This window comes from Lampris incognitus, chromosome 3, assembly GCF_029633865.1.
Source record: "Lampris incognitus isolate fLamInc1 chromosome 3, fLamInc1.hap2, whole genome shotgun sequence".
Taxonomy (NCBI): domain Eukaryota; kingdom Metazoa; phylum Chordata; class Actinopteri; order Lampriformes; family Lampridae; genus Lampris; species Lampris incognitus.
This window is the reverse complement of record NC_079213.1, coordinates 73,915,178-73,986,494: the sequence shown is the minus strand read 5'-3', so window position 1 is coordinate 73,986,494 and position 71,317 is coordinate 73,915,178. Positions and strand designations below refer to the sequence as shown.

General features: G+C 43.6%; 4 protein-coding genes across 5 annotated transcripts; all 4 read left to right on the top strand.

The window, feature by feature from the left end:
- The first annotated feature begins 5,512 nt into the window (after positions 1-5,512).
- On the top strand, positions 5,513-15,606 carry scinla (scinderin like a). Its single transcript, XM_056277406.1, has 17 exons — positions 5,513-5,609; positions 7,809-7,993; positions 8,168-8,322; positions 9,877-10,038; positions 10,528-10,677; positions 10,844-10,933; positions 11,099-11,231; positions 11,479-11,567; positions 11,709-11,924; positions 12,315-12,448; positions 12,578-12,668; positions 12,822-12,992; positions 13,137-13,311; positions 13,401-13,516; positions 14,604-14,681; positions 14,808-14,868; positions 14,957-15,606. Exons 2-17 carry the CDS (start codon positions 7,813-7,815, stop codon positions 15,115-15,117), a joined length of 2,163 nt encoding a protein of 720 aa, XP_056133381.1. The 5' UTR covers positions 5,513-5,609; positions 7,809-7,812; the 3' UTR covers positions 15,118-15,606.
- A 342-nt stretch (positions 15,607-15,948) lies between these two features.
- Positions 15,949-18,563, top strand: zgc:109982 (uncharacterized protein LOC553564 homolog). Its single transcript, XM_056277421.1, has 6 exons — positions 15,949-16,045; positions 16,357-16,518; positions 16,720-16,899; positions 16,991-17,084; positions 17,963-18,146; positions 18,324-18,563. Exons 1-6 carry the CDS (start codon positions 15,949-15,951, stop codon positions 18,561-18,563), a joined length of 957 nt encoding a protein of 318 aa, XP_056133396.1.
- Positions 18,564-19,549: 986 nt separating this feature from the next.
- Positions 19,550-22,105, top strand: dr1 (down-regulator of transcription 1). Its single transcript, XM_056277426.1, has 3 exons — positions 19,550-20,361; positions 20,525-20,688; positions 20,886-22,105. Exons 1-3 carry the CDS (start codon positions 20,142-20,144, stop codon positions 21,030-21,032), a joined length of 531 nt encoding a protein of 176 aa, XP_056133401.1. The 5' UTR covers positions 19,550-20,141; the 3' UTR covers positions 21,033-22,105.
- A 16,570-nt stretch (positions 22,106-38,675) lies between these two features.
- gng12b (guanine nucleotide binding protein (G protein), gamma 12b) lies at positions 38,676-69,418 on the top strand. 2 transcript variants are annotated; one of them, XM_056277432.1, is made up of 3 exons: positions 38,676-38,744; positions 65,950-66,070; positions 66,218-69,418. In XM_056277432.1, exons 2-3 carry the CDS (start codon positions 65,972-65,974, stop codon positions 66,341-66,343), a joined length of 225 nt encoding a protein of 74 aa, XP_056133407.1. In that variant the 5' UTR covers positions 38,676-38,744; positions 65,950-65,971; the 3' UTR covers positions 66,344-69,418. The 2 variants fall into 2 exon arrangements, with proteins under 2 accessions (XP_056133407.1, XP_056133406.1); XM_056277431.1 differs by having other exon boundaries at positions 38,691-38,874.
- Positions 69,419-71,317: the final 1,899 nt, after the last annotated feature.

Here is a 71,317-nt window from a genome sequence, read left to right as displayed (position 1 = left end):
CACTGCTTCACGGGCCCTGGCCATGCATTTCACCATTCCCTGGTGACCCTGGTGAATTTTGTCCAAGATGTCCTGTTGCATGCTTGCTGGAATCAGTATTCTCTTTCCTTTCATCAACAGGCCATCCACCATCAACAGGTCATTTCTGTATTGCCAGAAAGGCTTTAACTGTGGCACAGAACTGCTTCTTTCCCATCCTGTGTGGATCAGGAAGGCCAGCTGCTTACACACTGGATCTTCTTCTTGTGCTCTTCTTATTTGTAGCAACTTCTCAGGTGAGGCCGGGAGTTGCTGAATGACCTCATTGATTTGAGCTATGACGTCTTTCTGGAGCGCAAGGTCTTCCTCTTACGCTGGAGTGGAGCTCTTGGTAGAGCGTCAGCTGCAACAAGATTTTTCCCTGGTACATCTACGATTGAGTAGGAAAAACGCAGAAGTCTCAATCTGAAGCGCATTATACGAGGCGGGACGTCATCCAGCGGCCTTGAGCTGAGAAGACTGATTATCGGTTTGTGGTCGGTTCGCATCACAAACTGTAGGCCCAGGAAGTAGGTCTGAAATCTTTCGCAAGCCCAGGTGACAGCAAGGGCCTCCTTTTCAATTTGAGCATATCTGCGCTCTGTTTCAGTCATGCTGCGAGATATGAAAGCCACTGGCCTCCAGTCTCCAGGTTCTTGAAGCTGAGATACGACCCCTCCTAATCCGTAAGATGATGCGTCTGCTGACACCCTGGTTGGTTTCTCTGGAATGTACTGGGCAAGGACAGTAGATGAGCTGAGCTTCTTTTTCAACTTTTCAAAGGCACACTGCTGCGCTGCTCCCCACATCCACATGTTTTCTGCTTTCAGGAGTTCTGATTGGCCCAGTGAGCTCTGCGATGTTAGGAGAGAATTTCCCCACATAGTTGACCATCCCCATGAAGCGTTTTACGCCAGCCACATCTTTGGGTGGTGGCATCTCTCTAATTGCCCTAATCTTCTCAGGATCTGCTTGTATGCCCTCTGAACTGACAACGTGTCCAAGAAATTTGACCTGCTTCACTGCGAAATGACATTTGTCATTCAAAGTTAGGCCCTGCTGCTGCAGTCTTTGCAACACTTGATGCACCCTGTCATCATGCTCTTTGGGCGTGGCACCGAACACCAGGATGTCATCCGCATGACACAAAGTTCCTTCTAAGTCATCAAGCATCTGTGTTAAACGCTTCTGAAAGTGTTCTGGCGCGGATGATATTCCAAAGGGAAGCCGATTAAAACAATAACGGCCAAATGGTGTGATGAAGGTAGTGAGTGGGGCTGAATCTTTGTGCAAAGGCACCAGCCAAAAAAGGCAGTGGCATCCAGTTTGGAAAAAATCCTAGCTCCAGCTAGCTTAGCTAGTGTCTCATCAACAGCTGGAAGAATATGTCGCTCCCTGCACATATTTTCGTTCAGGCAGACACATATTCTAATTTTTCCATTAGGTTTTGGTACTACGACCATTCCTGAGCACCACGCTGTAGCTTCCTCTATGGGAGACATAACGCCGATTTCCTCCATCCTTTTCAACTCTTCTTGAACTTTTCCTCTTAAGGGCAATGGCACACGGCGTGGCACAGCGAGGGCAAAGGGAGTGGCATTTCTTTTAATTTAATTTTGTATTCTCTCTCTAGCTTACCTAAGCCTGTGAAAACTCTGGGATATTGTTTTTTGTAGCTTACCTCAGCTGCTGTGATAGCTTGCATAGGGCTGAGCAGGCAGAGGTCTTGTATCGCTGGTAAGCCAAGCAAAGGAGTCACTAACCCTGGCACAACATACACTTGCTGCTTCGCTACAATTCCATTGTGACTAATATCCGCAGTAAAATGTCCCTTCACTTCTATGGGAGAGTTACTTGGTCCACACAGTCTTTTGGTTGTCAGTCGCAGCTTTCCGTGTCGCTTTTGTGAATACAAATGTGCCGGGATAGCTGTCACTGCAGCGCCCGTGTCCAACCGTCATCTGCTGATGATTCACTGCAACCGATTTCTGCCAGAATGTGTTAGATTTTGTACATTTCACTGTGCCCAGGAACAATGTCTCTACGCTTTCATCCAAGTCATTTTCCTTAATTTCTTCCACTCTCATTTTCATTTTACAAACAGCGGCAAAATGCCCCCTTTTCTTACATTTCTTGCACTCAGCAGTGCGCGCGGGACATGCATTGAATGAATTTTCATGTGTCTTCCCACATCTGCTACATTTAGTATTTGCATTATTTTGCACTCTTTCCTTTGGTTTAAAACCACTTTTTCCATGTGGAGAGTATTTCTGTTTGAACTTGAATCTAACTGCATCCATGTTTGCATCTGTGCTACTCTGTCTCAATGCAGGCTGGTGCTTTTTAATTTCCTCACTTTGGCGGATTTTTGTGATAGCTTTCACGAGAGTCAACTCAGAATCTAGCTGTAACTTCTCTGAAAGTCCGTGGTCTCTGATACCTACGACAAGGCATCTCTGATCATCTCGTCTTGGAGAATTCCATGCTGACAATGCTCAGCCAGTTGATTCACAGCAGTAATAAACGCTTCAACCGTCTCACCAGGCTCCTGGCTACATTTGTTGAATTTAGCTCTTTCGTAGATCACATTATGCTTGCATATGAAATGTTTATCGAACGCTTGCTTTACTTTGTCCTACTTTTTCTTGTCCTCATCCGTCAGTGCTAACGTGTTCAGGACGTCATCCGCCATGTCTCCCATAGTGTAAACTAGCGAGTTAACTTGATTTGACTCTTTGCATTTAGTTCTGCCGCTATGCGGAATCTTTCTAAACGTCAGATCCAATTAGGCCAACTACCAAAGTCTCCGAAGTCAAATGCTTCAGGCGGACTTATTGAAAATAGAGAATCCATTCTGTTTTACCTTCCCAATGCTCCTCTCAAACGTTGTATCAACGCAGCTCCACGTTAGCGTTAGCTCTGCTAGCTCACTCGGCGAACTCAAAAGTTCTCTTCTCACGTAGTCAAACTGCACGGATCATTCCGGTCACTTGCGTCGGGTGATTGTATTCATCTCAGAGGCGAGGACGACGAATTCTGACACCATGTCTTGTACTTTATAGTACTTATATTAGTAATGAATGGACCGGAGACCAAGGCATAACGTTGACCTTTTACTAGGCATATCTTCAAGTCTCATCACTCGCGCATGCGCGCTCATTACATAGCAAAACCTGCTCACTACAACAAGAAGGGAGTCTGGATATGTGTGGCTGATATGAAGCTGATGGCACTCCAGGACAGTCAGGCTGAAGTGTTGGGGCCCCCAGAATGTGATAGTCAATCTTTTTATTTTGGTTATTATTGTTATTATTGTTATTGTCAACTTTTTTTGTAGGAACATGGGGTTAGATGCCTAACCCCAAGATCCCCAAGGATATCTGGCTTAGAGTTCTGCAGGGTTCCATAATGTAACTGCAAATACTGACCTGTACTGAGCAGGCTATACTTCCCCACTGACAGCTATGCTTTCACCAGAGAAAGAATACGGGTCTTGTATAACCCACAGCTTAAAGGCCTGATGTTGATCCCCTTGACCTGCCTCAAAACCCGAGAGAGTGAGATTCATCAGTCAATCTGGGGGGTTTTCTGCAAAGTCCACAGCAGAATTAGACTGAAGTCACAAATCCACACATAGAGAATCACACCAGTATTGCAAGCAAGGCAATAATATCTGACTCATCTGCCAACTGAGAGGAGCCCCTCTCCTGAGCTACAGTTCAACTGCACCCCTCTGGTGAACTCACGTATCCTGAGAACTATCCGCCCTTGTCTAGTTAAATGGTATTTCAGCGAAGTTATTTGCCTAACTTATTGTGGTTGCAGGTGGATCCTGTTTATATTTAAGCCATATGAAATAAAGAACAGGACTTCAGTGTGTGCCTCTATGAAGGATTGCAGAAGATCCAGAAATATTGCTCAGAGATATGCATCCCAGAACACAATTAAAATGAGACTTGCACCATTTTACAATCTTGGTAGTTATATTGAGTTTGAACTTGTAATTCCCAGTGGTCAAGAATCATGTTAACATTTATTTGGCTCTTACTTTTACATTGAATACCTACAAAATGAATTCAAGCTTTGTCATTGCTATATGTTTTTATTCAGTTCATGCAATTCAATATGTCATTTTGCTTTGAGGACCTCTGGCACCGTTTTACTTCCATAAATACCAGCTAAAACATATTTCATGAAGCACCTTAGAGTGTTAATGACCATGCTTTCTCCAAATACTGCAAACCTACAGTGTAACTCCTGTTACATTAAAATAATAAAAACCATTTGTAAATGAATGGAAAACACTGGCAGTTCATTATGCCAGCAACAGTCAATTACACACCCCTTTTTGACTGCTACAAAATCATCTCTGCCACGAGCATTTCTTCCCTAGGCAAAGCCAGGCGTTGCTGCAGGAAATTAAAGTAGAATCATCTGCAGGCAATTCTGACCTGGTGCAACCTCCAAGTGTATCCACTGTTCATCTGGGGAGAAGCAATAGTACCCAACTTCTGAATGGGCTATAAAATAAGATCTGACTGAATACTGATCTGCTGGGAACCATATCATTAAAGTTACATTTCTGATTTATTGTTCCTCAGGGTTGCGTTATCAAGAACAATAATGTAGGCACACAAGCTTGGGCAAGTTTAGTGGTTGGCGGAGTTTTGCAAGTTATGTAATCTGTTCTGTTTGGATGGTGTGTGTCTATGTTTGCGTGCATGTGTGTGTGCGTGTGTCCATGAGGACACGTGCACACGTGTCTTGTTTTGTCTTGTGGAGGCATAGTGGTATGCCTTGGACAAGGATTGTATGTGTGTTGTGTGCATAGTAGACAATGAGACAGAATGTGCTGAAGCAGCTCTGTGATAGAGGGAGTGATGAACCCCAACCTAACCTGAGGCGACTACCATGGCTCAGTCATCTCTGGGTGGGGATTTGTGTCTTTCCTTTCTGTCAAGCTTCCATATAGGAGGGGCCAAATACCTACTGACAGGCCTCTGCCTCACTATTGCAGCTAGTCAGGCTTATACTTGACTGGCTGGCTCAGCCGAGAGCTCAACTGCCTGTTTGAATCTTGGATTTACCTTGTGTCCTCTCAAATAAATGTCCATCATTATGCAAAACATCATATACTCACAATCAGAAGGCCCAAAGCATCATTGAATGCGTTTTTGTTTTCGTAAAGGGCACCAGCCGCAGGATGTTTCAGAACCAATCTATGAATGCTTTTCATTTACTTTCCGTGATGTGCAAAAAATACCTTTCTTTGCAACACAGCTGCTGCATTACATATTCTTGCATTTCTGATTTAAAATGCATGCAAACGGTGGAGATTAAGAAAGCTCAGCGGCTCTCGGTGTTTGCGTCCTATGTTAAGTGGATGAGTCTTCAGACTGGGAATATTGTGGGCGTTGTCCAGCTCCTCCCTTGTGTGGCTGAGAGACACGCCGGTTAGTGTGGGCAGATTTCTTTGCAGACTATAAAACAAGTGCCGCCTTTCACACTGCCTTCACAGAGAGCCGACACTGAAACAGAGCAGCAGTTTCCACCTGTGTCTTCCCCAACATCCTGTCTTCTATCCTCACCAGGTACCTATGCGAGAAAAAATAAGCCAAATTGTTTTGTTTGCTATTTCCCCATCGGGGAGTTATTGAATAGTTCTCAGTGAATGACGACGCTCATAGCCTATTAGTCATGTTTGGTTGCAAAAAAAAAACGTTGCAACCCGTTCGTTTTAAACCTATAAATGTAGTTTTTATTTTTTCTGGGGGACTAAAAACATTTTCGCCTCCTGAAAGAGCCACCTGTGAATGTATTTCGGGATTTGCATGTTATTAATGGAGATGGGTTCCGGGCATATCCTACAGCCAGTCGGCGTTATCATTGCCTATCCATGCGGTATTCAGAATGAGAAGTGTTTCAATTGCTAAAATTGTTTTGTTGCATTTGTTTTCTACAGACTTTTTGTTTTGTTGTTGCGGGCGTCCGCCGAAGCAGCGCAGCGGATGGGGTGAAAACGCGATGTGGCGCCGTTTCCTCTCGTTAGATAACTCCACCCACACACACACACACACACACACACACACACACACGAGTCTTCACCGCCCGACTTCGCGACACATCATCTGCTGCCGTCAGAGAAAGCGACTGAATATATACCGACCGGAAAAAAAAATCAGTGTTGACTCGACAACGTCAAAAATAAGTTAGGGAAAAGTTATATACTGAGATCGGTCAATTCAACTACATTCACGAGGCACTTATCTGTTGATGTTTATAGGACTGGGGATACAGAAATATAGCCACATCTGTTGGCCAAAGATACACCAAAAAAAAAAGAGAGGCTCGTGGAGCAGGATACCAGATAGTAGTATCTCGTGCGGCCACCATTGGCCTCGGGCAGCGCGCGACTTACATCCTTGATCATGTTGATTGCAGCCTGTGTGATGCTGCGCCCCACTCTTCAAATGGCTGCGAGAAGTTGGTCGGATGATGTCGGTGGGCGCTGGACCACGCCCCCACAGCATCCCTTACCCACAGCATCCCTTACAAGTGTTGAGTGGGTGACGTGTGGACCGCGGAGGAACTGGGACACATATGACTTGATGGCTGCGGATGAATGGCAGGACAACGGGGCCTTGGATCACATCACGGTAACTGCATTAAAAAAATGCACTTGAGTTCATTGCCTGTAGGAGATATGCCTACCGGTACCAACACACCACCACCATCATCATCATCATCATCTGTCCGTGTGGACTGGTCTCCCGACGATCCCGGGTCTGCCGTGGTTTCACGTTGTCGGACGTGAGTACGAGCAGCCAACTTCTCTTGAAACAACGTTGGAAATGCGGCGAAATGAGCTATCCGTCACTCCGGCTAACACAGCTGCAGGGCACACCTGCAGCCAGCGTGCCCCCTTAAAATCTGGAGCATCTGTGGCGTTACGTTGTTCGTTGTTAAAGTGGCGCCGCTTTTACTGGCGCCTTCACAAGGAACACCTGTGGAGGGATCGCGCTGTCTAATCAGCATCTCGATAAGCCACACCTGTCCGCGAGATGGATTATCTAGGCAAAGTAGAAATGGTCGCTAATAGGGACGCAAGCGAATCTGTGGGCCAGCTCTGAGAGAACCGTTACCTTTAAGCGCGCATAGAAAAAAGTCTTTGTTTTATTTCGACTCGTAAAAAAATAAAATAAAAGTGTTGCGTTCATATTTCTGTTCAGTATAGAGTCAATGCATCTTCAGGGAAGAGAAAAACATCGCACTTGGAAGAGCTGCTCAAAAGTCAAATAACTGAGATAGATCCGGGTGACACGGCACACCGATAGTGAGGAAGTATCCCACTTGGTCTTGCATCACAAACTGTAGCAGGAGAACTTCTCCGCCGCTTGTATTGCGGCGACACCGCAGACATGTCCAAACAGCTCTGGACTTGTCTGAGTCTGGCGCAGAGACGGGTTCATCAAGTAGGCTACCAAGAGTCTTCCAAAAGCCAGGAGAGAAAATCCAATCTGAAATTGTGACCAAACATCACTCTTATTCTGTGTTTTAAAATCCCTTTATGTATTTAATACTGTATACGTGCACGGTTCCTGTGATTCATAAAGACAACCCTCCTCCTACCCCCTGCTGAAGATTTCTTTCTTTGACCAAAAAAAAAAATCTTCTAGGTTCTTTGTCTTGTCAATAAATAAGGTCTCTGTGTCTCATACTGTACGTATGGGTTGTTACATGCACATTAAAGGTTATTTCAGTTAATCTGACCTTTCCTCCACACCCCTCAGAAACATGGCGCACCACAAAGAGTTTCAGACTGCAGGAAAGGAGCCCGGCCTTCAGGTGTGGCGCATGGAAAACATGGATCTGAAGCCGATTCCCAAACAACTTTACGGAAACTTCTACACTGGGGATGCCTACATTTTGCTCCATACAACGCCTGCCCCTTCTCACAGCATTCACATGTGGTTAGGTAACTAAAGGGGGTTGATTCACTGATTGCAAGATGCATCGCCAAACAAACCCTGGCTAATGAGAAAATTATGCTCTCCCACATGATTCGATGATACATGTAAACCACCATGAGCGTATTTGCTCCTTAGAGTTTTGCAGTATTTCATTTGTATATTTGTTACCACTCCAACAGGAAGTGAAAGTACCCAGGATGAGGGAGGGGCTGTTGCCATCTTTGCAATCCAGCTGGATGATTTTCTGGGCGGTTCCCCAGTGCAATTCAGAGAGGTCCAAGGCAATGAGTCACTCACCTTTTTGGGCTATTTCAAGTCTGGCATCAAATACATGGTAAGATATATGTATGTATATAGTACATAGTATGTGTGATTGTATTTCTGGCAATGTGAAATCTTTCATACATATCGCGCAGATGTCCATTTGCACAACAACCTCATTACTGCTTTTATTTTGTTTCTTTTCAAACATTTTAGCTAATGGCACAAAAACTTGCAGCATCTGCCTAACAAGCCCTGAGTTTACTGAAGCCGCTGCTTAATACTACAGTATTCCCCAGATAGCATCCGGATGTGGGCCACTTCAGGCAATGATGCGGCACTGATGGCCTTCTTCTGGCCCTGACAAAATGGATGTGAGCCTGAAGTGACCCGCATGTATAACAGCAAATATGGCCCAAATATGCCGAATCAAATGTTGGCCTTTTTTTTATGGCAAAGATACAGCGCTCTCGGCAACATGTAATCTGGATGTAATCCGGAAGTGGCCTGTCTGGTAAATGGTGCAAATGGCCCAAATATCGCAAAACAAATATGGGCCACCTTTGGCAAATATGTGGCACATGCGGCATTGCTATGGCTTGGTTCTGGCCCAGATCTGGTAAACAGGAGCGGACTGCCCAAGTGCCATCATTCCACATGGTATGTGGGCTGGATGAAAGAAAGATGAAAGTCGGGTGTGGGTCGGGTCTGGGCCACAGCAATTTTGCTATCTGGGTTAGAGCCAAATGTGCATCCACCCACCCAATCCTCATTCTTAATGATAAAGGATATAAATAAGACTAAATGTCCAGTTTGATTTTTCATAAATTAATGAACATCTGGGGCGTCCGGGTAGCGTGGCGGTCTATTCCGTTGCCTACCAACACAGGGATCACTGATATGTGTCATAGTCGCTGCACTAGCGCCTCCTCTGGTCGGTTGGGGCACCTGTTGGGGGGGGGGGCTGGGGGGAATAGCGTGATCCTCCCATGTGCTACATCCCCCTGGCGAAACTCATCACTGTCAGGTGAAAAGAAGCGGCTGGTGACTCCACATGTATCAGAGGAGGCATGTGGTAGTTTGCAGCCCTCCCCGGATCGGCAGAGGGGGTGGAGCAGCGACTGGGACAGCTTGGAAGAGTGGGGTAATTGGCCAGACACAATTGGGGAGAAAAAAAGGGGGGGGGTTAATTAACACCTGTTCAACAATGACTCAAATTGAGATGAAAAGTGACCCAACTGAGAAATACTGTGGCTCCACAGATATCTAACCATAAATAAATTCGAAATGGACATGGGGAAATCCTTGCAGCGCTATTTTGAGACCTGTTTTGCAGATTGGATCCTGGATGCTCAAAGTTTTCTACTAAAGGTTTTGATGGAGTGTTTGACATGGTAAACAGGCTAAGTGAGGACACATTGCTTTCAGAACAAAACACCAAATAGCGGCAAATCTGGCAAGCTGATGTAGACATGGAAAGCAGAGTCAGCAGGGCCTGTGGAACATACTTCTCTCAAGTACTTCAGCAATGCTGAATTTGAAGTCTCACACCAGAAATTTCAGTTTAACCTCTCAAGTCATGGCACATAAATATTTTTATATTTCATTTTTTTGTCTCCTGTTGCAGAATGGTGGGGTAGCCTCAGGCTTCCAGCAAGTGGTGACCAATGACATGAGTGCCAGGCGACTGCTCCACATTAAGGGTCGTCGGGTTATCAGGGCCACAGAGGTCAACATGTCTTGGGAGAGCTTCAACAAAGGAGACTGCTTCATCATTGACCTCGGAAAGGTGAACTGGCAATTAACAATTTGGGCAGCACGGTGGTGCAGTGGTTAGTGCTGTCGCCTCACAGCAAGAAGGTCCTGAGTTCAAACCCAGGGGTTGTCCAACCTTGGGGGTAATCCCAGGTCGTCCTCTGTATGGAGTTTGCATCTTCTCCTTGTGTCTGCAGTGGGTTTTCTCTGGATGCTCCGGTTTCCCCCACCATCAAAAAAAGACATGCATGTTAGGATTAATACTCCTGTCTGTGCCCTTGACCGAGGCGTGGTGAGACGAGCTGGAGTCGGTTCCCGGGTGTTGCACCGCAGCTGCCCACTGCTCTTAGCTGTAACAATGGGATGTGTTAAATGCAGAGAAGAATTTCACTTCGGGGATCAATAGAATATATATATATATATATTTAAAAAAATACTATATAGAATGTAGCCTGCAAGTGTTAGTGTTTCATGAGTTCTTCATCTTTACCTCGTTCTGTTGTGTCCTCTCATTCTATTGCAGGATATCTACCATTGGTGTGGAAGCGAGTGCAACCACTATGAACGGCTTAAGGGCTCCAAAGTGGCCATTGATATCCGTGACAATGAAAGAAATGGCCGGGCCAAGTTACACATGGTTGATGAAGGTGAAGAACCAGAGGCAGTCATAAAAGTGAGTAACCTTAACTGACTCTAAATTTTCTGTAGCACATGATACCCAGGAAATGTTTCGTAGCTGGTATAAAGACAACAAGCAAAGTATGCTTTTCTGACTCATTCCAGGAAGGATGTTGGTAATCTTGTCGGAGCGTTGTTAATGTGAATGTATTTGTTTACAGGCCCTTGGACCCAAGCCTAGCATCCCCTCAAGAAGCTCTGATGATGAATCTGCTGATAGTGCAAACAAGAACAAGGGATCTCTGTACTGTGTAAATATTCCTTCGCAGGAACACAACAGCAACTAATATGAATTCAACATGTATTATTTAAACATATTGTAAACATTATCAAGGGGGAAAAAAACGCCTTTGAATGTATTCACAGGATTCGTTTTGCCTACAGAGGTATTATGATTCTCTCTGTTTGTTTACCAGATTTCTGATGCAGCTGGCTCCATGAAGTTGTCTTTGGTGGCTCAGAGCAATCCCTTCAGACAAGAAATGCTTTCCCCCAGCGAATGCTATCTCATAGACAATGGAGCAGACAATAAGATCTTTATCTGGAAAGGTGCTGGAACACTGAATCTCTGAACTCCTTCACTCAGTCCCATATCATTATTTTTATAGCTTATCTAATGTATGTACTAATATATAACACCCCTTTATACATAAGTTATCAGTCGAACACTTCTCAGAGACAACTTCGTATCATGGTTCTGTGGTTTCTTTCCATTTGCTAAGAGGGGAATGAATGTGAGTCAATTGTACAAGTCTCTTGCAAACCTTTAATCACTATGCAATACCCTAAACTGCAGGACCAAGCGCAAATCCAACTGAGCGCAAGGCCGCTATGAAGGCGGCTCAGCACTTCATCAAAGAAAATAATTACCCCAAGCACACCCAGGTACTGTAGTGGTGCCACATAAATCTGGCAGATGCCCATGTGAACAAAAACTCCTTATCTTGCTTAAACTTGCTATCTCTTAATAATGTCCCACCAATGAATGGTTTCCTATCCTTGAATAAGCCTGACTGACATGCACAGGTGCAAGTGATGCCAGGAGGAGGGGAGACCACCCTGTTTAAGCAGTTCTTCTCCAACTGGAGGGACAAAGACCAGACTAGGGGTGTGGGGAAGGTCTACACCATTGGCAGAATTGCTCAGGTGGAGCAGATACCTTTTGACTCCTCTACCCTCCACAGCAACAAGACCATGGCTGCCCAGCATGGCATGGTGGATGATGGCTCTGGGAAAGTCCAGGTGGGATGATGAGCTTAATCGCACTACCATTGAAACTCCTACTACCTCTGCTCTTAGTGTCATTATGCACAGTCTTTCCTGACCATTTTTTTCTGCCACAGTGCACTTTTTATGATAAAAGAAATCCCACAGCACACCACTATTCAACTATGACACAATTAGTATACAATTTTAAAATTGCAATGCAAAAGCTAATTTCTGTTAAAAATATGGAATTATTTTTAATCAAAAATCAGTTTTAAATGGAATTTGAAAAGTTTCCACCATGCACTAATGTACTGTTAGCGATGACAAGGTGGTGTTTTTCAACCCGGCTTACTGGTTGGAAAATGCTGATTTAGCATTTGAGTGCTACACATAATAAAGTGTAGAATTGTTGGCTGTCTGTAGATTTGGCGTGTGGAGGGCGGTGATAAAGTCTCCGTGGATCAGTCCAGCTATGGACAGTTCTTTGGAGGTGACTGTTACCTGTTGCTGTACAGCTACAACATGGAGAGCAGACAGCAGCATATCATCTACACTTGGTGAGTTTGGGCTATGGGCCACAGCCACTGGGAAACTTACTATTGAAAGGAGAGGCCACCGTAGCATTCCAATCCTCTTAACATATATAGGTTGATCAAACTACATATGTGTGTTTATGCTGTCCTTAGGCAAGGGCTCCGGTGCAGTCAGGATGAATTGGGGGCTTCAGCTATTCTCACCGTAAGACTGGACAACTCCATGGGAGGATCTGCAGTTCAGGTAAGACATTTAGTGCAAAGACACTCTATCATACAGTTGTCATGTCAGCAAAAGAATCCTATCATCCAGGTATTAAAAGATAATATGCCTTTTATTCCCATGTTCCTTCATTGTGGATATTGTTGAGATGTTTTCACTACTGTGTCTTGGCAGGTCCGTGTTACTCAGGGCCAAGAGCCACCTCACCTCGTAAGTCTGTTTAAGGGGCAGCCTATGGTCATCTACTTGGGTGGGACATCCCGCAAAGGGGGCCAGAGCCAGGCCGGAAGTACACGGCTCTTCCACATCCGTCAAAGCTCCAGTAAAGCTAAACGCGCTGTTGAGGTCAGCAATGCTTAAGCCAATGAGCATAAAGTGATGGTTGAATACATCTTTACCATGGCTGATCACGCACAACATCTCTCTAACTAGCTCTCTCTCTGTCTGTCTCTGTCTCTCTCTCTCCTGCTTTCTCTTTCAACGATTTAGGTGGAGGCATCTGCTGCCTCTCTAAACACGAACGATATGTTTGTGCTGAAGACATCCAATTCTCTGTTCTTGTGGAAGGGAGTGGGAGCCACTGAGGAGGAGATGGATGCAGCCATGTATGTCGCCAAGGTGCTTGGAGGAAGTGTCACTGAGGTGGTGGAGGGTAAAGAGCCAGGTCAGTACTGTAGATACAGTATTGTTTTCCATATGACAATGGTACAAGTGAACCATGCAACCTAATGCTCTTTTTCTCCTTGTCCACAGCTGCTTTCTGGACTGCATTGGGTGGAAAGAAGGATTACCAGACATCCAGGAGCCTGCAGAGGATGATCAATCCTCCAAGGCTGTTTGGCTGTTCAAACAAAACTGGCAGGCTCATTGTGAGTATTTAATTTTGAAGTCAGATAGAAACCAGTAATCTGATTCAACCTGTCATGTCTAAAAACCTTGAACATGGCATAATAAAACATTGAGCATCATTTTTTTATTGGGATGGGGGAAGACACACATTGTGTTATATTTTACCTATAACTGTTCTTGTCTCGAGAATTGTTAGGGAGTTGTCCAGTCCTCATTAATATTCATGAATTGACCTTTGAGTGAAAAATATATGCAAGGGTTGGTGGTAAGGACTGGCGGAGTTTCATAGTTTGATGGTGTGATGTGAGAGGCTGTCTGTAAATGAGTGTCTGATGACATATCAGAACAAAGTTCACTGAGAGAGGCTGAATTAGGGGGAGTTTTTTTAAATAGAGAAAAATAAAAAAAACTTTTTTTTAAATTTAAATTTTATACTATTTTTTCAGTGGAAAGAGACAATACATGAAGCATGATGAGATGATTAAAGTCATAAATAATGTTTGAAAATATTAGTATTTCAATATCGGTGACACTTCAATTCATTGAGGTGTGGCTGCATTGGTGTGGATTTTTTTTCTTTTATTTATATATTTTTTCAGTTGCTGAATGAAGACAATGTTGCCCTTGACTGACCATGGGAGCAAAAAAAAAAAATGAGTGAAAAAAATATGTTCTCTCACAAAAGTGTCCTGTTTTGATGTCCTTGCAATAGTTGTGGGTGCCATTGCAAAAGTTGGAGGTGACAAATAGATCTGGTCACAGGAAAATGCAACTACTTTCCCCAAATCAGAATATTTTCTCCATCCAGGCCGCCCCTGGATCTTAATACTCATTTGAGCTCTTTTCAACCGCAAGACTTATTTAACTGATTGCTCCATCGCGTCAACTGCATTCCATATAATGAATGTTTTTGCATGGTAATGATGAACAATTGCAAGTTAACACAAAGCATTTCATGCAAAGCAGCCGAAATATACTAGGAGATGTAGCACAGCTGCAAGGGAACTCAAAGGTTTTGTAAAGGAATTAATTCTTTTCTCCCATGGGCTAGTGGCAGCTCAGTAGAACTCAGTTTCAAATTATACGAGGTGTGATATTTATCTCTAGGCCGATGAGGTGCCTGGAGACTTCACACAGATGGATTTGGCAACTGATGACATCATGCTTCTGGACACCTGGGATCAGGTAAACCCTTGTTCTACCAACATTTTTGAAGGATGCAGCCCACACCTTCTCTGAGTCTTGCTTTTATTATGTCCTTATTCCTAAATCCTTTGCGGTTGTTTCTTCCCTTGCCTCTGCTAACACCAGATCTTCCTTTGGATTGGCAATGAAGCAAACGAGGTGGAGAAAACTGGATCACTCAAGATTGGTAACACGAAAGCATTACACATACTGTCATTATCATAGTGGTATTCCTAGCGAAAGGTGTCCATAATTATGTATTGCTTTTCGTACAGCCAAAGACTACGTGGATTCTGACCCCTCTGGCCGTAGAGCTATTCCCATCAACACCATCAAGCATGGGGCCGAGCCACCCACTTTCACCGGCTGGTTCCATGCCTGGGATCCGAAGATGTGGGAGAAAGACCCTATGGAACTCCTCCAGGCTCGCATCTAACCTCGGCCACATACACACTAACTCTCCCTGCCTATTGCTTCTTGGCTTTAGTGTTTAATCCTTTACTAGAAATACACAAGGCAACAGCAGCTGCAGGAAATCTGCAAGGACATAATCCTTATTATCTGAAGTAAGATTTAAAGGCATAAAGAGAGGCAATATCCCATAACATATTCAGACTATATTTTGCTGGAATATTTTCTGGAATTATTTTATCATCAATTTATTGTACTGACTGCACATGTATGATACATTGATAAATCAGCCAGAGAGCCAATTCAAAAATAAAAACACAGAATATGGTAGCTATATGATTTAACTTGTGTATATTAAAGTACAATGTGGCCTTACGATAACTAGCAGAGGTTTTTGTGTTATTTCATGCAAAATATACAACACTCAATCTTTTCCAAATTGGGACTGTAAACTCAAATTTTGTTTGAGAGATCCTACAATTTATTGTTTTCAATAAACATCCTGCTTTTTTGAGAGGGGTCCTTATCTGTTTGTTTGCATCCTAATTCTTTTTGTTCAGACGTTAGTGTGTGTCACTGTGTGCAAGTTTCTGACCATATTTTTCACATCTCATTGATTTTTGCAACAATAATAAAGAGTCTTGTGTGATTAGCCTAAGCCGTCAGCAGTGGGTGTCAGTGCCACATGCTTGATGGTAATCACAGGCCTATGTGCACCTGGTCGTACTGCTGAGTTGCAGAGCTGTGGATTAAGTAGCAGGGTTTTGAAAGTGACTCCGCATTGTGAACTGTCTGCCCCTTGCTCTTGGTCACATACTCTTCTGCTTGAATTGTGAGACACACGCTACCAGAAACAATGAACCAGAAGGTAGTACTCATCACAGGATGTTCCTCTGGCATCGGCCTAGCCTTGGCTGCCCGCATAGCAAAGGATGAGAAGAAGAGGTTCATGGGTAAATGAGCTGCTTTATTTAAATTAGCTGTATCTCATACAAAGACAGATGGCTGTTTTTTTTTAGATTGTTTGTCATTGATGCAGAAATTGACTGATATATAGTAAAGCTCTCCATGACTTGCCATTGGTGAATCACAGTTCCGTTCTTTGAACGTATTCATTCCGCATTGGCAATGTTAGTTTCTACATGCTGCATATTTCAGAGTGGTATGAAAACATGTATTTGGTTTTATTCAATGATATCGGTTTGTCTAGCCGTGTAAGAAAAAGGCAATGGAACAGCTATATTGTGTGTGTTGTACGTTGCAGTGTATGCCACCATGAGAAACCTGAGTAAGGGTAAGGCCCTTGTGGAAGCAGCAGGTCGGACACTCGGCAGGACCCTAGAAGTCAAACAGCTGGATGTATGTGATGAGAACTCCATTAAAGCCTGTGTGGAGAGCCTGCCTGAGCGCAGAGTGGACATTCTTAGTAAGCCACAGCCTTCTGGTTTGATGCATTTAGTAGAAAGATATCTCACTATTGCTATATCTTGAACTGCATGGCTTATGCCAATATTAATTTTCTCATTGCAATCTCAATGCATTGGGGTGTTGATAACATTTACATGAATGTGGCATAGTGCTGTTCTTACCTTGCTTTTCCACTGTCATGCCTTATTCCCTGTCATAGTAAGTAATGCCGGGGTGGGTCTGATTGGACCCATTGAGTGTCAGTCTATAGATAAGATGAAGACTGTCATGGATACCAACTTCTTTGGATTGGTGCGGTTGCTTAAGGAAGTCCTGCCTGATATGAAGAGAAGGGAAAAAGGCCACATTGTTGTCATCAGCAGTGTCATGGGCATCCAGGGTGAGGGATACTTCTTCCTTTCAGAAAACAAAAAATAAAAAATAATTGCTGGGCCAAGGCACACCAAACTTTTTTTGTTGTTTTTTTGCAGGGATTCTTTTCAATGATGTTTATGCAGCATCCAAGTTTGCTGTGGAAGGTTTCTGCGAGAGTTTAGCAGTTCAAGCCCTGAGATTTAATCTGAAGTAAGAGATTGATTTTTTCACGCTGCCTTTGGACTAGAAGTGTTTTGTGCTCTTCTCACCATGAGGATTGGTCTCATAAGAGTTGGATCAGAAAAGGAAAGATATTCTCCCCTGTAGGGCTGACTATCCAAGCACTAAGCACCTGTGGTCCATTTATCAGCTTTACTAATATCTGCACAATACGACACTAGTATTTGTATAATGCCAAATTTGATGGGGTAAAGCACCATGTTCAGTAATGGTAGCTTAATACAATAGTAGATTAATACAAAAAAACAAAAATCACAGAATACATTGCATGCATATTTTCGGTAAATCCCGTATTATCCCACACTACCAGGCTCAAAAACAGCTTCTTTCCCCAAGCTGTTGGCCACCTGAACCTGGCTACCCACTGAATGTCTGGATATTTTTAAATATTTTGTCATGCTCTTTTTTTTAAACTTATTTTTAGTTTTTGGTCTTCATCTGTGTATATCTTATACTGTGTTTGCTGTGTTTGTCTGTCTGTCTTGCACTGTTTGGCGAAGCCGGAGCCCTTATTTAATTTTCACCATGTTCCGGCACATTGTTTTTAATGACAATAAATTGAATTGAATTGAACTGAACTGAATTGAATATGAATGTCATCTGAACAAGCAACAGAATGTGTTGCAAGGGAATAGCTCCCTAATGTGGTTTCCCTGTGAATGGCAAGAATAGAGACATACATAAAAAAAAAGAAAAAAGAAGCAGTGGGCCACAAGTGTAAAGGTAAACTCTGTGTACCATTCAGTAGAACTTCCCAGTCTGGATAGTATTCTCATTTCCCCAGTTGCCAGTGGAGAGACATTTGATTTCGCTCATAATTTGCTTCTTTCTTTTCCCCCCCACATAAGTATTAGCCTGATTGAGCCAGGTCCAGTGATCACAGAGTTTGAGTGTAAGGTCTTTGAAGAGGGCATGGAGACTGATCTGAGCAAAGCTGACAAAGTGACGGCTGACATGTTCACTAACATCTACCTGAAGAACTACAAAGAGATCTTTGAAACCTTTGGGCAAAGAGCTGAAGATGTTGCAGAGGTATGCTACTGATCATTGGCAGATTATGCTCCGCTCAAATAGCGCCACTAGGAAAAATTAATAATTTCTTGAGGCCAGTGAACAATGAAATATCTCACACTCATCAGTGTTTCAAAGAAACAGCTACCGTATTAGTGTGTGCTCATTTTGTTTTTTTGTTTTTTTGTTCCCTTCTAGCACACTTTCAAAATTATCACCATGGAGAATCCCCCATTCCGCCATCAGACTAACACGATTTACACTCCCATGACCACTCTCAAATATGCAGACCCTAATGGTGACCTCCCCATCGACACCTTCTACAAGATGGTGTTTGAACATGACAAGGTCTTCAATGCCAGCCTGAACTTTCTTAAACTGCTGCGCTGGAGAAATCGCAAGAGTTTTACCTGGGACAAGGACGCAAACAATTCATAGACTCCAACTTACATCTTTTGATTTTACATCCCAACCAACTTCTGCTCAACTTGGCACGGGTTCTTTCTGTGTAGAGATATAGTACCTCCTAAGTATCGTGTGATAGTGTTCCTGCAGTTTACCAGTACTTTATTTTAGCACATGTTGATGTGTAGTATTGTTTGATATGTAGTGTGTAAAAGGGGATTATTGTAAACAGAAGTGAAATTGGAAACCCTGGATGGATTTTCATGGGAGGAAAACAAAAGCAGGAAATCTCCTTTTTGTTCAGAAGTCTGTGGGCTCCCAGTGGAGTTTTAAGCCATACGGTACATCAGTTAGACACCCCCCCCCCAGCCCTCTTCATACGTTAAAATCTATTTATTATACCTAACACTAAACTGTGACAGACCATAACAATGTCAGTGCATCAGATGATTTAAGCACACATTAAACATTTAGACATTTTTGAAATAAATGCTAATAGTACAAAAGGGACGTGTTCTAGGAATTTTAATAATGTGTATTTTTAAAACGTGTAAATGTGTATGTCAGTGTGTATTTTTACTAAGATCTTGTAAGCAGTCTGAAAAAGACAAACTGTACACTTGTACTGACATACTGTGTTATAAACACTGGATTATATACTGACACTTTGCCTAATCCGGGATTCAGCTGTCTGTGTTGCCCAAATGCCGCACAGACTTTAATTTGAGACCCCAAACAATTTATTGGATTCTTTACTGGGTAAAATGAGGGGAAGAGAAGAGAAGAGAAGAGAAGAGAAGAGAAGAGAAGAGAAGAGAAGAGAAGAGAAGAGAAGAGAAGAGAAGAGAAGAGAAGAGAAGCGATCACTTTAAATCCCCCAAATGTACAGCAGATGGCTGTGCTATACGGATGTAGGAAACTCCAACTATATAACAAAAGAAGAGACAGATCCGGTTTTTGTACTACGTCATTTCCGAACAAAATTCGGCTAATGTTATCCGACATTGTTAAATGAATTACTGATATTACGGCTAGCCGTTTCCGCCGACGTTTGAAAGACCAATCTGCTGCACTGTTTCTATTGTAACTAGTGTTTCTGATGATTCAGACAGATACAGGGGACTGTTGACTGGTAGCAGCCTAGCCATGTTCTTAAACACCGCTTCTATTCGTCTCCTGTGTTGTGGCTTGCTTGTGACCAGGACCGGAGCCACCGTCGGCTAGCTCGGTAGCTAGCTACCTCACATCTCCTGCTTGTGCTTCTTCCTTGTGACTACGTTGGGCTCTGACTTTACCTGGACTCTAGTTTTTGTCACATTCCGTGTAACCACAATTATTTGAAGAAACCGCTCCACATATGTTTTGAGTGATGGAACTAACCCGGCAGTTATCTGGCTAACTTTGAAGAAACATTTAGCGTTAGCCACCTAGCTACGTAACTCACGCAAGCTAGTTATTCTGCTGTTGGGGATATATACTTTTTTTTGTTGCTTGGTGTCGTTACAAAGGAAGGCAACCCCGCCGACGTCGGCTGATTTTTCTTTTTCTTTTTCCCAAAAAAGAGATTGAGCTTTTATTTCTCAAACGGGTTGTTTTTGTTTGCTTGCCACGATGGCCTCTTCCTCTGGAAATGACGACGACCTCACTATTCCTAGGGCAGCTATCAACAAGATGATAAAAGAAACCCTTCCCAATGTACGAGTGGCCAACGACGCCAGAGAGCTTGTGGTTAACTGTTGCACAGAGTTCATACATCTCATATCGTCAGAGGCAAATGAAATATGCAACAAATCCGAGAAAAAAACTATATCCCCTGAGCACGTTATCAATGGTCAGTCCCTTTAACTTTATGGTCCTCAGTTATCTCTCATTTACCGTAATAATTAACTGGTAGAGTGAGCGTGTCCCTTCTCTTTTCCACGTGTTTCTTGTCTGTAATTCGCGTTGCAGGTAGCAATTCTTTCATTTCTGCCCTTTCCCCCCTCTCGTTCCAGCTCTTGAGAGCCTCGGTTTTGCTTCATACATCACAGAGGTGAAAGACGTCCTACAAGAGTGTAAAACCGTTGCGCTGAAAAGACGAAAGGCAAGCTCTCGACTTGAGAATCTTGGCATTCCCGAGGAGGAGCTGCTCAGACAACAACAGGAATTGTTTGCCAAGGTATAATTTGAAAAGAATGAACCTTGCAGTTATGAATTGCCGCTGGACTCTTTACATGGCGTCAGTTTTTCACAATACATCTTTCATCACTGCTATCAATGTAGGATGTTCTGTAATTCTTCTGACACGTTCTCATTTGGCTGTCTATATTCAATGATTGGTTGGCGTGGGATTGAAAGTTTTATTTTTTTGCACAGGCACGTCAGCAGCAAGCAGAGCTGGCCCAGCAGGAATGGTTGCAGATGCAACAGGCTGCCCAACAGGCACAGATGGCAGCAGCATCCGCCAGTGCAGCGCAGCAGGCTGGTTCATCCCAGGATGAGGATGAAGAGGATGAAATGTGATCCGTGGTCACTGTCAAATCTGGATAAATCTCTTCCTTAGACAGTGTTGACACAAATCAACTAGCGCTGTCGTTGGCAGAATACCATGATGTGTTTGGACACCTGATATCCGTCAGCCTTGCTTCAGAAATACATATTGGTTTGAACAATTTCATCAAAGATAAGGGATTTCTAGATAAACCAAGTTTAAGTCACTTGGTCAATCACTTTGTCAAGTGTTTGGAAAGCAAATATTTGGATTAAGATGCTGTTACAAAGCTTCTGATTCATCTCATCTCCCCTTTTCCATTTAAATTGATTTTTTTTGTCTTGGAATTACGTTGAGTGATTGGTAGAGTTAGAGTTAAATTGTGGTTACACTGAAGACAGTGTTCAGAGCGTGTCAGTGATGTTTGCCTGTAATGCAGCAACTGTTCACTTATTCACGTACTGCTCCTTTAGCTTGTTTGTTATCCCTTTTAGGTTACTTCAATGGCTTAGGAGAACAGCTCTGTTTTGAATTCAGAGAAACTAATTGCTCTTTTCCTGGTCCCTTTTAACAGTTATTTTTTACAAAAAAAAATACCCCTCCCACTATAGTTGTTCAAGCAAGGATCCTTCTCGGGGTTGTGAATGCGATTTCAAACTTTTTTGTTAAATGGCAAATTATGAGGACGTTTTGTTTTAGCTCTGCCATACAGTTTCTGGTGCATATTCTTTCTTTCAACCACAGTATTAGTATAATTAGCGCCACCCACCAGAATCTACAAATTTTTGACTCATAGAACCAAAGACAGAAGACAAACTAACGCCCAAGGGTTTGGGATTTTCTAAGGTGTAGGTGCTATGTGATGCCTGGTTGACGATTGCATCCGAGGTAATGTACACATGTAAAGGATCAAACTGTCACGTTGTAAAATGCTTTGATATGACCGGTTTGAATTTGCTATTTTCCCGTCTCCGATGCCATATCAATCATTTGCAGTGTGACTGCGGTAAATCCTCCTTGTAAAGATGACGTAGTTGTGATACACTTTCACTTGCCTATTACAAAGTTGAATTCTTTGAGCAATAAAGGAAACGTGTTTTATAGATGTATTTGTTTGTGTTACTTTGTGGTTTTATCCGGTGAAAATAAAATCACATTTAAGAACCCCTAATGCTATTTATTTATTTATTTTGCATGTTTGACGTTTTTTTTAAATGGGAACGGAAGAAATGGAAACGGATGATCCGCTGTGGCGACCCCTAACGGGAGCAGCAGAAAGTAATAGTAGTAGTAGTAGTATGACGTCTTTTTTTGACGTGAATGTCTCACTGGGGGGCGCAGTTGTTATGCCGTACTTCCTTTGGTTGGATGATTGATTGGTAAGCAGCCAGATGTTCGTCATTGTAATCTTCTCAACAACAACTTCACCTAAATATCACGGATTCGCTTTCAAAACACCTGGGATCCTTGGAAGTTGGGACATGCCGCCGCTGCGATAAATCAGTATGCCTCCAGTCTTCCTGCGGGAAGCCCCGACTTCCACCGGTGATGCTCACTATGTGGCTGCCAAATGCATAGATCGTGACGGAGGAGACGGCTGGTTCACACCGTGGAAGACAAACCGGTGTGAGAGGAGCCATCATTTTGACGAGGCTCTTGTAAAGAAGCTACACGTATTTGCCGTCCATGTACCTCTCCCAAACAAGGAAACGAGCCCTTGGTTTCACTTCATTCTGGGTGTTTTACAGTTGGACATCGCCTATTTGGGTCGCTAAATAAATGTACAGAACTTCTTCCCTAGTCCTTTAGTTAAGATTTATATCTGCAGTACACCTTTTAGCCACACGAGGGACCGCGTTTGTATTTCTACCACAGTTTCCGCCAGAAAGGCTGAACGCCGCGCGTTGCACGTCAACGCATATTGTCTCGCTTTGTACTTTATTCTTACTTTTCTTATATGAATAATATAAAAACAATGGGAGCCAGAATGTGGGTTATTCTTACTGAGTAGGCCCCTGTGAGGGCCATTCATATTTGATGTTTGCTTACTTTTAATCTTTCGCCATGACCTTACATTGCTTAGATAGATGCTTAAAGTCAAGGTGTAATAGAACAAAGGTAGTCTTGTCAAGTGTCTTCTCCAGGTGCACAAATAAAGGCCTATTGTTAACTGTTGGTTGATAGCAGAGGAATTACATGGGAGACTTGACTTGACTCACTGAGTGTAGCAAGTGTCTGTGTGGAAGAAGTGGCCTTGGTGGGATGAGAGCTGGAAAACATGAGATAAGGAAGGGAAGAACAGACAACTGCCCTATAAGAGAGACTGTACTGTATTAATCGGTGTGCATTCGGGCTTGGATGCGTATGTTCATTGAACATATATTAAAATCGTGTGACAACACTGTAAGAGATTTTTGTCTCGTTCTTCATTTAATGTCAGAGTGTAATTGAATAATTGCCACGCCAGTTTGGGGGCTCGCCCGGGAAGCCTAACTCATATTCTTCTTCGACCCACTCTGCGCAGAATCTGGCCGGCCAGTCTGCTGAAGGGATTGACAAATCGCCTGAAACCCAGGAAGTCCACATCCCCCAAGGACAGCTCGTAGCCGACTCCCGAGGCTGAGAAGAGACGGTTGTGCGCTTGTGGGGGGAGGAATTGTGTATAGGGCTTTTTATCTAGATGAGGACACAGTACTGAAGACCACGCGAAGACGTCTGAAGTTAGGGGTGACGACCTATTGGCAAAGGAAATAATGAATAATGTCAGTTGACTGGTCATGATGGGACATTTCCAGGTAAGAGGGACTGCGGAATAGAAGAATGGGGAAGAAACAAAGCAAACTTTTAACTGAAAAGTCTTGTTTGACAGGATGTGAAAAAAATGGTGTGTGAAAGACATGGTGATGGCTCCTGTAATCAGCTCACAATGTGGGAAAAGACATTTAGATTTCCTGAAACTGGTAGTTTTATTGTAAACCAGCTGCAAAAAACAAAAAAACAAAAAAACGCCGGAAAAAACTGCAGGATAAGGATAAGATGGGAAATTAGGAAAGTAAGGGGAAAAAAGGGCAGGTAAAATGATCTTAAGCGTTGAAGTTGTGGAAAGAGGAAACACAGAAAAGAAGCAGGCAAAAGAATAGTGAGAAGAGATATAAGGGGGAGAGACCCTCCTGGATATCCGCTCTCTCACGCCTCTGGGCGCACGCGCTTCCGATCCGATGGCCTCAGAGTCTCACCATCCCACTTCTGACACCGATGTAGTGAATTCGGGGGGCAGCCCGGGATCCGCCACAGCCGGGACGCGAACCCGGGTCTCCCGCACCACGGGCGACTACGTTAACCAGTCGACTAAAGGGTCCAACCCGTTAGCCAACGGCTGGCGAGTCTACTTATTCGTGGTCGTTACACTATGAAGCTCTCAGAATTAAAAGCATAATGAAACTAAGTTCGGCTGACTGGCAAGCTTCAAATGGCGCAGCTGGCACAGTTCGAGACCCAGACCCAGACCCAGCAGAGCCCCGACAGGGGCAGAGGGATAAGCAGAGGGCACAGCGGTCCACCTCGGAGCAGAGGCCGAGCTCCGAGTAGAGGACCTAGTCCATGGGCCAGAGCCCAAAATTTCCTATTTCGGTACACTCAAGGTGGCAAAACTTACTTATAATTTTTGAAAGGATCTATGTCTGTAGATGATATTTTGGTATGATAACCATTCCTGAGTGGCAGCTGTATCACAGTTATCAGCTCATGAAGTTAACCACCCCCTAAAGTAAATTGCATTTTAGACGCTGGTGCATATCCTGGTTTAGCCTCATGGTCAGGACATTTTTCAATGTTCTATAATATTGTCTTTGGTATCATTTTAAAGGGGACCTTCTTAGCTTTCATTCAAGCCCTGTTGTGGATATTTCTCACAAATATAGAGGTCACTTGAGCTCTTCAACCCGTCAATAACACACATCTTTCTGCAATGTTCGCCTAAACTATATACTTTCTTTTAGCCCTGTGGCATCTAGGAATATCAGGGACACAAAACACAAAAACTGGAATACTCACAGGACTGTAAAGATTCAGGAAATGTATAATATACCCATACTATTTCATTGTGTGAGGTGATTGTGAACCTTAAATTAGAAGGGCATTATTACTAAGAAACTAACTAGACCAAAGCCAGTTAGTCCATGGGTCAGACCAGATATCGATATCACCCAAGGTGACACAACTTCACTGGTGCCATTTTATTTGGTACTCTAACAGAAGTAAAATAATACATGATAACCTTTCCAAATGAGCAGCTATTTCATTTTTCTTTCAGGAAACCTGTTTCTGTGCCTCTCACGATTGTGTATTTGCCCAGATTTTTACAAATATAGCATTTCAACACCCCTGGTACTGATTAGCCTAGCTTAAACTCTGGGACAGTTCTTAGTTGGCCAACAACCAAGGATAACCAGTACTGTGTACTTCCATTCATTGTGCTAAGCTAGGCTAACGTGCAGCCAGATAGCTTTCTACTAAACACATATAGAGGAAACTGGTATCCATCTTCTTGTCTGACTCTGGAGAAGATTGTAAGCTAATTTCCCATAATGTTAGCATGTTCTTTTAATGTATATGTTAATATGATTAGTTAAAGTGGCTACGAGGAACTTTCATCTTGTGTTGATTTTAGCGGCCTCATGTGGACAAAATACAGCTGTTGCATAGCAACTAGGTAATGTATCTATTTGTGGCTATGTAAGATAAATAATGGTAATATGACGCTGGTGAAGCAAAATAAACTTTGTTTTAGTAGTGTTCATACACCTAAGTTACATGTATTTGTTTGTATGTGGCAGGTGAAAACTGACTGAATATGGCCACTGGTGAACAAGCAAGTTTTTACCCAATACCAAAGCGCCCACGGGTGGAGTGCATTATCCACTGTTCTGATGATACAGATAAGCTGGTTTCACTACAAAGTGTCGACTCATGGAGAACTCTGCTCAGGGCAGCTCAGATACGAAATCATGCACCAGTTTTGAAACTGGCAAAAGACATTCCTGAGGGACAGATTCCAGCAATCTACTACCACAGAAAGTGTCGCAGTATCTTCACTATGAAGCAAATTCTTGATGGCCTCCTTGCAAAAGAAAAGAAAAGTTGTGTCTCTGCTGAAGAGAAACAATCTAAGAGAGTAGCTCGACATGCTCCAAGTACATCTAGGACTTATGATGCAGAGTGCATATTTTGTCAGAAAAACAGCAAATATTCCAAGAGACAGAATACGAGAGAAGTACTGGTGCAGTGTCGAGAACTGCGAGCTGATGCAAAGATCAGGAGTGCAGCCACAAAGAAAAGGGACAGCAGAATCCTTGCCATTGTGAGTAGAGACCTTGTAGCAGCTGAAGGGCACTACCACAGGTCATGCTATAGACTTTACACCAAAGAAGAGGTTTCCAAAGGAGAGGTTGCCAGCAATGAAGATGATGATGCTGCAGCCCAGTATGAAGCTGCTGTGAATAAGGCATACAATGAGCTGTTCCTCTTCATCAGGATGGAGCTTTTTGGCAATCCTCAAGTGATGACAATGACTGATCTCTCTTCTAGACTGGTAGCTTCAATGAACTCCCAAGGCATTGCCCAAGTCAAGGAATCAACCAAGAAGCACATAAGGCGAAACCTGGAGAGTGAGTTTGCTGGAGCCTTGCAGATATTCCCTGATGAGAAAGGAAAATTCCTCCTCTATCCCGATAACTTGTCCATGAGGGAACTTGCCAAAGAAAATCAGTCTCTCAAAAGGGAGCTGCAGACCCTGAAAAGTGTCAGTGCACAAGATGTTATAGCCAAAGCAGCCATCAAATTGAGAGCAGACATTAAAAGTCAAGATGTTCCTCAAACCTGGCCGCCTGAAGTCAAACCAGAAGCAGAATGTCCTACCATTCCAGAGTCGCTCATTATCTTCCTGTACTCTCTACTCACAGGCTCAAATGATCCTGATCATGCATCCCAGAGAGTGCAGTGCCTTCTGCAGTCATTTGGCCATGTCATAGTATATGCAGTGACATGTGGAAATACCAAGCCTTCCAAGCACATTGTTCTGCCATTCAGTGTCAAATCGTTGACAGGAAATGTAGAGTTGATAAACATCCTCAACCGACTTGGTCACAGTGTGTCCTATTCACAGATGGAAGAGATCAACACTGCCCTGTGTCTCCAGAAACTCTCATCATCAGGGAGTGGCATTGCCCTTCCAGCTAACATCCATCCTGGCATATTCACAACTTTAGCCTGGGACAATATCGACCGTCTTGAAGAAACTGTCAGTGGTGAGGGAACATCTCACAGAGTCAATGGGATTGCTGTGCAAGCAAAGCCAGTCAACCCACTTCCTGTCCAACCCATGCCCACTGTTCCCAAAACAAAGAAGAGAAGCATTGATGGACCCCCACCAATGTTACCAACTTACAATGCTGGACAACGGGTAGGGCCACCACAATGCAAAAAGTCAGATGCCGATACTGCAGCCAATACTAAGCTTGCCAGAGAGAAAAACCTTCTTTGGGTCCTAGCACGCATGTCACAACAAGAAGAACAGTCAATCAGCAGCTGGACAGGCTTCAACATCCTGACTCGAGGAGAGATGACGGTCAGCCCCGACAATATAGGCTATCTGCCTACCATCAATGCTCCAGCGACACAAATGTCTACTGTCAACGAGGTGCTTAACCAGTCACTGAGCATCATGCAGTGCTTAGGCCTGAGGAAGATTGTCTGTGTCTTTGACCAAGCCCTGTATGCGAAGGCTGTCGAGATCACATGGAAACACCATGACAAGTTCCATGATATCATCGTTAGGCTTGGGGTATTCCACACCATCTGCACACTGCTGGCAATAATAGGAAAGCGTTTCCAAGATGCTGGACTCAAAGACCTCTGCATTGAGTCTGGCATGATTGCAGAAGGCTCAATTGCTGGTGTTATGGATGGCCGCAAGTACAACAGGGCAGTGGGACTACACAAGCTCCTGTATGAGGCTCTCATGCGACTGACCTTGAATGGTTTCCTGTCCTGGTTCGAAGAAACTCACAGGAATGACATGGTTCACCTGAATGAGACACTGAAGACCATTGACAGCCTTGGGAAAGAAGTCTCACAACATGCTTTGAAGGAGGTCCTCGAGAACAGCTCTTGTACATGCATCATGGATCTATTTGAAGTCTACCGTGAGTTCCTTAGAGGTGGAAACGGCAGCCTCTCGAACTTCTGGATGTCCTATTTGGACATGGTTGAAATCTTGTTGGGGCTCATCCGAGCATCCAGAGAGGGAGACTGGATGCTACACTTGGCTAGCATTCGAGCAATGATCCCATGGTGCTTTGCTTATGACAGGATGAATTATGCACGCTACCTCCCCTACTACTACGCCCAGATGTCTGAGCTGCCCCTCACACACCCAGATGTGTACACAGAATTCATGGAAGGAGGCTTCTCAGTCCAACTGGGCTCCACCAATCCCTTTGGCCAAATCGCTGTTGACCAAGCTATAGAAGAAACGGTAAACAAAGACACCCAAACAGCTGGAGGGACAAAGGGATTCAGCTTGAAGCCAGGAGCTGTGACCAAATATTATCTCACAGCTGAGTATAGAAGCATGTACCTCAGACAGCTGAGAGACCTGACAGGTCAAGGCAGGTGCAAATGGTCTCATCCAGATCTACAGAGTCCAAGGATCAAGAGAGATGAAGCAGATGTCCAGTCTCTCATGGACCTTATGGAGAATAACTGGCTCAATCCTATGTCCCCTGATGAGATTGATTTGGTTAGCCTCTCCACTGGCAACATGGCTCCACCTGATGTGACCATAGATCTCTTGAGAGCTCTTGAGAAAGGAGAAGAGGCCTACCAAGCATTCCAGCAAACAAGGTTAGATGCAGACCCACCACCTGTGAAATTCCACGACAAGATGACCAAGCAAAGTCTGAAAACATTCTCCAATGTCAGCACAAAACAAGTTCATGGAAAGAAAGCACAGGATGTGGTTCTGAAGGCAGATAGAAACCTTTTCAGTCACATGATCCTGGTGGCTGAAAGCAGGAAGGTGAATCTGAAGGATGTCCTTGCCTACCCATTGGGCCCACTACCATGGGCACTGGCAAATGCTGATGGGTCCTTACGAAAAACAAACAAGGCTGCTCTTGCCAGAGAGCTTGAAAAGAATGTATCTCCTGCAGAAGACATCCCAATCCCATCTACTTCCATCATTGATGGGATGAGCCTGGTCCAAAAAATGAATGGCAACAACAAAACCTTTGCACAGGTGGCAGAGTCAGCCTTGACCCAGGTCCTCCATGAGGGAGCACAGAGTGGGAGGATTGATGTTGTTTTTGATGTCTATCACCAGACTTCGATCAAAGATGCTGAACGACTGAACCGGGGTGGAGACATCACTCTCCAGTACAAGAATCTTGCAGGGGGACACCATGTCCAGCAGTGGAGAAAATTTCTGTGCAGTTCCTCCAACAAGACCAGTCTCATCAAGTTTCTGGTGGAAGAGTGGAAACTCCCACGATACAGAGCTATGCTGCATGGCAAGGTGTTGTACATGACCTGTGAGGAAACCTGCTACAAGTTGACAGAAGATGGGTGTGAGGAAGCAGCAGAACTGCACTCCACACATGAAGAAGCTGACACCCGTCTGCTCCTGCATGCATTGCATGCAGCAAATGCGGGCTCAAAGTCAGTTATCATCACAGCTGAGGACACTGATGTCATGGTGCTTTGTCTTGGCTTCCAGAAGGACATCACCTGTCCCATCTACCAGAAGTGTGGGACTCAGAACCGCACACGGTTTGTTGACATCACCAAACTGGCAAGTTCACTTGGAGACAGCATCTGTGACAGCCTAATTGGCTTACATGCCTTCACAGGCTGCGACACTGTCAGTGCATTCGCTGGTCGAGGGAAGCTGAATGCCCTGAAGATAGTGAGAAAGCACACTTCCTGCCAAGAGACTTTTAGTCAACTGGGACAGACATGGAATGTGAGTGATGAGCTGTTCCAGAAAATTGAGCAGTTCACCTGTCGGATGTATGTTGCTAATAGCAGCACTGCTGAGGTGAACAAACTGCGTTACCAGCTCTTCTGCACCAAAAGGGGAGAGGTTGAGTCCAGCCAGCTGCCACCATGTAGAGACTGTCTCTTTATGCATGTTCAACGAGCCAACTATCAGGCAGCAATATGGAAGTGCTGTCTGCAGGCTAACCCTGTGGTGCCAAGCCCTACTGAGTATGGATGGACAGACGATGAAGGCAAGCTGGCCATTTACTGGATGCGCTCCCCACCTGCACCAGATGTGGTCTTGGAAATGCTAACATGCAAGTGTGTGCATTCATGCAAAATGCCAAGCTGCATGTGCCTGTCAAATGGACTTCCATGCACAGACATGTGCAGGTTACAGACCTGCAGTAACCAAAAACAGCAGGATGGTCCAGAACTGGACTTTGAACTTGGGGAGTCAGATGATGAGAGAATCGAGCAGTTTGATGAATGACAGTGTGATGATTCTGATGGTATTACTGTGGTAGTAGTCTATTGATGTACAGGATGTTGATTCTGGACTTGGTTACCCAGAGCTTGATAACAATAATGTAACCATATTCACATATACCCATTACCCTACCCATTACCATTACATATACCCACTAATGATATGGGATTACATGTATCATTGACTAAGTATATGTAAATGTCAATGTTGTTTAAAATATTAAAATAGTTCATTACCTCACTATGGTATTCCTTTTTATCATGTATTTTGATTGTGTATTTAAACAAATGTATAGAGACCAGTTTGTGACCTAACTGGCTTTGGTCTAGTTCTCATTTAAGGCTCACAATCACCTCACACAATGAAATAGTATGGGTATATTATACATTTTCTGAATCTTTACAGTCCTGTGAGTATTCCAGTTTTTGTGTTTTGTGTCCCTGATATTCCTAGATGCCACAGGGCTAAAAGAAAGTATATAGTTTAGGCGAAAATTGCAGAAAGATGTGTGTTATTGACGGGTCGAAGAGCTCAAGTGACCTCTATATTTGTGGGAAATATCCACAACAGGGCTTAAATGAAAGCTAAGAAGGTCCCCTTTAAAATGATACCAAAGACAATATTATAGAATATTGAAAAATGTCCTGACCATGAGGCTAAACCAGGATATGCACCAGCGTCTAAAATGCAATTTAGTTTAGCGGGTGGTTAACTTCATGAGCTGATAACTGTGATACAGCTGCCACTCAGGAATGGTTATCATACCAAAATATCATCTACAGACATGGATCCTTTCAAAAATTATAAGTAAGTTTTGCCACCTTGAGTGTACCGAAATATCGTCTGGCCCATGGACTAACCCTGCAATGCAGGCCCTCGAGACGAGGGGTGCTGGAACTGTGGGGCCTCTGATCATTGGGCAAAAGACGGTACCGAACCAAGAAAGAGACTGGAACCCACTGGACACACGCGGTGTGTACACCGGAGATGACACGTGACTGGCGGCGGGGACGGGGGAGATTCCAGAGTCTGGTGAATGCACCCCCGACACTACACACACACACACACACACACACACACAAACACACACACACAAACACACACACACACACACACACACACACACACACACACACACACACACACACACACACACACACACACACACACACACACACACACACACGACAGCCAGAGCATATTCAATATGACAAAGGTGAGCACAACTGAGAATTTCCCTGAAATGATTTTGGAGGTGGCAGGGAAATATACCGCATTTTTTACTTGACTTTGGAGCTAAGGTTTCAGTAATAAAACAAAATGAACTTCAAGTGCCCCTAAAATTGAGTGGAAGATATATTGACACTGTAGGGGCATCAGGTGTTGCAGTGAGGGAATTATATACCACGCCATCCATTGTCGGACATCACAGAACGTGGTGACTGAAAAAACGCTTTTCTCTTTTCCAAATGTTGCCCTGTTAATCTGTTGCCCTGTAAATCTGTTGCCCTGTAAACCTGTTGCATTGTACAGAGGAAGGAATTACCGTCACTAGAATATCAGACGTCTCAGGTCAGTATATGTACAATTAGGGCATGGCAAGCAATTGTACATATACCAGTGGGATATGTCGCCGTCAGGGCCGAGATCAGTAACCTCCCATTTGCTGAAATTGGTGCATACTCGCATGCCACCACAATACACGTTCATGTCACCACAGCACACGTTCATGGAAGAGTCTGATCCGCATGTTACAGCCCCTGTAAGTGAAGGAGTTGATGAGGGATTTGAGAAAGTTTGGTTCAGGCAAGGAAAAGAAAGGGATTTTAGGACTAGTGATTGGCTGTATTGGAATGATCATATGTGTGCATTGACGGTTGTGCCGACCCCCCCCCCCCCCCCGCCGTGACTCAAGTGGTCAAAACAGTTGACACCCAGTGGGAGCATTTAGGGCCGTGGGTCACTCAGTGTTCACAAGACCACATGTGGGAGACAAGGGGAGAAGGAGTGTAAGCATAAAGATGACCATTTCAGAGCACTTTTATGGGAAAATTGTTATTGCTATATGTTTTTATTCAGTTCATGCAATTCAATATGCCATTCTGCTTGGAGGACCTCTGGCACCATTTTACTTCCATAAAACGGACTGTGCATTTAACACAGAGCAGGACATTCAGCTTGAAGGGGGTGGAGAAGTTTCCCCCAGTTAACCATTGACTCACCAGAGTTGCAAAAGTGCCACACATTTTTATGGGCTACAGATAATTAGGATGTGGGGCTGAACCCCTCCATGTGACACCCAAGAGCACAGCTCGTCCAGCAGAGTGGCGGTTCATGTGAGATTTAAATGCAGCAGTGTCTGTGTGCACCCAGACTCTCAGTATTGGCTTGCTTTCGCGTTTCAGGGTGAAACATAAGTGGATCAGGATGCCACCAGGTTATGTTGAGTCCCCAGCAGTCGACTCGAAGGTTGTGCATGCAGGGCTGGAGAATGTACATCTTCCAGCAGGGGGCGCGCTGAGCTAGTACGTTGATGATTTGATTGGTACCATTGCATTGCTAAAACATCTAGCAGAACAAGACCACAAAGCTGGCTTGAGTAAATTGCAGTTTGTTCAGGAAAAAGTCATCTTCCTAGGGCATGAGATCTCTAAAAATATGATAAAAATAAAGAGGGTAAAACACTGAGCTCAAAACGAGTGGAAGCCATCCGCAAAATTCGAAAACCTTGCACTAAGAAACAATTGATGTCATTTTTGAGGACGACCGGCTACTGTAGACAGTGGATCTGTGATTACATGTGGATGTGTGACTCTTTTGTGTGTGTGTGTGTGTATGTGTGTGTGTGTGTGTGTGTGTGTGTGTGTGTGTGTGTGTGTGTGTGTGTGTGTGTGTGTGTGTGTGTGTGTGTGTGTGTGTGTGTGTGTGTGTGTGTGTGGAGGCTCCACTGACAATGTGACGTAGACAGAGGCTGACGCAGCCTTCATTTGACTGAAACAGACTTTGACTACCACGCCCACGTTGGGACTGTCTGTCCCTGATGGACCATCACCCAGACTGTGGATGACTTCTGTTCTACTACAAGAATGAGGGGGGGGGGTGAAGCAGCGACCCGTGGCTCGTTGTTAGAGAGGAGTTGGATGTATATATGTAAGTGACATGTGGCAGTCTGAGAACGGGCGTCCTTGCCTGCCCAAGTGTTTGTTTCCTTTTATGCAAATTGGCACATGGAGAGGACCATGTGTCAAAAGGGGGGGGATGGTGGACGCAGTAAACAAACACCGGTTTACGAGAGGCTTCACAAACTGTTCCCAAGTTTTTGTTCAAAATATTTACATAATTTGTTTGAAAAACAATGCCGCAAGAGGGCAAACCACACAAGCCTATATCCCCCCCCCCCGACCACCCATTTGATCCCCTGCAGAGGGGTTTCATTGAACTAACACCGTGTGAGGGAAAGAAATATTGTCTTGTAATCGTTGATATGTTTTCTGAGTGGGTTGAAGTTTTCCCTACAGGAAAGGCGGATGCCTCCACAGTAGCAGAGGTGCTGGTAAGAGAGATTATTCCCAGATGGGGAATACCACGGAAGATCAGCAGTGATAGCAGAACTCACGTTGTAAATAGGGCTATTAAACAACTTTCACATTTCTGGGTATTAATCTGAGGCAGCATTGTGCCTATCACCCGCAGTGTGGTGGAGCAGTGGAGAGAGAAGATGGGGCGATTAAAAGTAAGCTGCTCAAATGTTGTGATGAGGCAGGGCTCCCATGGATAAAGTCACCACCGTTAGTGCTGATGGCTATGAGAGCGAGAGGGAGGGCCACAACAGGTGTGTCACCTTTTGAAATCCTTCAGGCAGACCCATGAACACTGGAATAGCCGTTCCCCCACAAAGGCAGGTCCTCAGCTCAGACCTCATGGAGGATGTAATGCCTAACTATTGCATGCAACTAAACCAAATGCTGAGTTCTGTTCACACGCAGGTGAGATCTGCCCTTCCGCAGCCAGTAGAGGTCAGCTGCACGACCTGAAGTCAGGAGATTGGGTGCTGATAAAGGACCTAAAGAGGAAACATTGGAGGAAGCCCCGTGGGCGGGGCCCCACCAAGTGCTCTTGTCCACACCTACGGCGGTGAAGGTGGAGGGGAGAGTCAGCTGGACACACGCCAGCCACTGCAAGAAGTTGTCTCCACTGGAGACGGAGGGCGAGGGTGAGAGACCTGCTCTGCTCACAAACGAGGAAGAGAAGTAGACGTGGCCAGCTATCACTGAGGGTTAAAGACCTACCGGTAGTTCCCGTACCGTTGTCTGCAGCAGATTTTAGGGTGTTCGATATTAACCTATCTGACACCTCCTCAGTATGTTATGTCTCAGGTCTTATTCACAATGATCTACCCGATAGTGAGGTAGATATAAACTTATTTGCCTTGTCTGAGTTCAGTAAAGGTTACAGGCCACGTGAGTTAAACTGCTGGATTAGGCTCCAGCATCCCCGCGACCCTGAGAGCAGGATAAGTGGCTAAGGCAATGGATGGATGGATGAAAGAAACCCACAGCCGGTGTTACTTTGCATTTCTGGTACCCTTAATCAGACGGGCATCAGCGTCAGAATCATCATCACTCCATCGTAAAGCGATGACAGACAGGCCTCAAGGTCATTCTGTGTGAGGTAAGATGTTCCCCAGGATGTATAACCATTCTTATGTTTTCTTTGATGCTTTATTTGGGCGATTTGTTGTTGATTAAAAGTAATTAAAGGGGGGATTGTGAGGGCCATTCATATTTGATGTTTGCATACTTTTAATCTTTCACCATGACCTGACATTGCTTAGATAGATGCTTAAAGTCCAGGTGTATTAGAACAAAGGTAGTCTTATCAAGTGTCTTTTCCAGGTGCCCAAATAAAGGCCTATTGTTAACTGTTGGTTGATAGCAGAGGAATTATATGGGAGACTCACTGAGTGTAGCAAGTCTGTGTGAAGTGGCCTTGGTGGGATGAGAGCAGGAAAACGTGAGATAAGGAGGGGAAGAACAGACAACTGCCCTATAAGAGAGACTGTACTGTATTAATCGGTGTGCATTCAAGCATCTGGGCTTGGATGCATCTGTTCATTGAACATATATTAAAATTGTGTGACAACACTGTAAGAGATTTTTGTCTCGTTCCTCATTTAATGTCAGAGTGGAATTAGATAACTGCCACGACAGCCCCCTTGTGAAATTAAGCCATTGTAAACACTGATCCAAGACCTTATCAACAGTTGTGATTCCAATGTTTTGTCTTGTGAGCGCCCCCCCCCCTTGAATTCTCTCATTAGACTGCATTAAACTGCATTATACACCTTTTATCCAATGTACCTCTACCCAGTAGCAGCAGTAGGACACTTGACGCTTCAATATATACGGTATAATTAGTATTGTTTAGCTATATAATCATTAGGTTTTACTTATATCACTATAATTTGCATAATAATTGTATATATTATGCATTGTTTCGCTGTTACTTCTGTAATTATTATGTGTCTCATTGAGTGGTTATTGAAACTGTTAATTGCTTTTCTACTCTGCCCACTCAGCAGCTATTGCACACTAATCCAGCCTGGGAGAGGAAGGAATCCCTCCTCTAATGAGGTTTCTGCCTTTTTTTTATGACTTTTTTTCCGTGTAATTTTTCCTCATCCAAATTGAAGATCTAAGGCTAGGGGATGTCTTATATTACACAGAATGTAATGTAAATGTAAAGCCCCCTATGACTAAATTAGGGCTGAACGATATTGAAAAATAATAACATTTTGATATTTGTTTTTTGTGATATATTTTGCAATATGAAAGAATAAAAAGGAGCTAAATAATTTCACTATATGCAGATTATATGCAGATTTTAACTTTCAAGGCTCAGTTTGCAAAGATTAGGATGACCGTAAAGGGTGAAATAAGGCAGGTGCCCAAGAAGTCATTAAATCAGACTAAATTATAACATTTGCTAGATGCACTGGGATATTTTTCTTTAAGAGTCGTCAAACAAAAGTGGACCTTGCTAGATTTCATGTTCTGTCAAGCAATAAGAATTTTAGCCTAACATGAGCGATGGGCCCAATTTGCCTCACACTGCATCCTTTGCAATGTGATATGACACATACATATTGCAGTATCGATTCTGGTATGATACATTGCTCAGCCCTAGACTAAATCAGGGCAATACAGTCTGACCTGACTTGACTAGTACTAATATTGTTGATTTGTAAAAAAAAAAAAAAATGAAGGGAGGTGGTCTGGTGGGTGGAGGGGGACTCTTAAAAAAACTACAATCACCTTTTAAACTGTTGCCATAAGCCTGCATATTCTGAACCATTAAAGATTTCTTACAGAATGTGTATTTAAAGACTATTTGAGAACTCGGAATATATTTGTTTTACATTCTTATAATCATACTCTTGACTGTGTTAAGAATTCTTTTCATTGCAATACTCATTAACTGTATAATCATCATTGCAATGTTTCTTTCATTGACATGCACATGCTGTATGTCAAACTGGAACAATTTATAATAGTTTTTTTTTCAATAGACCAGCGCTCCTTGATTAACATACATCACATAGCGCCATTAACCCAAGTGGGATGGAAAGGTCAGATGACAGTTTTACAAAGAGTTGTTTTTTTTGTCAGTTTGTTTAACTGTGTGTGTGTGTGTGTGTGTGTGTGTGTGTGTGTGTGTGTGTGTGTGTGGTTTTTCTATCCTAATGGGAACCAACTGTCCCCAAAAACGTGAAACCACCTACCATGTGAGGACATGTTGCTGTAAAGCCCCTTGAGGCAAATTTGCAATTTGTGATATTGGGCCACACAAATAAAATTGACTTGACTTTACTTGACATTTTATGGGTCCCCATGAGTAAAAGGGCCTGTTTTAGGGTTGGGACTTGGGTTTAGGGTTAAGGTTAGAATTTGGATTAGGTTAAGGTTAGGGTAAGGCTTAAGGTTAGGCGTGTAGTTATGATGGTTAAGGGCTAGGCCGCAGTGTTTCCCAACCCAGTCCTCAAGGAACCCCTATACTGCAGATTTTCTTTGCAACCCTGAATAGGTACCTGTTTGTAGTTAGTATTCAACCAATCAGCAATGAATTATGTCAGACGTTGCACACCTTGCATAATTAAGTGCTGTGAGATGATTGGTTGAGTAAGTAAAAGCAGGGCTACCTATGCAGGGTTACAAGGAAAATCTGCAGGATAGGCGTTCCTTGAGGTCTGGGTTGGGAAACGCTGGGCTAGGGAATGAATGTAATGAATGAGAGGTCCCCACGGTGGGCGCCACAGTGGCCCAGTGGTTAGCACTGTTGCCTCACAGCAAGAAGCTCTTGGGTTCGAACCCCAGGCCGTACCAGGTCCTTTCTGTGTGGAGTTTGCATGTTCTCCCCGTGTCTGCGTGGGTTCCCACCATCAAAAAGACATGCGTGTTGGGGTTAATACTCCCGTCTGTGCCCCTGAGCAAGGCAATGGAAAGAAGAACTGGAGTTGGTCCCCGGGTGCTGAGCTGCCCACTGCTCCTATACAATAGGATGGGTTAAATGCACAAGACAAATTTCACTGTAACCGAATAACTGTACAATGACAAAATATAGTGGCTTTCTTTCGTTCTTCTTCACAAGTATAGGGTGACATGTGTTTGTGTAGGAGGTGACATCCCCTATCCCCTCGCATCTCCCCTCAAACCGACCCCTGATAGTGTGCAGTAGTTGTACCAGTATCATTTCATAATTGGGGGCACCAGGTGATTGCCTTTGACTAAAGGTAAATACCAATTAAACTTGATGAATAGTATTTCAATTTTGTTTTGCAGCTGGGAAACCAAGAAGTCAAATAACTCGCGTCAGGTGCGGCTCCAAGTGATTAAATATATTGCCGATTGAGCTTGATAAATATTTCATTTAGTGGCAGCAGCCGGTAAACCACACCTAGAAGAAGAGCCCAAAACCCGCGTTGTAGGCGGACTTCATTCGACAGGGACGCCGGGAGGTTCCTTTGGACAGTGACCGACGCTCAAAGACAGGGGGCGCACTCGGATCGACGGGAAAACAGATGGAAGAAAATTGCTCCATAAAAGCACCAGTTTTCACCCGGTCCCACCAGACCCCCCCCCCCGCTCCTCCCGCGTCGATGAGTCGAATAACAGCTCGTCTCGTCCGGTCTCGTCTCGGTCGTCATCCCCAGGCAGCGGAGGTGAGCGGATCAGCCGGACTGATACACAAACCATGTTTTAATAACACAAGGTGCTGCTCCGACTGAACAGCGTTTTTTTTTTTTTACGTAGAAACTTGGAGACACACGGTTCTGCTGGAACCGAGCCCAGGTGAGTGGCCCCTCTTTCTCTTTGCCCTGTTCGTTTCCACTAAGTTATAGAGATTTAGCTCATCGCATCGTAACGTCGCGCGGGCTACATATAGGCTTAAACCGGCACGACTTGATTGCGGTCGGCGGGACGTCGTGACGAACTTCGACGTCGGTTAATTGACACGACGCGCTCACCAGGACCAGCCAGGGCTCCGGCAGGCGTCAGCCTCAAAATTCAAACTAAACAGAAAATATCTATTTAAAAAAAAAAACTTAGCCGAAGGGACCGAATGACACACCTGTCGGAGGGGAAAGTCTGAACAGTGCGGTTGGAATAGCTGTGCGACACAACAGGCTCTCTGGGGGGTCCAGGGGGGGGCTGGGACCACGTGATATCAAAACCCTCACATTCGTCATGGTCATTTGCATAAGTCACTCCAGACAGAGAGGATATCTTAAATCTTAATCGGTGGCTCATATGATCTGTCAATAAAGAGACTTTTGAGTTTCCAGGGTTCAAATGGACGAGAGAAGTCTTTTGTCACAGTGGACTACCAACTCTGTCTTTGTGCTTTGTCAGGTGTAAAACAAAAAACAAACAAAAAAAAAATACTGTGAAATGCTCATTGACTGGTAGCCTTTTTTGAACAGTTCAAACCCTGTTTAAAGCCAAAACACTCTGTGTTCTATGACGATTCTACATTACAGATTAACCTTGTATCAAAAAACACGTCTAGTCAATTTAGTCTGTCTAGACTAGACTAGTTTTTAAAAATGGTAATGCAAATATCATTTTTATTAAGCCCTAAACATCATTGTGACAATGGAAGCGTATCAAATGATGTTGGGAGAAAAAGTCAGTGATGGACATGCATTTAAGACAAATGAAAGTTAGAAATGGGGAGTATGGCTATGTTCATGAAATTATTGGTTATTATATCGCCTATGCACGTGTTTTAACTACTTTTGGGCATTTTGTCTTTTGCATTTTGGTTGAGTGAAAACAGTTGGAAGTTGTTTTTTTTCAGGATGCACATTGGAGACAGTATACTCAGTTTAGTTCTTTCTATGGTAGATCAAACGCTGACTCAGTCAGTTTTAGATCTCATACTTGATTTTGGCCGTAGCAAAGGATTAATTTCAAACCTTGTCACTAATAGTTCATGTTTCTGAGGGTAGATATGGCATGGAGTTTGGTATATTGCTGTCAAATGACCCATCCTACAGCAAGCCAAAGTATAAAGACAATACTGGGCCTCATTCATCAATTGATCGCATACGTACAAATTTGTTCTTACACACCTATGGAATTTTCTTTAGCTCTCAAGATTGTCTGACAGGCAGTGGCAAGGTCTGATGGTTATTTGTAATTCCTTCCCCCTAACATCTATTGTCTACCTCTTGCAATAAGCAATTACTGAGACTTACAAAGACATCAGTGTTAATCAATTGGTGTCTCAGTTCAGGGGTTTAGCCAGGTTCTATACTGGTCTCTGAGACAAAGTTCAGGGCTAAAAACTTCCATGGGTGTGTGATGGGTCCTTAGGGTAATGAACTCACCGGACAACATAAAATTCTATTTTGGGGTTTTTATTCTGAATGCTCCCTCACTTCAATAGGAGGACAGCGGTCGATAGGAGAATAGAAAGAAACAGATCACGACTGCATGAAAATAAAATATACAAATGAAAATGTACCCAAATGAAATATATACAAATGAAATACAGTAGTGGGCTTCGCCACTCACTTACAGCCACGTTTCAAGATGGCCTCCTCAGCGTGGCTGGCCAAGAACAGCTACAGCAAAACTGTCTACCCCGATGCAGACTGCTATGCATCTCTGTCCACCATGCTTCACCCTGTCCTCGCTCTGACTGACACTAGGCGTCGCGCGTGTGACGTTATAACCCTGCGTCAAGCTTAATCTCTTAAAGGGGCAGTACCGAATTACATTTCACTGCAGGAAGAAAGATCGGTTCTTTACCACCCGGCTACAGGTGTGTTAGAACAAATTTGTACGTACGAACAATTGATGAATGAGGCCCATTATATGCAGACAAATTCAACGCTTTGGCCTGCCATACCCACCCTACCGCCCGGACCCGTTCGGAGTACGTTCACACTCGCCAAGCTCCGTGGTAGCGGACCTTGGCCATACATCTCTGAGCTGATGGGTTTTTCACTGATCTGCTAGGAACTTTGCTGAGCTGATGATCCTGGCTGCAGTTGATATATATTCAGGCAGCTTGCACATTAATGGCTGTATGTGCAAGAGGATAAGGGACATGCATGAAAACTGAGTACTGAGATTGAAATCAGAATTCATATTCCTCTTCCATGTGTGGTGCAAGTAATTAGTTTAGTTTTCAGCATCATAGACAGAGCTTTATGGTATGTATGCATGAAATTCTGTAGAATGCATGAAATGGTGAATTTTAACATTTCTTTAATAATAATCAATTTCGCTCCAGCTGCACAGCCTTCAGGTGTTTGCATTTTTCTTACCCCATGAATTAATTCACTCTCAATAAGGTTTTTTTTCTATTTGAAAAAAAAACACTACATTTACATTTCATGTCATAGTATTAACAGAATTTAGATGATGAGGAAACTAGCTAATGATGTCATATATTATTATCAACATACTGCTGAGTGTGAATCCTGAGACAACCCTCAAGACTTTTAATCTCTGCCTGATAGCAGTGAAAGTCTACCGTTATCAAGAGGGACAAGTGAAAACAACATCATGTGATTTCATTAATTGTACAGAAACAGATCTCTAAAATGCAAGCAAATATTGTTCATTACTGTGTCCACTCAAACACAATTTATTCAGATTTACTGAATGCCAGATGTGCCTTTACGAGCAGCTGGACCACTCCTTATTGGACCTGCCTCTTGACCAACACTCAGACCATACTTGGTTGCCACATTGATATATTACATTACCCTCTATCTATGTGAAGTCTTATCAATATACCATCGCTTGTTTTTGTCAGTCAAGTATAGTATACAAATGATTGGCGTTACACACTGGATCTCAGTATGAGAGTAGGTTTCAAACAGAACTGCCCCTAGAATCTCCTGACCAAGTAAAACATAAATGTGCTGAGTGACAACTTTCTGCAATTTGTTGGTTAAAGCAGAAAGTGAAACTTTAACCAATCATTGACCAGAAGGAAGCGGATTTGCCAAAGCAGTTTTGAAGGAACCCAAACTTCCCTTTCATGTGCTCTATTTTTTTTATATCATTTTTGAAATGTTTGGGGTTATGGATGTTTTGACAGTGAAATTGGGGAAGAAGTGGATTTGGCCGACATCTTTTTGTCCGGCCTCTCATCTGGCACCACCTGTGTGGGTTTTTGGGGATGACGTGGGTTTGTTCATGTTGCCTGGATACTCTGTATTGAACCTCATGCAGGCTCATCGTGTGAGAGCGTGCCCCCCCCCCCCCACTCCTCTACTCAAATTCCACGCTCTGCCTCTGGGGAGCTTTGTTTTGCGTCACTACCCTGCTCACAAAGCCCTTCAGAGAATGCTTCTGGTCAACATGTTGAAATTGTAATTGCATCCTCAAGCCCAGCTGATTGACACCATGCTGAGAAAAATGGTTGACTTGCAGTGGAACCTGCCAAAATTCTCTCCACCACCACATCAGAGTGATGATTAAGCTGCCATTAGCTCTCAGTCCGAGTAAAAAAATCAGCGATTGCAAGTCCACCACTTTGTCAGACATGAAATTGCTGCTCAGTACACAAGGTGTTAATTGCTATGTGGTAACGCTTGTCTGTCATCTTTTGTTGCACACTGGGATGCATCGTCTATTCCTCAGATACTACCTTCTGAAAATGACAGCATCATTCTGACAAGGTGATTACAGAGAAGAGCAATTTGATCATTTTTTTTCTCTTTAACTTACATTGTTGGCTAAGCGCTGCTGTTATTAAACTTAAGAAGGTGTATGTAAGACCACATTACATAAGATTTAGGTTTGCCTTAGTATGCAAAGTTGGCAGTGTGTCTTTAGCATGGATTCAGTCCGTGTGGGAGTCCTAATGTAATTTGGCTTGTTGTGTTGAAAATAACAGCGCTCAGTGTTATAGATTTGGGGGTTGCCTTATAGTCACGAGGGTTAATAGAGGTGGAGGTGAGAGCATTCCTACATTTTTTTTATTGGAGGCCCAGAAGCAAAGGTCTGCTTGACAGGCTAATGTCAGGATGCTGAGTGTTGCCTTGACAACCAAGTACCATAGATGGAATTAAGCCGTGTCTGCCCTTATTTGTGTTATTGAATTAGCAGATGCATTCATATTGACTACAAAAGAGTAGCATGATAATCACAGTCAAGCTGAAAGATGAACTCCACAGGTTGCATTGATTTCTTCCCAGATAGACATGTGCGCTGCGCCAAGAATGGATAGACGGCAAATATCTCAGCGGTCCATTCAACAGTGTTGGGTGAAATAGAGGTGTATGGCCGGCTGTATTTATGATCTAGAGGTGTGGTCAGATTCAAAACATAGAGCCCTTGTCATTTTTAGATAAATTGTTCCCAATTCCTGATTTATTTTTTTTTTGTAGAATTTTATCAAAGCACAGAGACTTGTAAAACGCCCCAACAACTACAGAATTTAATATGTTTTGATATTCTTGTGAAAGCTATCTGGAAATCGCTTTTTGGCTTTCTTCAGGCTATTGAATGGAGGCAGAACACAAGGAAGAGAATAATGTTATTTTTGGCATTAATCCCTAGTGTGATGTGGACGTAGACACATATTTCTGTCCTTGGTTGCCATTCACTGTCTGTTACTTAGGAGGCTTTGCCTTTTTTGGAAATTTTGATCCAATCAGTTTAGCCACTTTTATCAGATCCCAATTTCTGTTGAAATAGAAATAGACTCCCACCCCCTAATATAAGATGACTACATGGTCCTCTAACACCCGGAGGACCATGGAGCAGTCATACAGTTGAAAAACGTATCCGGCTATGTTGTAAGAGGTAGAGCTGCTAACTTAATTGTGCATAGCAACAGGCTTTATTGCAGTATTGGCTTCCACTGTTATTGATTCAGGAATAATAGCATACAGAAATTATCTATTTAGAATGTCTGCTGTAGCAACTGCCAACTGAGCTAGTTATAAATATGGGTGAACTTCTATGTACAAGTGCTTCTATGTTTTTGTGCGTGTGATGATCTCTCAGAGCCTCGCCTTGTTTGTGTTTGGTCAGGCTCTCTGTTATCTGCCTTTCTATTGGTGATCTTATGCAAGGAGACGTCTCCTTGCATAAGTCTCCTTGCCTCAGTGTTGCTTGCTTTGCCTGTGGCAGGATGTCTGCAGCCCTGAGTCGTTCCCTCCACTGAATTACATCCTGCTTACTGTATGTAAATCTGCCCATGTGCACCAGAGGCTTACTCTAAACACTTGCTGTGGCTCACCTTTTATGATGATGCCAAAAAAGCCTGTAAAAATGTATGTTGCAGCTGTCATATTGCTTTGATAATAGCAACTACTATATACAAGGGCTTTGCCCTGCTTAACTATCCTGTGTGTGTGCCCTCAGAGCTCAGAGATACAGGATGTAGACTGATGCTGGGCTAAGGCAGTTAAGCATACTCAAGTCAGGCCTCTAAGGTGGTTCTCCCACATGTATTTTTGAAGTATCCATTAAACGAGTCTCCTAATGAACGCTGTCGCTGTATTTAATTACCCCCTCCTCCCTATGTCCCTCTCATATGGTTGCCACATGTATACCTCTTAGCTTAAGTTTTACTCAGACCTGTCGAAAATAGTCGAACTGTTGTAATAACGTGGATCTAACTAATAACTTGCTAAGGAACAGAGTCAGTTCAAACCACCGCTCAGGTGAACAGCACCCATGTTGTTTTACAAATGGGTCTATTACTTGAGAGCGGTACTAAGGTCTGGATAATGCTGACGCAAATAAGGCTTTGGATAAATATGTGTTACGCAACCCGGTGTTCCTACCAACCACGTGAATACTAATTTTGTAAAGCTACATATTGATGCGTATGTCTTAGTTATATAGAATTTAGTCGCCATGTGGCTGCGTTACTAAACACATTCATGAGAGCCGACATTACCCATCAACCCACACCAAGACTTTAGTGTACCTGTGGTAAATTCTACAGTAATCTGAACAAGGAAGCGGCGGGGGAGGGGGGGTTGCCTAGCAACTGAAGGACACTGCGAGCAATAAAAACATCTTTAGTCTGAGCACAAAATTAATCCATAGGTCATTACTGTGGGCTGTGTCTGATGTACAATAAGCATGACGAGGACGACAAAATTGCTTTTTGTTTTGAAAACAATATCGTGTTTCTCCTCACTTATAGTTCTGTTTACAGCAATACATCGCTCTGCTTTGTAAATGGTAATCGTGTGGATGAGCTGCAGTTTTCCTCCCAGTTACATACACACAATCCAAACTGCTGTTTGATGTAAATACAACCTAAAGAGCTCTGCTCTCTTCTTGATCGTTTTTTATTTTGCTGGAATTTTTTCTAATCGACACACCAAACTCTTAAAACCGATACAGCCAAATATGTTCTGAATCTGCACTTTAAAGATCTTTTAATATCCGTGAGCTTCAATAATGCTTTTTTTTTCTTAGTCATCCAGAAATTATAAAAGAAACCGCTTTACTTTAAGTTATCCTCAGACCGCTCCTATATATTCTGTGGAGTAAACTTTAGATCTCCAAGCAAATTATGAAATCCTAACAGATTCTGTTATCTCGGGTTTCTTTTTCCACCAGTGATAGTTAACATCACATCTTGAAAATACATAATTAAATCAGTGAGTGCTTGATACTTTATTTGCATGAAAAGTCCTGTGAATATTATCATTCATTTGAAAATAGGGCAAAAATCTGATATTTTGTGCTTTGATTTTAGTTCTCCACTTTATGGCTTAAGAACAAGGTCTTGGAATGAGTACAAAAGAGAGCCATTTTCAGAGAGAAAGGGGTGTCGTGAAAAGTGTAAAGTAGGATTTTGTACTGTTCGCTGTCTAGTTCATGACTTGATGTTTTGGAAATTAATTCTAGCACCATGCACCTTCTCAGGTCTGCATGATGTCTGATGCTGCCAGGCAATCCACATAAATCCACATCTGGCCCCTGCCCCTCTGCCACTGTTTTTTATTTAACATACCCATCAAGTTTGACCCTGCTTTGATTGAGAGTAAATCTCTCTTAAGAAAACCCTTGCCTTACCCGTGCACTCTTTCTCCCCATTCAGGGTTTCTTTTAAACCAAATATTGAAATGATAGAGGAGAACTTTATCTCTTACTGTTTGAATTGTAGTGTTGTGGACTTATCTAGACTTTCTTGTTTGCAAACAAAACATGGTCCTACAGAATGGCAATCCCATGATTTTGCCGGCTTTGAGGTACTCAGATGTTTATAGCATTGACAGTGAAAACCAAAAATACATTGTCAACCAATACAGTTACTTTGCCCACAGAAAGCCTCCCTATTTTGATTTGGTGTGGAAGGTATAGGCCTACAGCCACACAGTAAATGCTCAGACCAAAGGAACAGACCTCAAACTGGTCTCAGTTCAATGTGTGTCACCATGTGGTGAAGACGGCTTGTCGTCTGACTAACCAGCTGACTGGCAATGATGGCAAGCGAGGGCCAGGCTGTCTCCACCCAAAAAACAGCTTGTCCGCCAACATTAAATACCCTTCCAGGATGGTGAAGACCGCTTGACACTTCATGTGGTAACTTTGCTGTTGCTGTTCATCATTACTCACATTAGGCTGGTCCCTGCAGTCTGTACTTGCATGCAGCTATTTGTTCTGCACAGGATTTATCCTTGCAAAAGAAATGGCTCTCACTTCATCTAGAGCTCTGGCTCACATTGGGTTGTCTTACAATTTCCTGTCTATCATTCAATGTTTTTACCAGTTGTCATGGATGAGAACAAACAAGAATCAAAGTTTGTCGTTTCACTTGTGGCTGATGAATTTACTATGCGTCTAATAACCTTTACCTCCCCTCCCACATGCATACTGGCAATTTTAACATCAAGATCAAGATCTTAAAGAGAGCACACAGTCTGATTATTATTCACTTTCCCCCCTGCTTTATTTCATCCACTTATGCTGTTCAAATAGACAAGGCCGCTGGGTATATGCACTTTGAAATCTCTTCCCCTTAAGGCCAGTGTCGTTCTCCAGTATGCCCGTATCCCAGTATGCTAGCACCATTAGTAAGCCAAACCAAAACAGTAACTGAGAGAGGGAGTAATCGAGTTGCAGACATGACTTTGTCTTCTTCTATGTATTGTTAATCACACTCATTCTCCACAAGTTTTCACACTGTGTCAATACTGAAGAAAGTATGCGGTCAGATGCTGACCTCTGGTGATGGAAAATGAAACTGACAGTCAAGTCATGGACGTGATCCTGCAGGGCACAGAACGAACTTGTTTATTTACTGTGGCTGGTGCATTTGACCATTTCATTTTTTATCTTGGCAGATAGCCAACCTTTCCACTAAATTATTAGGTGCTTCCTTCTTGCATTAAAACTTTAATTGACACGTGCTGCATAATTTATCTGTTGTCCATATGTGCTGCCTGTGTATACCAGTTGTCTCAGACAGTTGTTCGCTAATTCTCAGTGAGATATTAAACATAGGCATTGCATCCATTTGGGGATGTTTGAACTCAGCTATAGGATTCCAGTTTATCAAATTGCACTGAGGACATATGTAGGAAAAACCAATGGAAATCCCCGTATGTGAACAGTTATAAAGTTATGTCACTGTACTTCTCCAGTCATGTGTTATAAGAAATGGTAGGTGAAGTAATTCTGACGTTGGATCACTTGTCTTTTGCAGGTTTTATTGTAGCAGTGGGAAAAAAGAAAGAAATGTGAATTATCAAAGATTTGAATTGTTTTACACCAAATGATTTTTTTTTTTTTTTGCAATTTTCTCACTGGCTGCCCAACCACAAGTGAATACCGTTAAGGGGAAATCGTGCAGGCAAAATGTGTTCAATGCAACCTCTGAGAAAGAGCCACCAATTACTTTCAATGCCTAATCACAGGGACATCACAGGGAAAACTTCTTTTTCTCAGGTTGTTTTCTGAGCAACCTTAGGAAAATGGCCTACAATGGAGTTTCGCTTGACAATGTCATCTATTTTCACGACTTGTCAGGATGGAAGCGCTTGTTTTCAATCAGCATGAAACAGGCAGCTGCGTGTATCCATGATCTCACCCTTTTGGTCACTACCCAAAGCTCATGACCATAGGTGAGGGTTGGAACGAAGTGACTGGTAAATTGAGAGCTTTGCCTTCCGGCTCAGCTTCCTCTTCACCACAACGGTCTGGTACAATGTCCGCATTACTGCTATAGCTGCACCAATCCACCTGTCAATCTCTCGCTCCATCCTATGAGCTCAGCACATAGATGGATGAGCCCGTAGATGGGCTCAGCCTTAGGGTGAGGAGCTTAGACATCCGGAGGGAGCTCGGAGTAGAGCTGCTGCTCCTTCGTGTCGAAAGGAGCCAGTTGAGGTGGTTCGGGCATCTGATTAGGATGCTTCCTGTGCGCCTTGCTTTGGGGGTTTTCCGGGCACGTCCAACTGGTAGGAGACCCTGGGGTAGACCCAGAACTCGCTGGAGGGACTACATGTCTAATCCGGCCTTGGGATCCCCCAGGGGGAGCTGGAGAGCATTGCTGGGGAGTGGGACATCTGGAGTGCCCTACTGAGCTTGCTGCCACCGTGACTCGACCCCGGAGAAGCAGCTGATGATGAAATGAGATGAGGTGAGATGAAACAGGCATACTCATTTCAATAATGAAAGCATGTGGCACAAGCCCGTAGTCCGTTGTTGTGGTGGAGGAATGACTCCCATATGCCACGCATTTCAGAAAAGGTGGAATTTTTCTTTGGAATATTCCGAGATTGCCCAACAGTTGTAAATAATTGCACAGCTGTAGGGAAACAAAATTTTGGAGTTACATTTTTGAGTTACAGTTTCACGTAAGAGTTTGTTGCCACTGAAAAATGTGGCTCTGTCAGCAGACTCCTGTGTTCTGTCATAGAAATGTTCCTCCACATGATGGCAGCATTAGGCAGTTATATAGCCTTTCATGTATGTAGAAAGACATTAAATAATATTGTGCAAGATCATTTCACAAAACTACTTAATATGATGCATTTTAAAACCTCCTTATTCTTTGTGTATATGCTCAGCAATGTAAATATACGTATGTCTCGAAACATTCACAAAAAGGTCACTTTTTTGAGTAAGACCCAGTTACTCAACAGTGGCATGCAATGCCTGCTATAATTTTTCGAGTTTTGTTTGTTTCCCAGATGTATTTATTATAGTTAAAGCCTGGTGACAGCCTGTATTGTTACCGGGATTTGCAAAACCAAAGCGGTCAAATACATAAAGAATAAAGCAAGCTAAGCTGCTTTTGACAGAAGTATTACAGTGTACCATGTGGCTAAGGCACAATAGCCCGTCATTGCAAAACATTTTTTCATGTTAGCATAAGGGTACGGTATTCAGATGGTAAACTGCCAAGTTTTGGATTTGAACCAACAGTGCAAAGTGGGAAAAAAAATATTCAGAACAAACTGATATCAAAGTATCGTGGCTATCGTATGTTTTCTTCCACAGCTCCTGCATGGTTAGATAGTGTAGATAAAATAATCTGTTAATTGTAGGTCTATAATATTAAACAGAGTAAATGTTTTTCAGATAAGCCTGCATAATACCCTGTCAAAGTCGTTTTAGGTCAGAAGGCAAATTACTTCCAAATTGTGGGTCTTGCAGAAACGACTGCATTAAGAGACCATGGGGAGTGTGAAATCACCTGGAATTAATTGCGGCGAGAATGGGGGAGGGGGGGGGGATGACACAGGAGAGATGCCAAGGCAGGTGTTTAACAAAGGCTCTTTTCTCCCAGTAGGCAGGTGTGATGCTAAACTCCCTATGGGCCTCACTCGCTTTCTGCACAGTCTGCAGAAATAGACACATGCTCTCTGTTAATGGATATAACACCAATGCCATTGTAGATCGTGGGTACCACAAGGAAAAGCTAATTCCCTATCTATATAGTAAACTATTTAACCGGCAATATATGTTGAGACGTAAGTGTCAGCCAGCCAAGAGTCTCTGAGAGCCTATTTCAACCAAAGCTGTTTGTGTTTACTGAAGTGTTCTCTGTTTAGGATGCATTGTATACATTTACTGTATTATTGTCCCACTCAAGGGAGTTGGACCACGGCCTCCTCAGACATGTGTTCTGTCTTGTTGCAAAGGCGTCTGCTCATATATGGGCATCTTCCTTCCTTCTGCTCCACTGGCTTGATTCCACTGCATCCGTTTCCTGAACAACCCCCTCACACTCCTATTCATGTCGGTTAGCTAAAGGCACAGGCATCGGAGTGGCTCAACCCTGGAGCAGGAAGTAATGTGGTTAATACTTATTTGATCGCCTGGTCTGATGTCTTGCAATGAAAACCATGAGCCAGCAATGTTTGAGCACTTTGCTTTGGTTTGTTTTCTTTATGTGTCAGTGTGTGGGTGTGGTGGTGGTGGGAGGGGGGGTGGTGCAGGTTATTAGTAGTAGAACCATATGTTGAGCTTGATGAAAATATTTTAGATTTCTGCACATGCAGATGGACTCTTCCCAGTATCACAAGCTTCCCTAGAACCAGTATCATAAACGCCCCTTTTTTAAACAGAGGAATGAGTTTATGATTCATAACTAGACTGGAATTGTATGGGAGGGCCAGCAGCAACCGCACACCCTGCCCCCCAAACATGCGAACGTGCATGCACACACACTTCAACATTTAACATAAATTAAGTTTCTCTGAGAATTTGATGGTGGCTGTGCATTAACAGTTACCTGTTTTCAGAGGTTTACCTTCTTAATGGTATTCACCTGCACTACCAGCTATGGGGAATTAGATTCCTGGAAGTGAGGGATCAGTGTATGTGTGATGGATGGCTTTCAAGTGCCCATGATGTATGCAGATCCTGTTTGCACTCGCCTGTCCCATCTGCTCAGTGGTGATGTAGACCTGTGTCAGCTTTAAAGTAGACCAAAGCAGCCCCTTTGGTTTTATGACCTGGGGAACAGAAGAAAGCACAACAGCTCTACTCAGCAGAACAAAAGAAACTGCAGGGGGCACTCATAAGAGCCCAGAGTCGTTTTGCCACTGGGTTTTATTTCATTTTTAATTCAACCAGAACTGAATTAATGAGAAACCATCATATAGGCCAGTACAACAATAGCATGCTTAACAAAGTACACCATGAGTGGTCTGCATATTTAATGCATTGTAAGATTAAATGGGGGAAAAGTAGAGCCCACCTTATACTGTGCCTTCTGCAAAATACTGGGGGTATGAATGAATCTTTACTGCAGTGTTATTATTAACCTGCAAAGGGCCCCCCTCTTGTTGCTACCTTGCCCCCATATCATTGACCCACTCAAAACAACTAGGTCACAGCAGATCTTGTTTCCTCGAATAAGATTTTCTCATAGTAGCATGCCAAGAGAAAGGACTGACGGTACCACTCTCTGTAAATGGAAGTATGCATACCATAAGCAAAGCATTGTTTAGTGTCACTCAGTGCTCACTTGCTGTTGCATGTGCCACTGCTTTCAAAGTCTTTTAGAGAAAATGACAGTGCACAGCTTTTTTTATGCATCGATGATAAAGAATGTCATTTCTTGTTGTGTCTGCATGGTCTTGACATTAAGGAGCGCGCACATTCGGCTTTATCTGTGCACGTGCCGCTTCAAGTGCCAGACGATCTTTTGCCACATGTCTGGAGGAAGAGAGTTTCAGCCACCCTCAGCGTCATTTTTGGTGTGGGAGTCGTCCAAGGAATGTCAACCTTCAGTTAAGAGACAAAAGTCTGGCGGCAAAGAGGACAGACCAAGGAGCAGTTGAGATGTAGTTTTGCCTGGGAAAGTCTGTCCGGCCTCTGGTTACATGCCTGGAATTCTTGCTATTAGCTGCTTTTCCGGTTGCCTTTTGATATTTTTGAAGTTAGTTTTTGAAAGTACTTTGATCCACCAGATGGAGGGGAAAGGAAATATTTACCAGTCCAGAAATAAGTTCGTTTTAATTGCGTTGCCTAGTGAGTGCAGTTGGTGGTCTGCAGTGCTGTAAAAATGTGCCTTTGATTGACGTTCATTAAAGGCAAAACAGGGTGGTATTCCGCTCGGCATTGCAGAGGCATTCCACAGGAGTTAGACTGTTCTCCAAACAAACCACTGCAACCGTCCCTTGCATACCTTCCCTGTGAGATCCTGGTGGATGTTGTAAATGAATAAAGCATTATAATATTCCAAGATGCACGTGAGTGGAAAAAGACTCAGACGTTATTTGCACTTATTCAGACTCAGTTTTGAATAGCACTATGGTTATGAGACGGTGAACACGTTATTAATTTCATTTTGGCAGGTCACTGGTTTAACGTTGCCTCACATTCTCGACATCTGCACAGTAGAGATCACAGGCTATGAAGCAAAATACTTTTTTTTTTTTGTCTTTCCGTCCAACTGTCATAGGTCCACACAAATGGTCTCTGTTAGGTAAGTGATTTACGATTATAATGACATTATGTAGTCCACATTTTACTGTTTAATGTCAGAGCCAGTGCTGCTGTGGCTGTTTGAGCAAAATTAACTGTTGTGTGTTGTCTCTTCCTGGTTGGTAAATATAACTGCAAGCCTGACAAGTATACATCTGTGATTGGAAGTCATGGGCTGTAGTGCTTAGTGTGTGTGGTGCAGGCCTGTGTGCCAGTGAGTGTGTGTTTAAAATTATACGGGCCATCATATAATCCCATTATTATTGTATATACTTAGACTTCTCTCCTCCTATTATTGCACCATGCAAAAGGTGCAGAATCAGATGGTTGTATTTGCTGTAGGTTGGTAAGTAAGATAAGTGTTGCTGCATTTGTTGTCTGCATTATTGAAAATTGTTAATAAGTGTGTCATGCACAAAGCAAATGAATAGTTTGGCTTCGGCTCCACACAGTGTCCAACAGTGTCACACACCCCCGATCAACGCCTCAGTTAAGTGAAACTATCTGTTTTCATTTTCTCCATTTTTGCAGCGCAGACACCATGATGCTCTTTGCATAACTGTCACAACTGATACTGAAAATCGACCTTTTTACATTTTGTATAGCCTGATAAACTTGAGAAACCCTTTCATTTTCAGTTTGCTAAAAGCATTTTATAGATTACAAGGAATAAAAATGTAGTAATTTGGCATCCATATATTCTAAGTTACCACAAAGCCTATTTTACAAACGGAGACCCGCATGCCCAGTCATGATTTTAGATACTAAGGGGTGTTATTTAGACATGTGGTCAATCTGCTATACAGGGATTTTCATTTAATGCTATTTTGGGTGGTGTGCAATTAAATGCAGTGAAACAGCATTGCAATAGCTTTGATTTAAGCAAATGAAAACAGATTGGTAATCCAAGCATGGCAAACAACTCGGTCTCTGTGATACTCACATAAAATAGGCTACTAACATTAGTATACTAAAATTCATTGAAATATTGGCAGCTTTGTAAGCGTCATTCTGACTGGTTGAGTTCAAGTGATCAGGAAACTTGACCTTTTGCCTGCATTTCTGCACGAGCGGGACCGGTGCTGTGCATTGTTGGCATGCTTTCTCGGTTAACGAGATCTGGTCCATTGTTTTGTTTCTCATCTCAACAGTGTATGCTGAGCATTAGCATTGCGCATAAGTGGCAAGGTACTCCAGCTCTGTGGTAGTGTTGAGGGCCGAAGTGCAGATTACTAATGCATCAAGACTGCAGGGTTACAACTAGGTGGCTTCTGTGCAGAGAGGTGTCATAGAAACCAGAGCTCTATCCACCGGGGGAGCCTCTAAAAAAAGGACTCTTTGGATACGGTATCCACCCCAAGCTGCTCGAAAGTCCACTGCCCTCCAACCCTGCCTCCCCCCAGACTTTTCATTATGCGCAACCCTGTGCTCACTCCGCTCATGGGTGTTCCAAAGTTCGCAGGAAGGGGAAGGGGGGTGGGAAAACCATTCCTGTTAGTGAGGTCAGATGGCTGGGCTTATTTTTCCCAGCCCTCCCTTGTCCTCTGTCTTTTGCATGTAGTGATAAGCAGTCAGGTGGCAGGGTAGTGAATAACTCTCCATATCATCCTGCATCCCATTTAGGATTTCAGTACCACACACACAAGATGATTAGATCATCCTCCTGCAAGCTTTGCCACAGCACCTCTTGAAATAAGGAGATAGTGCTCTTATTTTCTTTCTTTTTTTTAGATACTCTGTTTTGTGTCTATTCAGCTGGTGTTAGGGTGCTGCAAAGCAGGGGTTCCCAAACTTTTTCATACCATGACCCACCTGTGGAGATACTTTTTGGCCAGAACCCACCAACTATTTTGTGCAGCACAACAAGCAATGAATTCTTATTACCTGTCAAAAAGTGAGCTCATTAACAACCCTGGCTCTGTATTGTTCATCAGTGCAGTATTCGCCTTTTCAGTCATCAACCATGACCTGCTAATGATCCCAGTGAGCAGACGAGGCATGCCAACATTGAACAATATTTTAGTGACATTTTGGACAATTAAATTGTTGCATTGTTTTCAGTGACTCAAGAAGGATGAAAATAAACGTTTTTTTTTTCTTTTTCTTTAACAAATTGTGTTTATTGTGGACATCATGCAATCCACCCGGGCTCTTGCTGCAACCCACTTGTGAGTCATGACCCATAGCTTGAAAACCAGTGCTTTAAAGGATTTATCAGCTATCAAGAGGCTTTTCCATAACTGTTATGACACCAAAACAAATGAAAAATAGATAAAACTTAGCTTTACAATGTTGACATTACATATTTACTGCTTTGCAGCGCTGTATTTGAAGCTCTGCCTCACACGTTTAAGTGTTCAAGGAATTTGCTGATGAGATCAGGGCGAGGGTGTTGCTCACTTACCCGGCTGACTGTAAATGATCACAAACATTTTGCATTGGTATGTTTTACTGCATGTCTTATTTTATCAGTTGATTCATCTATTAATTGAGGAATTTACAAGTCCTGCACGGGGGATATCAAATAACAAAACTTTTTTTTCCCTTCCTTTATCACCCATGGTATCACTTGCATAGAGTCCTTGGACATGTTATTCAGGAATGTGGGTCTGGGAAAATGGGGGGAAAGGTGAGTGCAGTCGGCGTCGGTAACCTTGAAGAAATGGCATGAAAATATCATGTGACAAGAAGGCTACGGGTGTCGATAGTATACCTGTTGATGTTTAACCTTTAGCAACGGCGCGTGTTCATAAAGCATAGTGGCCTCCTGTTTTGAAACCATTCCAGCTCCCCCTGCTCATTGCGCTGTGCTGTTTGCATCCAGCATTGCAGTTTCTGAAAGTGGTGAATGAATCAGTAATGTTTGCGGTGTCGCTGTTTGCGGCTTTGTCAGATGGGCTCGGTGGACCAAATGATGTTAATGTAGGAAGCCAACATGCTTTATGCACATGCTCCATTTCATGTCATTCACAGTCTAATAATACATACAGAGTGGTCCCATTCATCCTTTTTGTAGCCTATTTCACGCCGCTATATTGTCTGACAGTCTGGAGCTGGAAAGGCCTAATTTTCTTGCACGGAGAATTCAGTGCTCAGCAACATAGACCAATTTTCATAATAAGATAGTTATACTGCTGGCTATTGTAATGAAAGGAAGGGCGGTGCGTGTGGTTGCAGGGTAAGAGCTGGATTATTGTAACAATGAGAGCTGTGAGTTGGTTGTTTGGTGCCATGTGAGAGAGGCAGGCTGAAGGTAGTGTGAGAATGAGGGGCTGTGGGTTTGCTGAATTCCTATCTATTGAGCAGAGCCATGGCCTCTGTCTAGACAAAGCTCAGTTGTCGGGGAGACCTAGGCCGATCCAGGACTGCCCCAGGCACCAGGAAGTATTTGTGGGTGAGGGCACTTTTTCACTCTGCTAACTTCTCCCTCCTTAGGGAATTTTAACAAATAAGTCAACTGCTGCAAGGTTGTTGTTTTTTTTTCAGTGGTGGGAGTTTTTCTCCCATGGCAGGGAGGAGACAGCTCGGTGCATTTTGCAGCTGTGATATCAGCAGAGTAAAGATCTCATTTCTTTTATGTTTTCCCCTCGACAGGAAGTATTAGTCCGGCCCGCCTCAGACACAAAGCGTTTACCAGAACATCCAAAGTCTCTGACCTGCTCAATTTACAAAGCATCGGCTAAGTTGGACACACATTTAATTGCATTTATGAGAAAAAAGAAAAGCCGAACCTGCATTATGCACTTAAACACTCCCTCTGTCTCATACATGCACAGATTCGTTCTTTTTTAGTCAGATTTTTGAATTTTTCCCTCCTGACACCAGAGCTCATAAGCAGTTGTGGTGAGCAAAATGATGAGAGAGAGGCAGACCTCCGCTAGTGGAGCCACTTGGTATGGCTTCGTTGCCTTAAACCGGACTGTGTGCAACAGATAAGGACAAAACAGGCGACATGACAGCTCACACCGGGGTAGATCAGACAGCAGACAGGGTTGACTGAGGGTTCATGAACTGTCAAGCTCAACTATAACCTGGGGGCTCTGTCTTGGAGCCGTGCACACTGTGTGCCTGAGTCAAAACAAGCTCTTTCTTTCAGAGGATCTACTCTGATGACGGCAAAACTTGTGATGTGTTTACACGAGCTTTCCCGTGTCTTGGATGGCGTTTTGCATTAAGGAATGAGACGCAAACAGACAGTCCTCGCCACCCTCAGGTCTCTGTACTTCTACACCCCCCACCTCCACCCCTTGCTGTATATTACTTTTGAAGCAAGTGCATTACACATTAGCTGGCAGGCTCAGAATAGAAGAGAATCTTAAATATCTGGCACAAGTGTTGAGCAAAGCAAAGAAACTCTTTGCAAAGTTTATGTCCTGCATGCGGCTGGTTTGCATGACAACTCCCGCTCCCTTTTGTCTGCACATAAGCTCTTGTGTATTAAAATAAGCAGCTGGCGGAGCATTTCATTGCATCTGGCCATCCAGATTTTTCTCCACACATGCTGCATTTTTTATCTTCATCCCTGCGCTCTTTTGCACTTTCATTTCTTCTTGACTGTCAAATCAAAGCAAGCTCTCAGAATGCCACAGTTTCTGGAAAACAATCAAAGGAAACTGGATGAGGGGAAAAGTTGTGCACACGCATAATGGTGTGTTGGGTAAAAGAGCGGCACCTGGTTCGGGGCTTTTTATCTGCTTGTCTTCAACGGACTTTTTAGAACATGAAAGGAGAACGGGCCACTCTTCAAAGAGTGGCCCGTTCCATGGATGTTGCTCACCGTACCTCTCTGCGGGGTGTATATAAAGAACCACACATGACATAATTTGTCAGGGAATCAAAGACATATTACTCAGACCTTTGAGCTTTCAGTTTCTTCCACTGTCTAGAGTATGTGACACACAAAGTCATAAAGGAACCTGGTTTTCTGTACACCATGCCCAGGTGGGGAACAGAGGACACGATGATGGAAGAAGAAGACAGCTGGAGTGAGAATCGGTCGCCCTATGCATGACCTCGCCATGCGTGAAGGTGTTGCTTGCACTTAAAGTGCTTAAAGGGAAAAGTACAGTGAAGTAAATGCCTCTGTTGAAGCCAAAGATAAACTCCCGCCTTCTCTGACTCAGTGGCTTGGAACCCTCCTGTGCTGTTTTAGTCGAACGCGTGAATTACAACACCCTTCATTTTTCTTTTCATGTCGGTTCACTTCACACAGCCGACCTCCGGTGCAGTCTGAAAAGCACACATGAGGCCTTTGAAAGTCTGTCACCATCACGGCTCTTAATCGATGGCGGGCCTGCACAAATGAGGATGTTGCAGCATTAGTCATACATTTTGTCTCCACTAAGAACGATCACCTCTGCAATATACCATGTTGTTGCATGTTTGTTTCTCTGTGGTAGGTTGGAGAGAGTATGTCTCTTTCCTCTGCACGCCTGACTGGCCTGTGCCTCTGGACAGTCTGGCTCCCCTGATAGCATCAGGCTGTCTGAGATTAGTGTGTATGAGGGTGCAGTTAAACTTGTAAAAGCTCGGGACTGCTGTTATGGTGCCTCTGCGCTACACAGCACTGAAATAGTAGTCTCGAGTGTGGCGCGGCACTGATAGCATGTCACCATTGTAACCATGCCTCTGAAATGTCCTTAAGCAAGGAGCTTTATTGTTAAGTTACCCTCAGTTTCCTGGCCAGGGAGTGGACCGTTAAGTTTTGATGTCAAGCAGTTTAACAGCACAGAGGAGATAATGGACTTTCCCATGGCCCAGCCGGTTGGGGGGACTGGCAAGCCGAGGAAAAAAATAATTTTAGCTATATTGTTCAGACAGATCTGTAGAAAACCTTGGTAATGCATGAACGTATAGCATCTTTGGCTACTAGTGTAGTTAGTAACCATGAGTATGTGCTGTACTATACTTAATGTTACTACTACTTTCGGCTGCTCCCGTTAGGGGTCGCCACAGCGGATCATCCGTTTCCATTTCTTCCTGTCTTCTGCGTCTTCCTCTGTCACACCAGCCACCTGCATGTCTTCCCTCACCACATCCATAAACCTCCTCTTTGGTCTTCCTCTTCTCCTCTTCCCTGGCAGCTCCATATTCAGCATCCTTCTCCCAATATACCCAGCATCTCTCCTCCACACATGTCCAAGCCATTTCAATCTTGCCTCTCTTGCTTTGTCTCCAAACCGTCCAACCTGAGCGGTCCCTCTAATATAATCGTTCCTAATCCTGTCCTTTTTCGTTACTCCCAGTGAAAATCTTAGCATCTTCAACTCTGCCACCTCCAGCTCCGCCTCCTGTCTTTTCGTCAGTGCCACTGTCTCCAAACCATATAACATAGCTGGTCTCACAACCATCTTGTAAACTTTCCCTTTAACTCTTGCTGATACCCTTCTGTCGCAAATCACTCCTGACACACTTCTCCACCCACTCCAACCTGCCTGCACTCTCTTTTTCACCTCTCTACTGCACTCCCCGTTACTTTGGACAGTTGACCCCAAGTATTTAAACTCAAATGCCTTTGTCACCTCCACTCCTTGCATCCTGACCATTCCACTGTCCTCTCTCTCATTCACGCATAGGTATTCCGTCGTGCTCCTACTGACTTTCATTCCTCTTCTCTCCAGTGCATACCTCCACCTCTCCAGGCTCTCCTCAACCTGCACCCTACTCTCGCTACAGATCACAATGTCATCCGCGAATATCATCGTCCATGGAGACTCCTGCCTGATCTTGTCCGTCAACCTGTCCATCACCATTGCAAACAAGAAAGGGCTCAGAGCCGATCCTTGATGGAATCCCACCTCCACCTTGAACCCATCTGTCATTCCAACCGCACACCTCACCATTGTCACACTTCCCTCATACGTATCCTGCACCACTCCTACATACTTCTCTGCAACTCCTGACTTCCTCATACAATACCACACCTCCTCTCTCGGCACTCTGTCATAAGCTTTCTCTAAATCTACAAAGACACAATGCAACTCTTTCTGGCCTTTTCTATACTTCTCAATCAACATTCTTAAAGCAAACATCGCATCTGTGGTGTTCTTTCTTGGCATGAAACCATACTGCTGCTCGCTGATCGTCACCTCTCCTCTTAACCTAGCTTCTATTACTCTTTCCCAAATCTTCATGCTGTGGCTGATCAACTTTATACCTCTGTAGTTGCTACAGTTCTGCACATCGCCCTTGTTCTTGAAAATCGGTACCAGTATGCTTCTTCTCCACTCCTCAGGCATCCTCTCACTTTCCAGGATTGTGTTAAACAATCTAGTTAAAAACTCCACTGCCATCTCTCCTAAACATCTCCATGCCTCCACAGGTATGTTATCAGGACCAACTGCCTTTCCACTCTTCATCCTCTTCATAGCTGCCCTCACTTCCTCCTTGCTAATCCGCTGAACTTCCTGATTCACTATCCCTACATCATCCAACCTTCTCTCTCTCTCATTTTCTTCATTCATCAGCCCCTCAAAGTATTCCTTCCACCTTCTTAGCACACTCTCCTCGCTTGTCAGCACATTTCCATCTCTATCTTTGATCGCCCTAACTTGCTGCACATCCTTTGCAGCTTGGTCCCTCTGTCTAGCCAATCGGTACAAGTCCTTTTCTCCTTCCTTAGTGTCTAATCTGTCATACAACTCACCTTACGCCTTTTCCTTTGCCTTTGCCACCTCTCTCTTTGCTTTACGCTGCATCTCCTTGTACTCCTGTCTACTTTCTTCATCTCTCTTACTATCCCACTTCTTCTTTGCCAACCTTTTCCTCTGTATAATTTGCTGTACTTCCTCATTCCACCACCAAGTCTCCTTGTCTTCCTTCCTCTGTCCTGATGACACACCAAGTACCTTCCTAGCTGTCTCCCTCACTATTTCTGCAGTGGTTGTCCAGCCATCTGGCAACTCTTCACTACCATCTAGTGCCTGTCTTAACTCCTGCCTGAACTCCACACAACAGTCTTCCTTCTTCAACTTCCACCATTTGATCTTCGGCTGTGTCTTCACTCGCTTCCTCTTCTTGCTCTCCAAAGTCATCCTACAGACCACCATCCGATGCTGCCTAACTACGTTCTCTCCTGTCACCACCTTGCAGTCTCCAATCCCTTTTAGATGGCGCCTTCTACATAAGATATAGTCCACCTGTGTGCACTTTCCTCCACTCTTGTACGTCACCCTGTGTTCCTCCCTCTTCTTGAAATATGTATTCACCACAGCCATTTCCATCCTTTTCGCAAAATCGACCACCATCTGTCCTTCCACATTTCTCTTCTTGACTCCATACCTTCCCATCACCTCCTCATCACCTCTGTTCCCTTCACCAACATGTCCATTTAAGTCGGCTCCAATCACCACTCTCTCCTCCTTGGGTACCCTCTCCACCATGTCGTCCAACTCACTCCAGAATTCTTCTTTTTCATCCATCTCACACCCAACTTGCGGGGCATATGCGCTGATAACATTCAGCAATAAACCTTCAATTTCCATCTTCATACTCATCACTCTGTCTGACACTCTCTTCACCTCCAGCACGCTCTTGACATACGCTTCCTTCAGAATTACCCCTACCCCATTACTCCTCCCATTCACACCATGGTAGAAGAGTTTGAACCCACCTCCGATACTCCTGGCCTTACTCCCCTTCCACCTGGTCTCTTGCACACACAGTATGCCTACCTTTCTTCTTTCCATCATGTCAGCCAGCTCTCTGCCTTTACCCGTCATAGTGCCAACATTCAAAGTTCCAACTCTCACCTCCACATGCCTACCCTTCCTCCTCTCTAGCTGCCTCTGGACATGCTTTCCCCCTCTCCTTCTCCTTCGCCCAACAGTAGCATAGTTTCCACCGACACCCTGCTGGTTAACAGTACCGGTGGCGGTCGTTGGTAACCCGGGCCTCGACCGATCCGGTATGTAAGTCTTATTTATGATCCGCATATTTGATTTGGCAAAGATTTTACGCCGGATGCCCTTCCTGACGCAACCCTCCCCATTTGTCCGGGCTTGGGACTGGCACTAAGGATGCACTGGCTTGTGCATCCTCAGTGGCTGGGTTACTATACTTAATGTTACTAATTTAACAATTTATGTTCCTCCATAGCTGATAGTTATGCTGAGAGGAGTAATATGCCACCACCTGGTTGTTTTTGTGATTATTAATCATGTTATCGTACCTGTGTTCACACCACATCCTGCAGCCACATGAAAGAAATGGCTCACTGGCATGTGTATGAAAGTTAATATATTTCATATCCATGGTTTTTGTTGTGTATTATATCATTTCAAGTGCTAGGCATCAGTATGTACCTCAAAAGTTCAGGAAAAAACTGGCTTTTTGTTTGTCAGTTTTGCTGTATTTATGATTTCTTCTAACTCTTGAGCATACTCACTGAGTTTTTGATGTGAGAAGAGAATGTTATGTTTGTAATTATCCTATAAATATTGAGATAATAGAGAATATGGATAATTATTCTCAGCAATATTTGGCTATATGTCGACAGTATTCTGTATACATGAGATGAATCTACATACTTTAAACACCTGGAAGTTATATGTTTAATTTAGAGGCAGCCCCTCCTGTTATTGATTTTTTTTTTTCTGAAGTGAGAATCTCAGATTCTCTTATGATACCACAAAACTGGCAGGGTTACTCTGAAGGTGTTCTAGCGAAGACCTCACCTGCCAGGGAACAAGGGCCTATTTGAAAAGCAGTACTGTGCAGACAAGCTCCTTAAAAGGAGACATGCAGCTAAGCCTGTGTGTACCCAAACCAGAATGAAGTCCTGATGCTGCCACAGGTGTGTTTATTTTTTGTTTTTTTGGTTTTTTTTTTTGGAATTTCCCCCTCTTTTCTCCCCAATTGTATCCAGCTAATTACCCTTCTCTTCCGAACCAGTCTCTGCTCCACCCCCTCTGCTGATCCGGGGAGGACTGCAGACTACCACATGCCTCCTCCGATACATGTGGAGCTGCCAGCAGCTTCTTTCACCTGACAGGGAGGAGTTTCGCCAGGGGGACGTAGCGCATGAGCCAGCCCCCCCCCCCGAACAGGTGCCCTGACCGGCCAGAGGAGGCGCTAGTGCAGCGACCAGGACACATACCCACATCCAGTTTCCCACCCGTAGATACGGCCAATTGTGTCTGTAGGGACGCTCGACCAAGCTGGAGGTAACACGGGGATTTGAACCGGCGATCCCTGTGTTGGTAGGCAACGGAATAGACCGCTATGCTACCCGGACGCCCTCAAAGGTGTATTTACTAACCAACACAACCTCTGCCAGTTTGACCACAGGGCACAATGTGCCATCTGGTATGCATGTCTGACCTGAGGGGAGGAATCTCCACTGGTCCCGTTTGCTTTCATACCTCCCTGAATTTCACCACCGATGCAACATGCCACAGAGGCCAAATCAATGTTTTGTCTCCAAATCTAGCGCACAACTATTCAACTGTGAGAGAATTTACAAACTAGAATGTTATGGACTGTTAAAGGAAAGTGGTCATGACATTTTCAACATTATCTCTCTACATGTGCTGTAGGGATAACACTCCATTACCAGCCGTAATACTGAGCAGTCTTCCCTGTGTCTCTAAAATGCCACCGAAATTGAGTAAGTAACATTGCATACAGATGTATAATGTAGTGTTGTTATTTGGTTTTTCTTATACAATGCAGACGATCTGCAAGCCAGGAAGTACGTTTTCACATTCATGGATTGTCAGCCAGGGACATCACCGGGCGGACACAATCTCGGCAGCATTTCAGAGACGCACAGAAACAGAAGTCTGCTCAGTATCTATGGCTGCTAAAGGGGTGATATCCCCACAACGTATATGGAGATATTGCTGTTGGAAATCGTGATTGTTTCCCTCTAGTTATTTTCCTTTTCCATCAAGCTCCTTTTATGTGTGGTTGGAAAATATAAATCCAGGGGAAAATCTTGACATTATTATGTTTATTCATTTGCATTATTTTACAGAAATTCACAGCATGCTGTTCTCGCCAATAAAAATGCACCATTTGAATGATGACCTTGGATCGTAGAATTAGGAAATGCTCTGCTTATCTCTTTCCCGCCTTTTATGATGGCTGCCAGACTTTGACTAAACTTGTGTCTTATCTTGCGGCCTTCATTGTGTCCAGTCACGCCGGTGCACACTGAATGACAGGTCTGCACACACAAATATTGGTTTATGCTGACATTGCGATGAGATCCTCAAAATTAGATATGGAAGTGGTCATTTTTATAGTGAGAGATTTTTATGTACTCTGGACGGAGCTGAGCCAAAATGCACGCTGAAGTGACGTAATGTGATGGTGAAGAGAATAAAGTCACACAGACACTGATTTCAATCAATACTGCTGCAGAGGACACAGAGAAATCATTGAGACAAGTGAGGACATAAAAAAGATGTGGTCTTACATTAACATGGGCAGCACAGTGGCGCAGTGGTTAGTGCTGTTGCTTCACAGCAAGAAGGTCCTGGGTTCGAACCCCAGGGTCATCCTCTGTGTGGAGTTTGCATGTTCTCCCCGTGTTTGCGGTGGGCTTTCTCTGCGAGCTCCGGTTTCCCCCACCATCAAAAAGACACGCATGTTAGGGTTAATATTATGCCCTTGACCGCGGCATGGCGAGACAAACTGGCGTTGGTCCCCGGGTGCTGCACGGTGGCTGCCCACTGCTCCTGGCTACACAGCAAGTATGGGTTAAATGCAGAGCCTGATTTCCCCACGGGGATCAGTAAAGTATCTAAAAAAAAAAAATCTTTTGAAACGGCAAAGGAGTGTGGAGAATGGCTAATAACAAAAATGCAGTGACTTCTTTAACCAAGGTTTCTTAATTAGTATGCACCGGTGTCAATCTGGGGTCACTAGTAGAAGCGGTGACGAAACAATGGCTCAATAAACCATAAAACACTGAGCAGGGAGGTCGGCAGATAGTGGCCTGGTTGGGAATGTTGCTTCTTCAGAAGCTCATTATGCCTCAAGTGCCTCCTTACAAACCTATAGAACTGTGGCTGCTCTCGTCACGCAGCGTCCCTGCACACTGTGGATCAGCGACCGGCCCTGCTGACCCAGCAGCTGGATTATTGTCTTTTATTCCTGATTTTTATTCCTATTTCTACCTAACAATTTTGCCCATGCTTCAACAACATCAGATCCCAGAAGCCACACCATCTTAATGCAATACTATAGTTACAACAGCTTAGCTGTGATTCTGTGATGGTTCTGTGCAGATGCCGCTCAACCTCTGTGCTCTGCATCTATTTTTAAAGCCGCCACACCATATTTAATAATTTATACTTCAGAGGGGAACAGCGATACTGCTTCCTGTGGAGGAAGCGGAAAGGAGTGGGTGGGGGGGATTACAGAGATGCATGGTCTTGTCTCCCCTCTGTATACTTGGCTCTGTAGCTGTCCATGTTTTCACCCCCCCTCCCTTTCCGTTCCAGCGAGGCCCCCCCCTCCATAGCAGCCCTGGCCAAAACTATTGGCTAACATTGACCTCAGCACATGTGCAAGGTCTGTGTTCCCAGTGCCATACTGCATTTAAAGCCACTTCGCCATGTGTTTGGCTCTCGCACGGCACCACTAGTCGCCAAAAAAGCCAAATAGCATGCAATGAAAACTTGTTGGTGTTGAATAGTTGTTACACAGATGTAAGGAAATTGTGTACCCGATTTTCCCCGGTCTGGCTCAAAGCCTGTGAACTCAGATCTGTTTTCCCTCTCACCCTTGAGCTTCTGGTACTTGGTGAAAGGGAAATCTGCAGCCTGTCAGCTCCCCTAAAAGAGCAGTTAAAACAGTAGGGGAACTACCCAGCTAATAGTACTCTTCTAATCCTTGAAGCACCAATTGTGAAACAGGACTCTGTTATGTGATTGGGTCACAGTTTTGCGTAGGTCGAGTCAATTCCCGATTAAATCATCTTGTCATTGTAAGGAAGTTGCGCAGCTATAGACAATGTTGTGGTAACATCTGGTGAGGTCTTTTTTTTTGCCACTTACTGGATTTCTTACACTTCTGTATTGTGCAAACTTAACTGTGCAGTAAAACTCAGCCCTCCTTAGTGTAAAGTCTAAGTTTCAGCTCTTTTAATGGTTTCATGGTTTTACCATTATTACACGTGAAACTTCTGATTTTATTCTTTTGTCTTTATGATGAAGGCACACTTGAAATTAAAAAGCATCATCAACTTTCAAACGTCTCATCCAATTACATTCTAAGATGCTTTTGCTGACTGTTTGTGCTAACGCTGAAATGCCCTTACAATTAAATTTGCGTTATTTCTAATGACAGCGCACACTCAGACACTCACTTTCATCTCATATAAAGATTTTGTTCTAAGGAAGTTTGTATATAGATTGTTTTGTTTTTTACGTTTTCAGAAATCGGCTGCGTTACCTTTCTTCCTTGCCTGCAAAAACGCCCAAGTGAACCACACCTCAAGTAAACTTACCACTTACCTAAATCATGTTTGTTTTTGTACAGATTTGAAGACGGGTGTCTGGAGATGTCAATGTCATCAAAAATGCAAAGCTCCAACAGCATAGCTCAGGCCAGGAGGACAGTACATCAGCTGAGGTTAGAGGCCAGCATCGAGAGGATAAAGGTACAGTCCGCTCATTTAAAAAAAAAATTCTCAGTCATTCACACCACATTAAGAAGCATACTTCTGCCAAACAGTGTGTGTGTGTGTGTGTGTGTGTGTGTGTGTGTGTGTGTGTGTATATTAATCCCTGGTTTAACTCTTCTGCAGGTGTCCAAGGCATCATCAGACTTAATGCGCTACTGTGGCGAGCACTCCAAGTACGACCCACTACTTATGGGCATCCCCGCCTCTGAAAATCCTTTCAAGGACAAGAAGCCATGCACCATACTGTAGTACAACTACTAGTCCCCTTTGTGTTCCTTTTTTTCATGGGAAAAACAAAGGATTATACTTGCCTTCATGCCAATTCCAACTGTACTTTTTCCTCATGCTTGCTGTAGTTTCTCAAGCATTACAGTTCAGTAAGGGGCGAGTTCTGCTCTACCTTTCAGTCAGATACCAGTTAGACCAAAGAGCACCAAGAGACAACAGGCAGATGTCAGCAGCTGTGGCCTAGAAACAAGGCTTGATTTCAGAGACGAATAAGGGTTAGCGCTGAGGCTCATCGGCGATGGAGTTTCTCTTTGCTGTTATCCGACCTAATCTAAAAGACCCGAGTCCTCTCTGCTAAAAAGACCTGAATCTGAACTGGGCAGGTGCTGATTCATTACAGCAGGCATAAACAAGCCCACTAAATCACTGGTCCATTCATCGCTCATCTTTCAGCTTTCACTGCTCGCTTGCATCAGTCCCGCCCTAAATTGGCTTTCGAAAACAATCTATTTTGTATGCTGCTGATAATGAGCGCCCCTCGGTGTAAATGGCTCTGCAGATAAGAATCACTTATCGGGCAAGCTAACTATGCTGCCCATCTTTGGAAGAGAAAATCAGAGGGCAAAGGTTTATTGCCAGTGATGCAAAACCCCGACTCTTTGTATTCATGTTTGGTCAAGCCTAAAGGTCAAAATTAAAATTGAATGAACAGACAACACACTTTTCTGCCTGAAAATTAATAGGGACAATTTTTTTTTACATCTCCATCTAATTTTTTTGTTAGATTAAAAAGTCACCAGTGAGGTTACATGAAGGTTGGCTTTAAATTTGCCTTCATGGCAGAAAAAAAAAAGAGCATTGGCTTTGCATCTTCGTGAACCTTCGTTGCATTTAGAAAAAGTGAAATAATTTTTTTTTCCTTTTCAAGGCAGAAAATTGGTGCACTGTTAATTGGCATTACAAACATCTCAGTGTGTATTTATCTGACCTCTTGAGAAACTAAATATTTAGTAAATTTTTGTTGATTTGATCCTCACTGCTATCATGTCAAGAATTTCGATGGCGTGTTAAATGTTCATCCACAGTTCAAGATTTTGTGGCAAGCTGATGCCAAAAGAAATTCATCTGGATTTTTCACAGCAGCAGCCAGATGACATTGCTTACATTCATCTTCATTACATCATAGAATTGTGTCACGACATTTATTCATCCATCCATCCATTATCCAAACCACTTATCCTGCTCTCAGGGTTGCGGGGGTGCTGGAGCCTATCCCAGCAGTAATTGGGCGGCAGGCGGGGAGACACCCTGGCCAGGCCGCAGAAAATCAAATGTGGGACGTGTTGAAGTTTGCTGGAAGTCTGTCTGGCACCTCTAAACGGTGGTGTTGTAAAACTGTCACGTGAGTAGACTCTCCTCAGTGAGAGGAAAGTCTTATCAAAGAAGAAAAGCTTCTTCTTTTTTTTATTAAGTCATCCACTTGCTTAAGAAATGACTGCTTTTGAATACAATCAATCTCTTAGCATTTGATGCATTTAGTGGAGAAAGTGGCAATACAAAATATATTCGGAGAGTATGGTACAGTTCGATGTCACCCTTTAATGAAGTAGATCCTGTATAGACATAAAAGAGCATTCATAAACAGACCATCTTTATGTGAAAAGAGAGAGCAAGACCAATCTGTGCCACATCATCACACACCCCACCATACAAGGAGGCTCTGATTTACTGGTCATAAGATGTTGCCAGTGCTTTTTAAGTGTTTAACTCTGAATAGCTTAGGGCACCGCTAGATGTGTGATCTTACTGACACTTTGCAGCAGTCTGTAAAAGTGTAATGACTGTTAAGACCGTCTGAGTTTTAAACATCCCGTTTACAGTCGCTCTGCTAGATATTAAACACTCACCATAGCAGTCAGTTGCATTTTCTTTCTATGCTATCTATCTAGCACACATATATATATATACACAGGTATATATATATATATATATATATATATATATATATATATATATATATCCATCCATTCATTATCCAAACCGCTATCCTGCTCTCAGGGTCGCGGGGATGCTGGAGCCTATCCCAGCAGTGTGTGTGTGTGTGTGTGTGTGTGTGTGTGTGTGTGTGTGTGTGTGTGTGTGTGTGTGTATCTATCAATACAGGTGCAGAAATTTTTTTTTTAATACATAGCAGTACAAGCCTGTTTTGTGCGTCGTGCACTCATCAGCTGGTAATGTGCATTAGCAGCTGATGAGTTATTATATATATATAAAATGTGTGGGGGGGTTGTATGTGTTTGTATATGTATTGGCAGTTGTGGGTAGATGATAATGGCCAACAAGGGGCAACTGACTGTGTATGTTAACCAGCCAAGGGCCTTAATGAAGTATTCCTGCTTCACTGTCTTTCATTGGTTACCTTCCTCAAGTGCTGTTAGCTGTGAAAAGTAAATTGACCGCCAACGTTAAGTATGATTTGATATTTCTTAACAACTTAGGCCAGTTCATTTTCCCCCACTGACGTATCCCTTCTACGTTCTATGTTGCCTAATTCAGAGGCAGTAAGGACACATTCCTGTATCGGTCACAATAGTTGTCTCCATTACTTAAAAGCATGCGTGAAATTCTTTGTTTGACACAACATGTTTGTCTGCATTCATTTAAACATCAGCAAAGTTTGGTTTTTTTTACATTGCATCACCCCGTTGAAATAAGATATTTTTTGAGGGGGGGGCAGGTATATTTATTGAATTATTGCCTGGAATTATGAATAATTTTCTTTTTAACTAGAAAACCTTGTATGATGTGTCTTGTACTTCAGATATCAACTAAATGGTTTGTGTTTAAAACTATGCGGCAGATAGCAAGTTATGTCATTTTTTTGCCTTTACCTGTGTTTTGTAGACAAATAAATGTATCAAAAAAAGAAACGACAAGCAAATTATTTTTGAGTAATTGATCTGAAATCCTCAATCATCTGGTTGTCCTCTGTGTGGAGTTTGCATTTTCTCCCCATGTCTGCGTGGGTTTCCTCCGGGGGCTCCGGTTTCCTCCCACAATCCATGTAGACATGTAGGTCAGGTGAATTGGCCGTACTAAATTGTCCCTAGGTGTGTGTGTGTGTGTGTGTGTGTGTGTGTGTGTGTGTGTGTGTGTGTGTGTGTGTGTGGGCCCTGTGATGGACTGGCGGCCTGTCCAGGGTGTCTTCCCGCCCACCACCCAATGACTGCTGGGATAGGCTCCAGCAACCCTGAGAGCAGGATAAGCGGTTTGGATAATGAGTTGATGGATGATCCGAAATATATATGAAAATATATATTTATTGACTCTGATCCGTTAGATCAACAGGAGACCAAAGTATCAGCCTCAGTCTGTGGCATTTCAGTTAGTTCAACAGCTTTTTCCCAAAGACATGGCAAAGCTACACCGACCAGCAATTTGGATTATATGAATTCTCCTAGTGAACTTGTAAAGTTTGTTCTCACTACACCAAAAACAAAAATCTATCTATCTATCAGTCATCTTAGTGCCTAAATTGCACAGGTATGCTGACATAAAGGAATGAAATGAAAAGGCTGCAGAGTAAGAACCTCTTGTATTTACTTCTTGGCACATTGTGTTTGCTAGGTTGTGGAACTTTTGTTTTTGTTTTTTGTTTTTTTTGCACAGTCGTTAGCACAGTCTCCTCACAGCAAGGAGGTCTTGGGTTCGAGCCCCAGGGTAGTCGAACCTTGAGGGTCATCCCGGGTCGTCCTCTGTGTAGAGTTTGCATGTTCTCCCCATGTCTGCGTAGGTTTCCTCCAGGTGCTCCGGTTTCCTCCCACAGCCCAAGACATGCAGGTCAGGTGACTCATCCATCCATTATCTGAACCGCATATCCTGCTCTCAGAGTCGCGGGGATGCTGGAGCCTATTCCAGCAGTCATTGGGCGACAGGCGGGGGACACCCTGGACAGGCCGCCAGGCCATCACAGGGCCCACACACACACACACACACACACACACACACACACACACACACACACATTCATACCTAGGGGCAATTTAGTATGGCCAATTCACCTGACTTACATGTCTTTGGACTGTGGGAGGAAACTGGAGCCCCCGGAGGAAAACCACACAGATATGGGGAGAACATACAAACTCCACACAGAGGATGACCCACCAAGGTTGGACTATCCCGGGGCTTGAACCCAGGACCTTCTTGCTGTGAGGCGACCGTGCTAAATTGTCCACAGGTGTGAATGTGTCAGCTGTGATGGACTGGCAGCCTGTCCAAGGTGTCTCCCCGCCTGCCGCCCAATGACTGCTGGGATAGGCTCCAGCATCTCGCGACCCTAAGTAGGATAAGCTGTTTGGATAATGGATGGATGGATAGACAAAACATGACTAAAACAGGGAACCCTGTGATCTATTCAAAATAATCTAATATCTTTCAAAATTATAGCACATGCAACAAATGATACTTGTTAATATACAGTTTAGCATAGTGACAGATCCTTGTCTAAACTAAGAAAGAGCTGCCCAACAAATTTAATTTGTAATATTTATTTTGCACCCTCTACTAGAGCAATAGAAGTATACCCCTATGACTGTTTTAGTGAGGCTTGTGGTTGACCACTTCATACACCTTATGCCATTTAGGGAGATGAGTTGGGCATTGGGCATATTCATGCAAGTAGCTGTTTCTCTTATGTCAGGTTAAGCATATACACATTTTTGTTTGTTTTCATCTCTGTGTGACTGTTTCTCTGTCCCCAAGCTATGGCAGGACTGTTATGCAATAATCTCTATTTCTATTGATGGCTTTTCCACTCATTTACCAAGGACTTCAGGTGTAATGTTTCAACTAGAATCAGGTCGGCTCACATTTGTTGGCCCACGTGGATGTAATCCTTACTCACGTCTGATGGATGGGACTGGGTTTTTTGGAAGTGTCAATTTTCTCGATTGGGTTACCTATCGGCCCAGTGCAGAACCTCCGGGATAGATCGGT

Coding starts and splice junctions, on each gene's coding strand:
- dr1 (XM_056277426.1), top strand. CDS start 20,142: ATGGCCTCTTCCTCTGGAAATGACGACGACCTCACTATTCCTAGGGCA. Junction 20,362..20,524: donor CCCTGAGCACGTTATCAATG/GTCAGTCCCTTT, acceptor CTCTCGTTCCAG/CTCTTGAGAGCCTCGGTTTT. Junction 20,689..20,885: donor AACAGGAATTGTTTGCCAAG/GTATAATTTGAA, acceptor TTTTTTGCACAG/GCACGTCAGCAGCAAGCAGA.
- scinla (XM_056277406.1), top strand. CDS start 7,813: ATGGCGCACCACAAAGAGTTTCAGACTGCAGGAAAGGAGCCCGGCCTT. Junction 11,232..11,478: donor TAAGATCTTTATCTGGAAAG/GTGCTGGAACAC, acceptor CCTAAACTGCAG/GACCAAGCGCAAATCCAACT. Junction 13,517..14,603: donor ACAAAACTGGCAGGCTCATT/GTGAGTATTTAA, acceptor ATTTATCTCTAG/GCCGATGAGGTGCCTGGAGA.
- zgc:109982 (XM_056277421.1), top strand. CDS start 15,949: ATGAACCAGAAGGTAGTACTCATCACAGGATGTTCCTCTGGCATCGGC. Junction 16,046..16,356: donor TGAGAAGAAGAGGTTCATGG/GTAAATGAGCTG, acceptor TGTACGTTGCAG/TGTATGCCACCATGAGAAAC. Junction 16,900..16,990: donor CAGTGTCATGGGCATCCAGG/GTGAGGGATACT, acceptor GTTTTTTTGCAG/GGATTCTTTTCAATGATGTT.
- gng12b (XM_056277432.1), top strand. CDS start 65,972: ATGTCAATGTCATCAAAAATGCAAAGCTCCAACAGCATAGCTCAGGCC. Junction 66,071..66,217: donor CCAGCATCGAGAGGATAAAG/GTACAGTCCGCT, acceptor ACTCTTCTGCAG/GTGTCCAAGGCATCATCAGA.